The 63856-nt window shown below is 40.7% G+C and overlaps 1 protein-coding gene and 1 long non-coding RNA gene across 2 annotated transcripts; one reads left to right on the top strand and one right to left on the bottom strand.

Moving 5' to 3' along the window:
* Positions 1 to 12476: 12476 nt before the first annotated feature.
* On the top strand, positions 12477 to 63390 carry CRACDL (CRACD like). Its single transcript, XM_062578173.1, has 12 exons — positions 12477 to 12728; positions 28966 to 29156; positions 38395 to 38471; positions 39434 to 39602; positions 41973 to 42108; positions 42478 to 42639; positions 43271 to 43339; positions 46382 to 46609; positions 48635 to 50255; positions 60403 to 60605; positions 62079 to 62214; positions 63028 to 63390. Exons 1-12 carry the CDS (start codon positions 12477 to 12479, stop codon positions 63171 to 63173), a joined length of 3390 nt encoding a protein of 1129 aa, XP_062434157.1. The 3' UTR covers positions 63174 to 63390.
* LOC134140180 (uncharacterized) lies at positions 56728 to 59387 on the bottom strand. Its single transcript, XR_009958334.1, has 2 exons — positions 58911 to 59387; positions 56728 to 56922 (listed from the first exon to the last, which is right to left on the bottom strand). It is a non-coding gene; the product is annotated as an uncharacterized LOC134140180 (long non-coding RNA).
* Positions 63391 to 63856: the final 466 nt, after the last annotated feature.

The raw sequence follows: 63856 nt of genomic DNA, 5'->3' as shown, positions 1-63856 counted from the left end.
CCAGCCCGGCGGCGCCGAGGCCTCGGCGCCAGCCCGCGCCGCGCGCCCGCTGCGGCCGTTGCGGCCGTTGGCGCCGTTGCGGCCGTTGGCGCGCCGGCGTCGCCTGCGATAGGAGAGGAGCTGTGCGGCCAGGGTGCTCGCGGCGGTCGGCGCCGGCGTCGGCTCAGCGGGACGCGGGGGCGCGCGAAGCGCCAGCCGGCGGGGAAGGAGGCTTTATTTCCTCCTCCGCGTCTGTGTGTGCGTGGCCTGAAGGCTCACCTGAACCCGTTTTTTTTTTTTTTTTTTTTTTTTTTCCCAGAGATTATGGTGCAGAGAGAGATTTGCTCTGAATTAAAATAGGCGTTTAATCTGTGCGCTGAAGAAGCACTGTTGGAAGACTCAGGTGCCATTTGTCACGTGTGCAAAGGAAATTCTTAGGAGTTTGACATTTTGAAGTTTATCAGAAGTGAATATACTTGAGGTTAACTGAGCTTGCACTCCCACTAGCTTAACGTAGCTTCACAGAATTTATTTTACTGACGTGTTTCCTTGTATTGAAAGGCCGCTGCTTTCCCTCTCACATTTGTCAAACTTTTCATAAGATCTACTACTTACTAACCAATCTTTTAGGATTACTCTCATATGACCTGAAATTATCCTTAAACATGGTGACTTCTTCTCTTTAATACACTATAGATATGAGTTCAGCAATTTCACTAGTCAGATTATTTTCCTCATATTAGCTTATATAAACAACCTCTCAGTAAAGTATGTGTATTGAATTTTAATTGATCTCTTTATGTTGCTGCTTACAGATCTTAAGTCATCTACAAAATCTTATGAGGGCAGTAAAATTTATGTCAATTTGTGACTACATCCTTTGTGAATACACTATCCTGCTGGTTTTGCCATAGAGCAAACAGAAAAAAATGATTGCATGTATATTTGGTATCAATATAAACACATTAAATATTTGCATATCTCTCACACAGGCTACATATCACATATAAACTACGTTTTTTCTGTAACTCATTGTATTTAATTTGCACAGAATCATGACTATGTTAGGCTTTACATAAATATAAATAATAATATAATAAAAGCAATATAATCAGAGCAGTATCAATCAGAAGCATGCAGTGGACTGTATGTTACATCATTTGTCCAAAAGTAATTTGTTATTTCAAGTTGACATACACAAGATCTTCCAGAAGTTCTTCCTCTTTACTATTTTTCCATTATAAATCTAACATATCATAATTAGCTTCCATAAATATTTCTTCATCTGGGATTCATGTTCTCTACTCCAGTGCATTATGTTCTCCTGCATTTGTCATTAAAAAGCTCATTTGCTTTATCACTCATGTATCATTGGCCTCCAAAAGTAGTAACCGTGCATCAAAGCTTGTTTGATACTGATACAAGGCCGTGCGTCATTTTTGCATTGCAGTAATTTCTCTTTCCTTGTATTACCGTGCCAATAACACTGGGGCACCGGTCCTTCTCCGTGCAACATGATATGGATTGTTTTTATGTAAATTTTAAGTGAAGCAAGGTCTCATCAGCAGTTTCTACAGGGCAAAGATTAGATTACAGAAGGAAAAAATGTGACATTATTAACTGGCGCTTGCTTTCAAGCTCTTTAATCATTGAAAGACGGCAGTTTCCTGACAGGAGTTGGTTTATCTTCATAGGAAAGGGAGCAGGTGCATTTAGCTTTATATGGTGATGGAATAGGCATTTCTTTGGTTGTAGTGATGAGTAATTAGTTTGGTTGTAAATAGACATCAGAGTTTTTAGACAGTAGATAGTCTTGTTTCTTTGTTTTCATAATGACCTTATGAATTTTACTTTTAATGCATTTTTAATTAAGAATTTTTCTTTAGCATGAAGTGTGGTTACAGATACAGATTCTGATTCTTCTCTTGAAAAAAGGTAAATTCTCTGGCTGCAGTAGAGTTACTGCTAATTTACTGAACAGAAATGTGTGTACCTTGTATCTGCCAGTGAGTGCTCCAGAGAAAAGGGGCTCTGCTCACATGCAGCCAAAAGCTGTGTGACACCCCCCGCTGTCCCTTCCTACAGGACATTATCAGCCACTTATTAATTGTTACTTGGCTGGCAGACACTGCATTTATAATCTTGATGGAAGAGTATCAAAGAGGAAAAAAGAAAGAGCTCCATAATAGCAGAGACTGGGCACTGAACTATTACCAAAGAACTAAAAATATGGTTAAATTTTGGAAATGTCTCAGGCAAATCTTTATTGCGGTAGCAAAGCTGCATTTCAGATTCAGCAGGCCTGGAGTGAATTCATCAATTCCTAACAACAGAGAGACAAACTCTGGGTTTTTATGACGGTTTGGTAAATGGACATTGTGTCACATAGCATCCAGCTGTTCCATCCTTGGTTTCAGATGTGCTGTGCCAGCACAGCTAGTCTCTAAATGGTGCACCATAACAAAATCATGTTGTGCATTAGGACCCTGCCGAGTAAGTGCAGAAAGCACAGATGTCTCCTAAGTCTGTTTTTGCTTATGCTCTTTTGTCCAGTGTCCTGTACAGCTGGAGAGCATCAGTTCTTTTGCCCTCTGAGGCTTCACCTAACAGCAAGTGCTGGGCTTGACTTGTTCCAGGTAATATATATCTGCCAATGCAAAACTCATTTATATTTGTTTTTTCAGCTGTCTAGAAGTGCCTTTCTGGGGCTATAGACACTGATGAATTGAATGTATTTGCTTTTTTATCAAAACAGGATATTAAAGAGCATTATTTGAACATGGCAATCTTTGTTGGAAGGCAGTAGAACAAAGCTTGTACTTTCCAGGATTATAATGCACTTGTGTAGGAAAACTACTTCAATTCACAGCTTGGCATACTCTGAAATAGAGTTAACAATCACAGAAGAGAAGAAATTCAATTATAAACTGATAAAATGTAGTGTGCCCAAGGTATTAAATACACAGTTGTTTCTTACTAAGAGATTTGAGGTTCTGTATAATTGAAGAGAAAATAGAGGCTATGCAAGGAGGTCAGGGAAGGAGACCATTTAGTTAAGCATTTTGTTGTAGTAAAATACCCATTCAGAGATAAAATCATCCCTTAAGGAAGATGGTGTTATTTGTACTTTTGACGTTTCTATGGATTGCTACTCACCTCAAGTCAGCAGAACTCCCTCAGAATTATTTTTGTCTTTCCTTCAGCTTTGGGTTTGGTAATGTTGGGTCCTCTCAGTTTACGTTTTTGAATCAGCCAATACTTGTACAATTCCTTCCTCATGCTCCCTAGTACTTTTTTAGTGCTGTGCCGAAGCCTCTTTCCCACTCCATCACCCCATTGGAAGAGGGCTAAGCTAAGATTTTCTCATCAAATGAATGTGATATCAAACAGTCAGTAACATATCTTTCAAATTCAGTAGGAAATTTGATTAACATTTTGCAGGTAGGCATCTTGGACTCTCCAGCAGTGTCATGTAGAAGGCTGAGGGGGGCTCTTGGCTTCTCTGAAATACATTTAAAATGGAAGATTTTAAAATTAAATATAAAAGTGAATGATGCAATCAGTACAATAGTTCTGATGTACTCTAGTTCATCAGAATTTTAAGTGTGAAGTGCCTGCATTAGTTTGATGAATTGTAACCTGAGAAGCTGAAAATCTTAGCAGTTCAAAAAAGAAGTAATCAGGTCTCTTAGCAGCTGGGGAGATATGGACAACAGTTCGGGAGCATAGCATAAATGTATTGGATGCTTTCTGCTAACGCAACTAGCAGTGTAGTTTTTAATGAAGCTGAGATTTAAATAATCATTGTTTTGATTTGAAGGGCAATATTTTATTATGTTCACACCTCTTGCAAGTCTCTCTAAGGTTGGTTCCTGTACTCTGTGTAGCCTCAACTGAGATCAGCGTAATTCCTCTTGGCAGTAATGGCTTATGCAGTAGTGCTCGTAGGCATTTAACTAACAGAAATGTGTCTTAGACCTCTTTAAACAGCATATGGTGTATCTACCTTTGTAGAACGTATTTTAAATGCAGCTTGTAAGTGAGTTTCATAGTATGTATTTGAAGTGGCCTAAGTTCTGTCAAATTTTGAAATGGTTCAAGAGCAAATTTAAATAGATGACTTGGAGATAATGTGAATCAAAACGAATGTAAGAGAGACCGTAGGATTTTTTCAGACGTTTGTCACCGTTGACTCTTAGTGACCTTGAAAGAGTCTATTAAAGAGTATTTACTTAGGGCAAACAGGTTTTTAGCCTTTGTGTTGATGTTTAAAGAGAATGAGCTAGAACTAATTTCTTCAGTATTTCTTCTGTTCAGCTTATTTCTCTCAAAATTCTCAGGCTCATGGTTCTCCTTGCTTTCAGCTGGCTTCAAGTAGGCTGTATCAGTCAAGCAGAGGAATATGTGAAGAGAAAGACTGGGCCAGGAAACCCGCTTGTGTGGAAGATAGTAGGAACTTTTGGTGGTATCCTTTACAAACTAAGCTTTCTGATGACATCACATCAATACATACCAGCCTTGTCTTCATAGCTTGGTTTACGACCTAATCTAAAGATTTAGGTAGTAAAGTAGTAGTAGTAGTAGTAGTAGTGAGCACTAGGTACACCTTTGCCAACCCTAGCAGGGATTCTTGAAGGATAATTTGTAGGTAAGACAGAAGTAGTCTTTTAAAGAATCCTCCCAGGAATGTATCTTGACTGTACTCAAATGCAACTTTTTCAGTTATGGCTGCACTTACACATTATCTAATATCATAAGTCTGAATTAATAAGGGAAAGACACACTTTGGAGAGTACACAGAGTTATAAAAAGTGTTTCAACTCCGCACTGCTAAGCTATAGTCACCATAAAGAGTTTATGAAATTTGATTGATAACAATATCTATTCACTCCCCTTTTTAAGTCAGCAAAGGATTTTTTTGAAAGTAAATTTATTTTGAATGGTATTCTTTAATAAAAACTCAGTTTACTTTGTTTTCTGATATGCAACATACGAAGTGCTGGGCAGGGGGAAAAAGTTTACTTTGTTTTCTGATATGCAACATACGAAGTGCTGGGCCGGGGGAAAAAGTTGCAATTTTACCCTTTTGTATTTGAAAGCGATAAAGTAAGATGGAAAGATTACCCAGTTTCTCTTTTTTTGTTTCATGCTTCTTTTATCACATCAGCTTTAGCAACTTTTCTGTTTAAAGAAAAATAGATAACAAAAGAACAGCTTCATTTTTTTAAGGCATTATATTAGACAATGCCTTTGGCTTCCTCTATTTTAGAATTATGACTTTTATTTGATTCTACACATGACTAGATTTCTTTCCTTCTTAAAAAGAAAAATACTCTAAAACTGAAGAAAGAAGCTATAAATACACTATGGCATGGATCTTAAAGAAGAGTCAGATATGCAGATAAAAGGGCAGTGTGAGCCATCAAAAATAGTTCTTAAATCCTTATATCTTACAATTGTGACTTTCTTTCCTTAATACTGGGATCAGTATTGCTAAGCTCTTTGAAAAGTATTAAGGATTTGGCAGAGCTTTTAAACTCTCTTTTTTAGTTCTGCTGGTCCAGTGGAATTGAAGCTGCCATGCTATTGCGGTATGAGCCTATGTTAGCAAAAAGCAGACTTCATAAAAAAGTACCAAGTAATTCTGTTTAGCCTTAACTCTCTTCATGACCTCACTTAAGTTCAGTGTTTGTAACCTTCAGTGTCTAGGTGCCACATATGGCTGTAGTCTTTGGCTCCGATGTGACTTTGCAGGGAAATTTAGTCATAAATGCTGCACTATATACACTGAACTGTGCTGCATTTTGTTATCTTAACTGCTGCTTTTCTGTGAATAAAACAAGTGTGGCTCCAGAAGGAGTCCTGTCCAGTATTGGAGGAGGGCAGAGCTGCCCTGGGGGCCATTTCTAAGTAGAAGACTTCGTTAAGAAGGTGTAAGCAGAGCAGGATCCACTGAGGGCTGCACTGCTTCAGCTGACCATGGCACTGTACAAGAGAGACACAGGTAGTGGAGTAAATCAGAGGTTAAGGAGAGACAGACATGCTGGCTGTCCTAAATACTTCCACTGCTAGAAGGATGAACTGCGAACACCTGAAGCTATGGACTTTCTGGGTTGGTGTAACGTTTAATGCATGTAGACAGCTTCATAGCTAGGAACTCTGTGGGAAATGAAGATTCATGTGGCTTAAGTCTCTGTGCTTTTAAGACTACAAAATGGCAAAATTATGAATTTACATCAATTTTGCTGCTCTGCAACAAAAAAATGTACAGTTCTGACCTCACTGAGATCTGTTTTTTACTTAATGACATGATAACTTAAAAAAAACATTTTACAGAAAAACACTGGAACATGAAGAGAATTAATGTCATTGCTTAACATTTCTGTACCTAATCAGGGTACAGAAGCAGAAACAGGGTACTAATCAAATACAGCAAGCTGTAGCTAGTTAGAGCTCTCCATTTAGCCTCACAGAAGTTTTGGGTTCTGTTTCCATCTCTGTCTTTTGCATTGTAGTGTTGAAGCTGTTGATGAAGTAGTACACTCAGACATACTTCCTGCTATTTGGAAGTAACCACTCATGCTGGTTTGGTGAGCATTCACTTAAGAATCGTCTGATTCTTTTCAGACCTGCTGATGACAAAGTGTTAATGAGCCAGAACATCAGTGTGGACAAAACTGGAAAGATCTTTAGGGCTGAAAATCACAGAAGAAAGATGAGAGGATATTATCCCCCAAACCTTTTATTTCATATTTCTTTTTTGGGGGCGTAAAGTTTTATTGAAGGGTAAACTTTATCTTTTTATAAATTTAAGTTAGTATCTAAACTGTATAGAGGTAGTGTGGTGTTCAGAAAAACTGTAGGTGGCAGCATCATAATAAAATAAGAGTTTACGTGGTTTCTTTAGCCAAATAGAGATCTGTTCTCAGTTGCTTCACCAATGTGTCATGAAGAAATATACAAAAGAGTGGGAATCAAAAAAAGCAGATGGGAAAATTGTTGATCACTGATAAAATAAATAATTAACATAAGTCAATAATCTCATGAATCTGTGTGTCCTCGGAATTGCAGGCATGAACGAACATGCAGACATGCAGAGATACTGGTTCATGGCATCTTGTTTGTCTGTCCCAGCCAGCTGTGGTAGCCAGATTTTGCTAGTTTGCCACATAGTCCGAGTATGAAAAAGAAAATGATATGCTCATCAGCAATGTTCTTCCAGGATTTTTAAGAGGAGCCTCTGAAGAAAGACAGGCTAGGGTATTTGAATGAAGCTAAGTGTCCCAAATTTTCATAAGTGCTAGTGACTTTGCGCTACTGAAACTGGACTGACTCTGAAGAAGTCTAATTTTTTTTCCTAAAAGAAGTGCTTAATGCTTTCTGAAAACTGAGCCTATTTCAGGTATCTTGAATTTAGCTTCCAAAAATTAATCAGTTTCTATTATTTTGGAGAAAAAGAATTGGACTTGTTATATGAAGGAGGATGACATTTGTGAGTTCTGTCCCTCCTATTTACCTTGATGGTTAATGTGGTTTATTGACTTGTATCACTGTGTACTAACATGTTCCCCTTGTGCACTAATAGATTTATAGCAGAAATGAGAGAATTCTTTCTTTACACAGGCCAAAGGACCTTTCAGACACATTTGGAAGAGGCAAATACTCACTTTATTTCTTCTAGACTTATCCCCCCAAAAATCATTCAGTCCCAAACTGTTTAAGTGAAGTTAAAGACTCATCTGGTTTGTGGGTTTCTTGTTCCTCACAAACTTGCTTAGTAAGAAGATACTGTACAACTTGCTGCTCTTGTATATTCACATCACATATGCACTTATCTCAAAAGCTTTTTGATTCCAAATAATGGGAGCCAATGCATACAATTTTCTTTTAATCTTTTAGTCCTGCTCTTTTTCACATCTTTTTCCAAAAAAGATGAAAGTAGGAAGAAAGTATGCTGCGGATAGTAAAATCAACTTAACTAGTTGCTGCTGAACATATTGGTGATGACTGTTTTAAAATATTCTAAAAGCAGTGATTCTTTACTCATGTCAGTAAGGGAATGCTGGAAAAATACCTGTGTCATTATGAAAATTAATCCATTCTTTTTCTATGACTTGGGTTCCCTTTCAATTACTTCCTGATAAGGTCTTCCATGTGAAATCACATTAATGTAAATTAAACATCGTAACTACTTCTGCCTGTCTTCTGCCTTGTGCTATTAGTCAGTGCTAAAAGCAACTTCAGCATCTTCCAAGGATGTTCTGTTCCTTTGCTCACAAGTAGGCCTGAACCATGGTCAAGCAGAAGTATGCAGGCCCTATTATTTATTTACTTGAGAGAAGAGGGAGAAAAAGCAAAACACTGGCTTGCAGTATTATTTTCTCTCTCGCTCTCTCTTTCTCTCTCCCTTTCTTTCTGCAGCAAAATGTATTGAGGCAGTTTACTTGGGTGCCTAGGGATAATAGAATCATGTATTCCATTATCATAGAAGCATCTGTATTAAGCAGAGGCTTTTAACATTTTCAGGAACATAATTCCAGTCAGCTGCAATGAAATTTAGGCATCTAACCTTCTGAAAAATAAAAGCTACTCCTATTCATTGCAAGGGGTATTGGATCCCATCACCATTTTTAAGCATTTAATGTCTCTGAAAAATTGACTCTCTAGAGCTGTATCTAAACAGTGAAACTTGTTTCACTAAATTTCTGGATACAGGACGTGCCATGCCTATATCATAGCTCTTTCTAGACAATATATGTGTGTGAGTTATTTCCTCCTTCCTTACCTGTTCACATGCCTTGGCTTTCAAGGGAAGAAAATTTCAGTGTGCAAGCCCAAAGGGAGCTGTAGTGCATCTTATCTAAGTCCCAGATCTGGATGGTTTGAGGAACTGGACACTTAAGATATAACCGTACTACTAAACGGTGCCTGGGTACATTCTTGAACTAAATTCTGAGTTCAAATTGGAACTTGATCATCTATGCTGTTAAATTATTAGAACAGTCCAGAACAAGGCCCTGGGGTTGGACAGGCTAGTGAGTGTTTTCAACAAGCAGTTTGGATGCCATCACTCTTGGTTCTGGAGACCAGGAAAGTTTAATAGTATGGTTTCAAACCGCTGGCCTCAGTGCCACAGAGCAGTCCTGAGGACATTCAGTTTACTAGAACAGCTGTAGCCTGAGGCACAGAGTCTACTACATACAAGGTGGACTGTATCAGTCATACCAGCCAAAGTGATTTTGTTATTATCCTGACAGATGTCAGTAGGTGAGGGTTTTGTTGTATGTGGGGAGAGAGGAAATTGCTTCTTTTGTGATGATGTTTTCTAAGGTACAGTTCTGTCCAAACCAGCCTGTGGTGGGTTTTTTTTTGTAGTACTGTGTGAGTGATCTGCATTTGATCCCATAGTAAGAGAGCATGTTTCTAGTTAGTAGAGCAAGAGAGGTCATTCATACATTGCTATGAAAGGCTGTGCGAGCAAATGACAAGCTTCCCACAGTCACAGCTAACACTTATTATGTAAAAGTCAGGTCAATGGGCAGCAGAGTGCTGATAAAGGTAGGAATTAACTGGAACAAATGAGTTCTGACACAGTTAACACTTATTACTGTCTTATTTTTTCCCCGGTAGATTATAGCTCTAACCCCCAAGATGATCTAGCACCATGTTGTTCCGACAGCTGCTGTGAACAGAAGACATTAGGGATATAATCAGGCTCTGTACACTGATGACTGATCATATGAATCTGATAAATTCTTATGACAGAATTTGTGACTTTGAGGTTCATTGTAGAAGCCAGATTGTGCCTTACTCACTGTTAAGGCTTAATGGAATCACCCATTGATTTCTTTGCAGCCAGGTCCCCCAAGGGATTTATTCATTCAGGGATTAAAATTGTTCCACGGTTGTCTGATTTGTTTAAAGCTCATGTTTTACTCTTAACTGGAGACAGTGACCTCAAAAATAACCATAACCTTCCATTATCCTTATGTGGAGGAAAAAGGTGTGTAAAAATTAATATTCTACTTACTGAAGACTTTTATACATCTACTTTTAAACCTCACCACTTCTTGTCTTGAGTCAAAAATAAGTTGAAATATCAACCCAGTGAGTTTGTTTGGAGTGGAAGGAAGCCAAGAATTATTTTAACAAATGTTGTAGCTTGACACTGAATATAGAGGTTTAGTCTGCCAAACTGGAAAAGTGAATAAGCAGTTTTTGTGAGGCTTATATAGGGTGTGGGTCATCTTAAATGTCAATTAAAATTAGTGTTATATATTTGTAGTGGAGCTTATATTGCGGGTGAATTGACATTTTCTCCTCTTTAAGTTTCATATTCCTCAGACACAACTGAATAATCTTTAGAAACAGTGACACATACCGCAGTCAGCTGAGAAGTCTAAGGGACTGCAGAAAGTCAGCTCTTCTGTTGGCTGGACAGAATCGCACGTGTACCTGCTTCTCATAAACGTCTGAAGGAGAGCTGTGTTGGGCCTCGAGGTGGTGTGACAGGTCATGTCTGTGGCGAGCTGGACGACAGCATACAAAGAGGAGCATTACTGGCTCCTGTGATAGACAGAGGGACGTCAGCACCGGAGAGGGCACCTTCTAGCACAGCTCCTGCGAGCGTAGGATCCCACTAGCTGGCGTGCTGCCTAGCTGTCATTTGGTCTGTGGCCTCATGCTTGTAGATCAGGTTCACCAGCTTAATTTTGTAATGAAATCAACTTCATTAGTAGTTTCTATTCTCGATTAACTTCAGGAGTTAATAATGGCAGATTTTTGCAGGTCTGCCAATAGTAACTCCTGCTACAACTGTGAACAAAATAAAAATCCCTCAAAAAACCCCTCAAATAAAAAAGTGGATCTGCTGCTGCTGCTGCTTCTACTTTTGCACAAGCAGTTGAGAGCAGGGAGGACTTAGTGACTGTGTATGAACAAAACCATCCTTGGGCAAGAGAGAACTAGGAACTGCTGCAAGATCAGAATTGTGGCTGTGACCCTGAATTCCTTTGAGTTCAGGCTGTCACAACTGAGGTCAAAAATGTGGGATTTTTATTAAGTTTTAGCTAATGTTAATTTCTAGTATCTGATCCAGTCTTGATAATTAAAAAAAAAAAAAAAATGTTTCCATGGATGTAGTAGGGTTCAAGTAAGAAGGGAGAGTCTTCTTTGCACATTGCTCCTTACTTTTTTCTGCCACCAGAAAAAAGTCTGCAGGCCTGTTTAAAGAAATTTTCCAGGACCTATTCTAGCCCTTTCACTACCTTTCTGCTGCCTTTGCAGGAAAAAAATAATACAGAAAAGTTTCTCCTTTCTTTCTTCCCCTTTCCCCTCTCATCCTTCCACACTCTCCGCCCCCCCCCTCCCCCCGCAAAAAAAAAGTCTCTGCCATAGAGCTATCTGCACTTGTGATAGGAATCTTCAGGGTCATCTCCTTTGGCCCACAACATCAACTGCTTCTTCAGACCTGCCATGCATGTATAGATGATGGTTCTGTTTCTCTGCCTATCGGCTTTGTTGAAGTAGCTCAGTTGTGTTTTACAGTTGCTCTGAATTAAAGTCCCTGTTTCAGTAAAGCTTAACTCAATCACAACAATAAGTTGTGTTATTAATTTTCCCCAGTTGCTTTTTAATTTGAAATTTAATAACGGAAGAAGATAGGGGAAAGGAGAAAGATTTCTTTTACTAGAAGCAAGTTGAAATCATGGGTGTATAATAATTTAATACTGAATATCTGATCATCTATTCCGGGATTCCCAAGTGGGCTTCATCCCTTGAAGAGTCAAAGTTCGAAGTTTTTATGGGGCTGATTACTCTCAAAGATCAGAACAAAGGAGATGTGATGACCTTTTGCTGGCATTTATAATAGATCTGTAGTATATGGAAGGATAATGCAGGCTGACCTGTTTTAACAAGGTTATACTCTTTCAGTTGGTTACTATCTCTTTTATAACTGAACACTACTAGCACAAGCATATGAGGCTTTATGTTTGGACTCTGGTAAAGTGCTTTAAGGAAACAAAATTCAGTTGGCTGTAGAGAAAAGGCTTGGTTCAACAACCTTCTTCATGTTGAGAGGACGTTTTACTAAAAAGCTGGCCCTCTGGATCTGATGCTGAATGACTCTGTGAGCAAAGAGAGCTCACAAAAGCTCTCTGGTCTGGTTTCTTCAAACTTTGCATAAACTTTCTCTAGCTTTTCTTTTGTCAAAGCAAAAAAAAAAAAAAAAAAAAAAAGAAAGAAAGAAAGAAAGAAAAAGAAAAAAGCCTTATTGACAATTAGCTCGTAACCTGTGGGTCTAATTCTCTATCTTTTATTCATGTTGTCTGAACTATTTGGTTTGATAACCAGCTCGGTTGCTTTGCACTCTTACTTTGAATGAAGTCATGAGTTTTAGCTCAATCACAGCAATAATTAGAGTTACAACAGCAGGCTGTGTGTATCTCAGTATATGTCTGCGCGTTAGACTCTTGGGAACTTTGGATCTGTGGACGATGGTGGGGGTCTGCATCAACCCCTCTGTTAGGGAGGTGGCCAGCAATGGAGCTGTGAGGCCTCAAAGCCCTGAGAGAACGAACTTACCAAGGAGGCAGGAGCCTCCAGTAGGGGCTTCTGGGCTTCCTGGCTCCATCCCTACAAAAAGGGTCATTGAAAATGAACTTGCAAATTCTGACAGAAAGTGTTTCATTGTTTTTCCAGCCACATCTGCTCGTAGAGCGGCATATTTTGTCGGCTGCATCTCCACAGTATGAAGCCTCATTTCCTTTTAGCTTTTCTTATCTGACTAGTCATTATTTTAATTAAGGGCCTATTTCTGAATCGTGAAGTAAAATAAAGCTGACTAACGTACAGACTGGTCAGTTTTCATTGTAATATTTATAAATGACTACACAATTTTATTTTCTCCATCCACTCTTTAGGATGGGATTAGGCTGGAATTTAAAAAAGCACTCAGTGTCATCCTGTTTACTTTGTTATCAAATTTAGACCAAAGCTGAGAGTTCACTCTCACCCCAAGAGTCTGTTGTCATGTTATTAAAATATTTTACTCCACAATAAGTTTGTACGGCATGTAGTGATCTGGAGACAGTATCTATTGTAATAAGTTAGGGTAAGGAAGGAGAAGCCATTTGCTAGTGAGGGTGAGAGAGCTACTGAGGATAGGATTCTAGAAACATTAACCTTTAATTAAACAAATTTCAAATTCTAACAGGTCTTCCTGATGTTTCTTATTAAACTCCCAGCGACTTCACTTAAGAACAGCAGGTTCTAAAACACTATGGGAACCCATTTTAGTTTCTAAATGTTTTAATGAATTGTGTTGTATTTAGAATGTCTGGTAACATACTGTATGTCAAATTGGAACATCCTGACAACTTTATGCAAACTGTTTGAAAAGAGTGTTATTTAGGCTGCTAAGTCAAAGCATAAATATGAGTGTGTCGCAGTCAAGGTTCATTCTGCAGTCTTAATCTACCTCTTGCATGCGGGGTGGACTTCAATTGCATGAACTCAAGCTATTCACCCTTTTGGCCTCCCACTCAAATGACCTAAAAGCTGTAACTCTTCACAGACTTACTAGTAACTGAATATAGTGAAGGAAATTAATATAGATATTGCTATTATCTCGCCTCTAATAAAAGATCACTGGCTCATAGTGAAAGCCTGAATGGAAGCTAATCAAGAAATAAAGACACTGTGTGCTGCACAAATTGTGCACAAAATCACTGTTGATTTTATATAAAAAGCAAAGGTATAAATAGTTTACATAGAACTGTCAATTTCAAGACCTTTAAAAACAACTTTAATAGAGAGAATACTATACTTTTTCCAGGTTTATATGTCATTGGAGAAATAAAAAGTGTTCAAGGATTCTTAAAGACACTGTAGAACTTAAAAATTTATTCCAGGTTAGCAAAGTATTTTGCTCTGCTGTGTGATCATCAAAACATATATTATTTAAACAAGACCATGCCCAACTTATTTTAGAACAGATTAATTAAAAGAAATATCCTGCAGATAATATAACATTAGAAACAAAATAGTACATTTAAAAAGAAGAAAGCTTTTCTGATCCATTTTTGATGTTCAGAAAGATCTTTTGGGTTTAGAATTAGGTTTTGGGATTAGGATTTATCACCTCTGTTTTGTTTCCTTCCCCTTTTCTTTTTGCTGGAGCTGTTTCTTGCCTCTGGTGGAGCTCATGAACAACCTGCACCAGAAATGAACAGGAGAAATGGATCATACGCAAAGAGCTGTCAGACTCACAAACAAAGTATACTGAAATGTGTGGCCAGAGCTGAAGAATAAGAAAAGGAGATTATTAAAAATAACCATATTTAGAATATTTTTTTCATCCTGGTACTTCAGAGGTTACATATAGCAACAGTGCAAACAACGGCTGTTTCTTTTGTTCTATTTGGCTTCCTGCCTAGTAGGCAGCGTGTGTGTGCTTAGCTCAAGCCCTGCCACAGCGTTGCTCTTGCCTGGATGGTAACTGAAAGGCGAGGGAGGGAGCTAGCAGTTCTGTGAGAGTAATTTATCCTACAGAGAGGAGACGCTTTGGATCATCAGCGTAATGCAGTGGGCACACGTGGGAGGAGACTGGTAGTACTGTTCTGCAGTCATTTAATTGCTTATAAAATTGCTCATTCTTTCACTGGACATTGTCCTTCTGCAGTAATAGAACTTTTATGAGTAATTACAATACAGTAAAGATTGCAGAAGTCTGTCTGGAATGCACCCAGTAGCATCATCGCAAAGGTATTCAGAATATATTCATGTACACAAAGAGAAAGAAGCTTATTGGTACCTTATACCTATATCCTGTCTACCAGTAACTGCATGGCAGGCCAATGTTCCTTTTTTTTTCAGACTGCGCACCCAGCCAACACTATGCATACGTTAATGGTTTATCGATAATACGGCTGGGTATGTTTGCATCAGATTCAGCCTCACTGGAACAGGTAGCAGTAGTGGTGAACATGCGGAGACATGGACCTTAGCGCAAGCTAGACAAGCTCTCTGGGGACTGAATGCGCGTATTACATACGTATTCCTTCTCCTTATTTCTCGTGTTTTCCATTGGTGAGCACAGCCCCAAGCTATAAAATACGAAAGTTAGTCTTAATAAAAAGGGCAAAAGAATAAAGCTCCTTTGTTCCCCATCCCAGCATATCTTTCCCCAAGAGATCCTCTCTTGTTTGCAATGGATAGGCAGACTGGTGGTACAGTCATCCTGTCCTTTATTCATTATACTTTCTAACATCTCTATCAGTATAGCTTTCAAATACAGAGCTGGCCTTGTGCTGTGTCTGGCTAATTCTGGTGCTGTTTTACATATTTCTGTGACGCATTGTTTTTGGCTGGTTATTGTTTTACCCTCTCAAAACCGATGTAACATCAGCTTGGGAATTTCACGAAATGTGTTTCTCAGCACCACTCCCTTGAATGCTGGGTGTAGGAAGCATCAGGTTACATTGAGACCGGGAGCAGGCAGGTCAGTACAGCACAGTTCAGTACTGAAGGAATTTGCATCACAAAAGAAATTATACTTCTTGTTCATCACTTGCACTCTAGTCTAATTGTGCTTGATTTAACAATCCCTAGTAATTAGGGAATCTTTCTTTTGGCTTCAGTGGATATTGGATCAGAGTTGCTGAGACCAAGGGCATCAAACAGCTGGCACAGGCTTATTAGTTTCATAAATGTGGTTGGAAGTCTCTGGTCAACTAGGGTCAGCTCTGTAGGGTCAGCATTCATCTAAAGGTTAAGATATGTTGATTCTGTGTTTGGATAAACAGTTGGCCTTTTGTGGCATACAAATATGTAATGAAATCACAGAATCACAGAATTAATATTTTTTTTCAGAAATGAACGTTGGTTTTTTTTACTTTAAAAGTACCTTTGAGAGGAGGCAACAATAATAATGAGAGGGTTGGCAAGTTTATTTGTAAAGAATGTTGCTGTGGCTATGGGTTGTCCAGAGCCATGCGAGATCTCAGTGTGAATAGCACTGAACTTTTTACTGCTCTTATTATTTAATTGTATTCTTGTAGCACTTAGAGGACTCAACCAAGACAAGGAGCTATTGTGCATGAAACTGCAAACACATACTCAGGACACAGAATCTGATCTAAAAAGCTCTGAGTTTAAATCAACAAGCTAGATAAAGCAGCACATACAGGCAGCTTAGTAATATCTTGCTGATAGGCATTGAGGTGGGGTAATACCAAGACTTTTGGGCACCTTTTCCTTCTTCTTCCATCTCTGTTTCCTCTTTCCAGCCACCTACCAGTGCTGTTTCACAGGCCTCTGTCCTGGCTGCTGGAGCTCTGGACTGATAAGCTGTTATTTGTCATTTCCGCTCTTTGCAAGGTGTGCCAAGGTATGGTACCAAATGCAAGGCAGACACTTGCTGTGACTCTTCAGATCAAGACATGCTTAAGTTGTTTCACCTAAGTCCCTATACCTCACCACTGAAAAGAGGAAGACAATTCTCAAAGCCTCTGAAAAGCAATCTGAAGGATCTAAGTTCATTTTTTTTTCATACAGTGTTTGTATTGCTTATGCAATTCTCTGCTCTTAGCTACTGTACAGCAAGTTATCTTTTCTTTGTACAAGGCCACACAATGCCAACTGCTGGGGCTGCAAATCCTGCTGTATAAGTGATAACACCACTGGAGTCCATTCTTAATCACTGAGACAACTTAGTTCAGTTTGTCTCAGTACCTATCATTCACTCTGGCTTTATGCTTTATGTCCTCTCACAACTTTAGTCCTACTCCTGGTGTAATAGCTCTTGAAGGCACAAAAAAAAAAAAAAAAAAAAGGTAGAGTGAGCCCCTACCCAGACCTACCTGTCTGCCTCGTATTATTTTGGATACCAAGTTATAGCAAGAATGAATCAATACTGTGAGATTGAAAAGCAAGTTTGTCATTTAGCTGTTTGGACCAGCAGATGGCAAATATCCTGGAAAAAATCAATCTGAGAGCCAGTCCAGGGAAAATACACTAAATAAAGCCATCTGGCAAATGTATGAGGGGAAAGAAGGAAATGAGACCAAGATCTGCGTTAAATATCTGCTTACAGCTGAGTTGAAGTTGCTGGGAATTCGTGTCATAGGAGGGCAGAAACTGACCCTGTAAGAAGTTCTGTGGAGTGTCAAAACCTTTGGCAGTGTGAGAAATTAGAAGTAAGATATTGAATCGCCTAAGTAGGGAATGCAAAAGAAGCAATGTTTTTGTCATTGTGAGATCCCAGACAGTGATGGTCCATGTGGAATAGTAAATGCAGCATTGCTTACCCCACTATGAGACTGAGAAGACATTAAGTATCTGGTTTGTAGAAAAGGACTAGGAAGAGGAGGGCATAAGCAGAGAGAATGATCTACTATATTGCAAATTATGAAACTCATTGATATATCTGTTTCATGCTAATACCATCACAATTTGTTACTTTGCCCTGCTACTTCTATTCGCTGGGAGAGTGAGTATGAGATTTTGCATTAAACTTCTAAATAAAGTTTCTAAAGAGAAGCACAATTCATTGGAATAGAGAAATGATATCTTACATAAGTGCTCAGCCTTCCTTTTGGGCACTTTTTTTTTTCAGGGAGTGTGATCTCAGAGCCCAGAAGTTTAGCAGGTTCAGGTCCAGGTTAGTCCTTTATTTTTTTACAATTGGAGAAATGCACACAGCTGCTGATCTGTCCTTTATGTTATGAAAAAGTCGATTCTGTGTCTTATTCTTAGCTCATACTTTAAGGGTTTTTTGTTCTTGGTAAAATGCTGGGATTGTGACACACCTTGAAAATTCAGGTTCTCTAGTAACTGAGAGTTTTATTGGCAAGACTGTGTCTCCTTATTCCCATAAGGAGCAGCAGTGGATCATTTTACAAAGAATTTTGATCTTGATGTCCAGGCCTGTGGCACTAAGCAGGACAAATAATACCACCACTCGGACTTCAATAGCAATAAAACAAGATTCAGTGTTGTTACCTCAATTGTAATGCCCTTGTTGCGAATAAGGTTCATATACATGACATAATAGTTACATTTCATGTATTAACTAATAGCAATTTCAGACACTTGGATAGAAGATGGTTGCCAACTCTCATTAAAAGAATTTTTTAAGTATACACTTCATTTGCATCTCATCTGTGTTATTACTGATTAGTTTATTGTTGTCAGAAAGCTCTGAGAAAGTCCGGTTGTCTTTATTTTCCCTTAACGTCTAATAGCCCAACTAACAGAAAGACAGCATTTCTATCCCTCTGCTCAGATGAATAATTCATTACCCTGCAGTTTTTGTGTTAAGTACATTTGAACTGCTTCTCTTGTAAAGATTATTTATAAGACAGTCATGGATAAACAGGATTTTTTTATGCTGCCTTCAGGCACATCATTATCTTGTTACTGAGAGGGGAATAACAGTTTATGTCTATTAAATTTGGGTAAAGATTTACTATATGTAGTGTTAGAGTGATGGCATCCTTTAATTAGGGTACTCGGAGGTTTGGCAGATTTTCAGCGCTATTCTCCTGATGACCAAGAGCTGCTATTCTCCTCCGCTCAGATTAACAAGAGCCTGGAGCGAAGCTGGCAGTGTTGCTTGGTTACAATTCATCAGCGTGAAGCAGTGCTTCACGTGGCCCGTTCTGGATCTGAACAACCAGGAGACTTCTCAGGACTGTACTACCGATGTGTGCTGAGATGTGACTGGATTACGTAATGTCTCAGTTACCGCAAAACTATACCTGTGCGGAGATATTTGGACAGCAGACTTTGATTTTCGGACGTTGAAGTCTGGCTATTTTACATGGCCTTAAAAATATATATCTGACTAAAGCAATCATTTAAAATCATATTTTGTTATAAGGTATGTTTTAATGGATTTGGTACTTTATACTCCTTCTTTATTCATCACTAAGATTAAACTCTTCATTAGGTTTGTTCCCCTGGAATAGACACATGCCTTCTTGAAACCTGCTGACTGTTGTTTAAAGGTGTTTTTTTGAACGCAGGCAAAGTGAGGAACTGCTCCTTTCCTTTTAGGGTTATTCAATATATTTGGCCAGGTCTTCAGCTAGCATAAAATGCAGCCAGTGGAGTTGTGCCAGTTTACACAAGAGGAAGATCTGACAGGTTATTTTTAACAATATGGAGTGGCTTTTCTCTACCCCACCCCAATCCATTGCTACTACTCACCTATTCTTTTTGTTCAAGACATGAACAAAAGAAAAGTTAAGAGGGAGGAAAAGTGACAGATCCAGGCTATCATTTGAATCAGCATTGCCAGCAGCATCGTTCCTGTCTATACCCTTTTGCTAATTCCTGTATAAAACTGCTTCATTATCCGGCAGTTCTCATGGTTTTATTGCCTGTTATCACTCTGTTGCGTATACTACTCCTACTCCTCTTCCACCCGGTGGAGAAAAGTTTTAAATTTCCTATGAGTCTTCACAGAATTTTGGTTATGCCTGAGATACCTAAAGAAAATTAATGTCCACCGTTATTGGCAACTTTGCCAACAGCTTCATGACAGGTCACTGACTAAGCTAGTTGTTCATCTCTGGCCAGGAGATTATTGGGTGCTGGCACCTTCCTGAAGCATTGCCTTCAGCGCCAAATATCTCCCTTGGCTCTCTGTCCATGTAACAGTCCTGGTAAATGCCCTTCAGTCTGTGTACAGACAAGTAAGAAATGTTTCCCCCCTTACTTCATTCTGTCTTTTTTTGTTTTGCTTTTAGTATTCTGCTCAGTTAGCACCTTGTACTCTTGCACATTTTTTTACAGTCTGGCCACTGTTGTAGTATCTCTTTTACACCTGAAATTCTTGTCCCTTGAAAGAGCTTCCCTTTCCCTCTCTCTCAGGCTCAGCAGTTCTCCATTTCTTTCCACATTTCCCATACTTGTGCCTTTTTTTTTTTTGGCTCTACTAATGCCCTCATTATTGAGTGTTCCTATCTGCTGCAACTTTCTTTTTGCCAAGTATTCCATTTCTTTCTTTAATTAATGCTATTTATTATCAGCTTACTGAACATTAAGACTATTTGAGAGAATTTATATGAAAAAGATGCACTGAAGTGCTGTCCACTCAATTTAATTTGCAAAAATAGAATCTGTAGTTAAAAAAATGAATCCAGTGCTATCTATAATATAGATGTTTCTATGAGTAGGTGCTCTGCATCATTCTGCTTTCTAATTGTGGTATCTTTAGGGTGGCCTTTCATAAAAATTGTTTCAGACTATCTGTACTACTTAAAATGCACTTGCACTGTGTATGATTACACTTGCTGTGATTTCTGACTTAGATTCAGTATTCTGTTATGTGATCAGCTTTTCTTTAATAGCAGGTAAGTATATATTTGACACCTTAAATTTTTGCAGTTTCTTTCTTCCAAGTGTTACTTGGTTATCTATAACGATTTTTTTAATTGTGACTCTTAAAACCTGGCTTAATTCAGTTTTGCTGGTACCAGGGTCATAATACCTATAACTATTTTGTTTGGAAATTTAAGTGCTGTTGGGATAGGACTCAACATTGAACTCTTCCTATTTCTACAAGAAGATAAGAGAAGGGGAAAACAAAAGAACTATAATTTTCTTACCAACATTTTGGGGCTTTGGCTCTTCTTCAGAAAGGTACTTCAAGCATTCTAATACTTAACTGCTTCTGGGCTGTTGTAATTACTGCAGGGATAGACTGGTCTCCTGGGTAAACACAGAATTTTATGGGGGAGGGAGAGATTTCAGTCATAGGTCAGAGAGAGTTTTCTAACCCTGTGCTGAACACAGTTTTATTGGGCCACTAAACAGGGCTGCATATAATAATGTCTAGGGAACCATTTTTGGAGTATACCACACGCTTTTGCCATCAACATGAGGTGTGCCATTGCACACTTCAGATGGTCTGACATTTCACTTGTGTTCATAGCTTTTCAACTCAAACTTTCTTGTTGTTTCTAATACATAAAAAGCTATAATAAGTTGCAGAATAATTCTATTTTAAGATCATAGCTGGACTTTTCTAGATGTGATATGCCAGCCAGTCTTACTATGCTTCAGCCCCGTCTTTAAAAGAGCTTCTGCCCGTGCTATGGATAGGTCATATGCCTGTTGCAAACCTCTTACAAAGAGAACGTGCTCTACGGAGATGATACTGGAACTACCGCTCTCTCTGGGACGTGGGTCTTCACAGATATCCCCAGCTGCTGCCTTTCCTAGTCTGGACTGGCAGACACCTCCTGAGAAAGGAGGGAGCCGCTCATGTACGGGAACATGGCCAGATGGGATGGGGAAGCATTTGTCTGGAATCAAAGAAGTGGCTTCTGCACCATCCCCCTGCTCCTTTCCCACCTCTCAGGTCCCTGGGAGGCACCTCCAGCCTTTGGGGGAAATACTGTGTCTAGTGTGTTCAACATCGCGCTCTCAGCTTTGCTGCTAAGAGGATGGCTGTTCCTCTGCACCCTGTTATTTTACATGCCTGTGAAGGTAAAGCACACAGAGCAACGTGAACGGCTCTGCATTGGGGCTTGGCTGGAAACCTTAGGGAACACAGTGAACATGTTTGCCCTTCGCTGTTTTTTTTTCACTGTTTTTTTCTTCTTTTTTTTTGGCACCCAAGAAGTGATTATTTCTCTCCTTCTACTATAAAAGATTATTAGGCTCAGTTATATCCCGTGCAAGGGGGCTGGAGATTCTTTAGCTCTTCAGGTCTAATTCAGCTCTTATTTTTCATCTTTTAAAAAATGCATACTGAGGAGGTTACAAACTAAATATTGTGGTGTAGCAGGAACTTTAAATCTTTAAAACATCAGCAAATGCAAAGTTTTATGTTATCATTACCTTTCCTGATTTACTTCTGCTCAGGTTTCTGTTAAGAGTTTGGCTTTTTAGCATATGCAGCAGTGAGGGGTCTTTAAGCCAGTTTACTTAGCTGAGAACTTTATTTTCTCAATTTTTGTATGTTTAGTATTCTGTCATTGCATTTCTTAATGTTCAGGCTGTGAGTGGTGGATGGTTTCTTCTGTTTTGTATAATGACAAAATTTGATTAGTGAAATACAAAGATCCTACTTTAATGTTAAAAATGTTCTAGCTTGCCTGGCAAGCAGAAATAGGAAATTCATCATGAAATTTTTGCGCATGAGCTTACTGTTTGCAGGACAGGTGCCTTTTTGTTGCAAAAGTAACTTGACCCTGTGTCCCGGGTGGTGCTGCACGGTAGCTTGCAGAAGCTTCTTGGGCTGGAGACGCTCTGTACATCTCCAGCTTTCCAAGAAGAGCCTAAGCCTCCAGAGCAACATCAGCCTCCGCTAAGAATTCAGGTCAGGAACTCCCTACTGGTTTCCTAGCAACTCGGCGGCAGCGGTGCTTTCCCCTTCGGCTGACTCCTTCGGCATTAGATCCAGGGCTCGTTTGGTGGAGGGATCAGGGCGGTGTTAATAACTCACGCTTTGGGGAAAGCCTCGCTTAGCCCCGCGATAGGTAATTGATGAGATGTAGGGTGTGTTGTGCGTGTTGAACCGACTCGAGACTTTACGGAGACCTGCGTGCAAACTTGAAAGTGCCTCTGCTGTTTCTGTTACTGCTTAAATGTTGGGCAAGCTGAGTGATCCCTTTTGAAACATCAGTGGTCTTTTGTTTTATCTTGAATCTGGCAAAAGAGGAACATACACAGGTAAGTAGCTGAAGAAGGTTCACGTTTGACTTGCTTTAAAGGTTAATTTCCTACAGGTGTAATGTGTTTCTTGGTTACACAGATGCACAACATTCAGTTGTGCAAGTATTGACCTGTCTTTGTACTTATTAAAGTTTCATCAGATGGTAAGGAGGAAAGTTAAGTGGAAAGATGAACCGTCTTCCCTAATTCCTTGTTGCTTCAGTTTATAAAGTGCTGAAAACAACCTTTAAACTTCGCCAGTTAATTTATTGCAGAATTGGCTAATGAAAAATCCTTAAGTGATCAGGAGCTCTTGGTTGCCACGCACTCACTGCCGCTGGCTGCTGGTAGCGTGTTTACAAAATGGAAAGCAGCAAGTTCCTCTAGCTAAGTATTGTTTGCAGAGCCTGGCAATCATTGCCTGTGGTTTTTAACACAAAAAGATTTGTTACTGCTTTTTGGTTTTACTTTGAGAGATTACAAGGAGAAACCCTTTGACAAATGTAAAAATTAAAGCAATAGGCTGTTCTAAAAAAAATTCAGAACAAAGAAAAAATTATGCTATAGCCTCGTTTCTTTATTCGCAAACACCAGAGATGATGGTATGTGTACCAGAGTACATTCATATGTATATTCATATGCTTGCACAGAGGTGGCTTGGCAGTTTCTGAAGGATCATTGCCTACGGGAAAGACAGTTTTCATATTTTCAAGAATGCGGAAATGAATGTCTCTAGGTGTGTACAAGCTACTTAACTTGCTTTTTTCAGTAGTCTGTAAACAAGATGTTCCAGCTTTTCAGCAATATGATTTGGCACCACTCCAGTAAAGGCCTGCCAAGTGACATCCGCTAAAGACCTGGCAGCATATCTTTGGGACAGATACACTACGGAATATTCGTAGGGTTTTTACACGGGAGTTTGTAGCAGTGCATTCTGAATAGAGATGTAAAAGACCAGGAGTTCTTTGTGTCGTATTTTTTAATTATCTCTAATATGAAGTTGCTTAATTTGAGTGCTGGCTCAAAGGCATTCAGGACCTGATTTCTTCAGAGAGGCTGAGTAAGTGCAGTTTCAGTTGATATTTTCCACTCTTAGTATTCAGAAAAACAATTCCCAGGGTCTCAAATTGCATGCCTGATACAGTGGCTGCTTTTCAAAGCAGGCGTGTTTAATTTGGGATCCCAAGCTTTTTGTCTGTATAATACATATGGGAAAGCTCATACACGTATTCTGAGGACCCACAGTTTATGTGTCCATTTAAGAAGAAAGAAAAAATCTACCCCTGGGGAAGATCTTTCTGCTGGCAGGATATTCTTTATTACAGAAGGATATCCTAAGTGTGTAACTTCACACTACTGAGCATTTACGTGATGTAGGACAGAGGAGGAGAAATGTCTGAGGAGGTGCTTCATATTTCATTTAATTGTTCCTGTCTCAAGGACAACAATTTACAGGAGACAGTTAACAGCAGAAACCACTTCGGTCATTTTGATCTACCTGTCTGAGTAAAGCAACACTCCCATAGTGTGGGACCCAAGAGATTAAGTTGTCCAGCTCTCCTTGCTTTTCTTTGTTCAGAAAGCCTTGTAGTGTCTTCTTAGTAATAGTCTTCTGTTGCAACTGGGGACTCTGCTAGACATCTCATTCCCTGCACATTGAGCAAACTCACAAATAGAATTTAAAAGGTCTGAAAAAATGTTAAGAGGAAAGAGTCCCCTAAGCAGATAGTCAGATGTTCCTCAAGCTTGAGTTAGTACATTTGCCAGCTGCGTGTAAAATGTTAAATATTCTCCCGTTACACCTGCATTGGAAGCATTCTGCAGACGTGCAGATGGCCAGATGCTTGAGAGTCCAGCCGTGAGAGTGTATGCTGGTCCTCAGGAGTTCAAAGAGAATCTGAATGGGTGCTGCAGTCTGATATCAGCAGCCAACATCAGAAATTTTGTGTGTAGATGTGTGAAAGATGCAAGTTTAGGGAGATACTTGGAACATAGACCTTGCATGGAATGTTATTTCCCAATAGTAAATATCCTTGAACTCCAAAATACAGAACAGACCAGAGGTGGAAGGTGAATGCATTCCTCACTGATGCCTTCTACCAATCTTTGCAAGTCTAACTGGGAATTAGAGAGCTTAAAACCAAAAGTAACCTCTGCATCATCTAGCTGTAAAGGCCATCTAGAATACAATGTACAGTTCTGGGCATCTGCCTCCCAGAAAGGATGAGCTCAGAGGGGGACAGTGGGGAGAAGGGGTAGTAAGCTGGTTAAGGAGAAGGAGAGCTTTTATGTGAGAGGAAAATAAAGTGACTTGGCTTGTTTGGCTTAGCAGATAAAGTCTGAAATGGGAGATAACTGTCTTTTCTCTCAGAGGTTTGTTTAGAGAAACTGCTTCAACAAAAAGGTAGTGTTTGCACAAAACTGAACAGGTATAGACTGGCCATTTAATCTGGAAATTTCTAACCATTAGGACTACAAAGTTCTGGGTCAGCTTTTCAGTCAGACGAATGGGGAGAATGTGAATTGTTTTCAAAATAGAGTTTAATTGGCCTGCGAAAGGATTATATGAAGTATTTGTCAGCAACAGTAGGGGACTGAGTGGCTCAGGAGGTCCCCTCTGGTGATATGTTCCTAAGTTTTACCCTGATACACCTATATAAAGCACAAAGATTTAAGTAGACCAAAGCATGCTCTGTTCATGAGAGAACTAAAGAAGGTAAGACAACACATGGAGCCCCTTCGAGGGAAAGCAACTAATTCTTGGTGGGATACATCTGATAGCAATAGATCTTGTAAAAACACAGAGCTAAAGTGCATTTGTGGGTAAAACAGTTTATGACTAAAATATTTAAGACACTGGATAGGAGAAAGGAAGCTTCAGTGAATGCTGATCTCATAACTGTCATAACCTTCTCTTCTTGATTTGGGACCTGTAAAAGTAATCAGGAAAAGCCAAGGAATGCTGACATCCTTCAGACAGGCCATGAGAGTGGTCAATTTGGAAATGGTCTTTGATTTGTTGCTGCAACTAGGTTTGTTCATACAGATTTTCTCCTGCCACCCCAAGAGAACAAGTTAAACCCAGCAGCTCTGTAAGGGAAGTTCCCTAGCCAGGAGTGGCCAGGGCAGGGGGCTGTGGTGGCCCTGGAGCACTGTGCAATGCCTGAGATACAGGCTATCCTTGAATAAGGTACTTAAGTGGATTTACTCTGTACTGTGCAAGTTGGTTGGCATCATGGCAGGTGTAACAGAAGGTAGGAGCCAAGACCACAAGCAGCTTCTGCTTGCACAGCTTTGCTCTCTGAGCTTTTATTAAGAATGCTGCTCTGCCACCCTCTTACCAAATGGTTTCCCTTTCATTCATCGTAGGGAGGCTGTGTGCCTCTCTGCCCCTGTTCCTGTGCCTGGGAGAGCATACTCTTTAAGTCAGGTTGTCTAGCATCTGAATGTTGATGTCATTTAATTTATGAATGCTGTGGTACATTTGGCTGTGTTCATTTAAATCAGGCAGAGCTCAAGCTTCCTCTTTGTTGCAATAGACTTTTAAAGCTGTGGGCTGGTTATGATCCTTACATCCTCTAATTGCCAGTTTTCACAAAATATGTAAGAGCTTCATAACTTTGAGATCTGTCTCACCATCAAATTCAGCTAAAAAGAACGAACAGCTTAAGAAGTGATCAGAGGGAAGGAGGGAGAATGGAGCAGGATACACAGTGCAGTCATGTTAAGTCTTGTTTCCTTGAGAAATCAAATCTAAAAGGTAGCCACACTGCATGTTGATGTGTATCACCCATCCTCCTGCGTTGGTTAAAGATGAAAACACTGTCAGGGCTGAATCCCTCTGTTCTGTGGATGAGAGAGGATGCACAGTCAGTTGGTGCTGTGATGAGGAGCACATCTATCTGCTGCTTTGGACAGATAAGGTGCAGGAGCGCTCCTAGTAAATGTCTCTGACTGCTGTTATTAAACACTACCCATGAGATACATGCTGTTCAGGACTACCTTTTCTTGTGCTTTTGCCAGTCCTCCCTCATCACCTTATTCTGCATGCAACATATTTGTGCATAATCTTGTGAGGAAATCCAGCTTAACCAACCTGATAACCTTCTGTGATGGAATGACTGGCTGGGTAGATGAGGGGAGAGCAGTGGACGTTGTGTACCTTGACTTCAGCAAGGCTTTTGACACCGTCTCCCATAACATCCTCCTAGGGAAGCTCAGGAAGTGTGGGTTAGACGAGTGGCTGGTGAGGTGGATTGAGAACTGGCTGAAAGGCAGAGCTCAGAGGGTCGTCATCAGTGGCGCAGAGTCCAGTTGGAGGCCTGTGGCTAGTGGCGTCGCCCAGGGCTCAGTCCTGTTCAACTTCTTCATCACTGACCTTGATGAGGGGACAGAGTGCCTCCTCAGCAAGTTTGCTGATGCCACCAAGCAGGGAGGAGTGGCTGATACCCCTGAGGGCTGTGCTGCCGCTCACAGAGACCTGGACAGGCTGGAGAGCTGGGCGGAGAGGAACTTTGTGAGGTTCAACAAGGGCAAGTGCAGAGTCCTGCACCTCGGGACAAATAACCCTAGGCACCAGTCCAAGGTGGGGGCTGACCTTGTGGAGAGCAGCTCTGCAGAGAAGGACCTGGGAGCGCTGGTGGATGACAAGTTGCCCATGAGCCAGCAATGTGGCCTTGTGGCCAAGAAGGCCAATGGTCTGCTGGGGTGCACTGGGAACAGCGTTGCCAGCAGGTGGAGGGAGGTGATCCTGCCCCTCTCCTCAGCCCTGGGGAGGCCTCATCTGGAGTCCTGTGTGCAGTTGTGGGCTCCCCAGTCCAAGAGAGACATGGAGGTACTGGGGAGAGTCTAGCGTAGGGCTACAAAGATGATGAGAGGGCTGGAGCACCTGCCCTATGAGGACCAGCTGCAAGAGCTGGGCCTGTTTAGCCTGGGGAAGAGAAGACTGAGGGGGGATCTTATCAATGTGTACAAGTACCTGAAGGGAGAGTGTCAAGGGGATGGGGACAAACTCTTTTCAGTTGTCCCTTGTGACAGGAGAAGAGTCAATGGGCAGAAACTGAACCACAGGAAGTTCTGCCTGACCGTGAGGGGGAATTTCTTCCCTGTGAGAGTGACGGAGCCCTGGAGCAGGTTGCCGAGAGAGGTTGTGGAGTCTCCTTCTCTGGAGATCTTGAAGGATCTGGATGCAGCCCTGTCTACCATGCTCTAAGTGCCTCTGCTTGAGCGGGGAGGTTGGACTAGATGATCTCCAGAGGTCCCTTCCAGCCGTACCCATTCTCTGATTCTATGATAATCCTGTGCATGTGCACACTACTACTTACCCTGGACAGATTGGCACATGCAAATGCTTTCTCCTGCCTAATCCAGTGAAATGAGTGATCTTGTGCAGATGCTGTAGGACACTAGAGACTTGGCTTTGAACATTTGACAAGGCAGCAGTAAAAACTATTAAGCTGCATTCAGGATATTGACCTCCAAAAGTCTTATTCTGAAGTGACAGCTGGTGGTGAAACATGCAGAGTGACTTGCTGGATCTCCTGCTTTCACTGAGCTTATTGCAGGAGGGAGGGAGCAAAGGGGAAAGGGAGGATCTGAGGAGAGCAGAATTACTTCTGTTTGCTTGTGTGAGTCCATATACTTGCTTTGGAGCACTGACCATACTTTGCAGCACAGAGCATAGGCCTGCAGGTGTACAAGGATAAAAAAAAGACTACAGAAAATATGTCCCCTGTGTTTCAAACACAAAATAACAACTGTGATCTGAATGGATATTAAGAATGAAAATTTTGCATGTATATGTAATAAGGGAATAATTGACAAAGAATTAGCTCCCTTACATTTGTGAAATTCTGACTCTGCTTTTCTTATATTTTGGAGGAAGGTAAAGATGGAATAACTTGGCAATGCTGCTTATTGTCAGGTGGTCAGAAAGCAACTTTTTGGCCTGTCCATATAAGAAATTATTCAGCTTGGGGAAGACTTTCCGCCTTAAATAGACTTCCAACAGATACTCCTGTGGTAGTCATGTTTTGCTGTGACCTTGCACTAAAAAATGGCTTGCTCTTTTTCTAACAGTGATCTGAGAGTTACTTGGGGGGAAGAAAGAGGAGTCGTCTGTGGCTCATCTTCTTCCCATCTTGGCTCAGAAAAATGATTATCAACTGAAAGCAGAGGGGTGACTGGATATGGAATACTTAAAAAAGACTACATATCATTCTCATTTAGAAACCTGCCGCATGTACCTCTTCTGTAAGAGCCTTGTACAACAGCTAAATAAGCGAATGTTCAGCTTTGTGTTTGGCCTGTGGGGTTTAGCGAAGCAAGAACGTGGAATGTGTTTACAAGATAGCAGTTATTGCTGAAGTATGTGAGCTCTGTTGCCTGGGGAAATTTCAGAGGACTGAGATTGCGTTGACGGTGGCTCTACTTCCTGGACAATCTATGTGGATGCTGGGAATCCACACTGGCCTCACACTCTGCAGCGGGAGATCGGTGGAGGGAGTATGGTGAGGAGGGTGGCAGGGGAAGATGTTCACCTTCCCTACTGCCTCCGGTGCCCTCCCAGCTGCATCTCCCTCCATCCTCACCGCTCCTTGCTAGGATGACCCAGGCGGGGTACTGGTCCTTGGACTGGAGACATGGCTTCTTTTTATCAGTGCATCCGAGGTGACTCCAGGTTAGCGTATGACGGCAACTGGTTCCGCAGAGCGGTGTGGGCTGAAATTAAGTAAAACAGAGGGAGCGCTGAGGACCGAGGGCTCCTAATGGCACCTTTAATGAGCAGCTCCTGGAAAAGAAATCTGATTGTGTTCTGTCTAGTGTCGGAAAAGAGGCTGGTATATCTCTGCATAGAAGGGCACAGACTTCCTTTAGAATATTTAATTCATTGTCTTTGCATTCTCTACTTCCCTTTTCTTCCTCTGTTTTAAATATTCAATATTAAAGTTATTCTGTGCATGGTACATAGATGATCGCAATGATTATTTCATCTTTCCAATATAGGAATTTCTGAGAAACTCAGTAAAGAGCATCTGTTTCTCTTTATTTTGTGCACTTCTCCCTTTTATTTTATGTTTGGCCTAACCAGACTCTATTTTTCAGTACATTCTTGGCAAAATATTTGCAAGTAGCCCTGGGATATAGCTATGTTCTGTGTTTGGACAAATGTGAGATTTGAAAAGATTTATCATTAACTGTTAAGGAAACTTAATAGAACGATTGACTACACATATTAGGTAGCTGAAAGTAAATACTGCACGATAGATGGGTTTGGAGTGGATAAAAATTGATCCAGATTCAGATCTAATGTAAACAGTTGCAATTTGCTTCATAGTCCGGTTAACTTGGCCCACTGAGCTTTGTTTTGAATGGCAGCTAAAGCTAAATGAGGATCTCCTTCTGGGTAGTATTAAGTGCTTTTTGCAAAATGCCAAACATCTTAAACTCCCATTAAACTCAACATTTTACAAGATCATGCTTACATTCACTTACTTGATGGGGCAGCAGTTCATCAGGGCTTACTGCGGTTCCAGGTGAGTCTTTTTCTTTCTTTGGCACAAAGCAAGGGTGTCTGCGTATGTATATTTATATGGACAATGTACTATATTCATGGTTCCAAAAGGCAGGGAAAGATCAATGAAAGTCCTGTTACGTTTCATTGAATTTAAAGCCGTTGCGACCTTATGGCAACGTTGATTTTTCTACTCTTTCTGAATACCAAAAGAGCTTGTATGATTATTTTCATGCAATAGCTTCAGGAATGTTCCCAGTGCTGAATTCAAGAATAATTGCAGTTGTTACATGGTAGAATCAAATGTAATTTTGCTCTAACTAAAGCAAGACATTTTACTTTCTTCTCCATTGGTTTTAAAGGAAGGAGAGGCACGATGAATTTTTAAGACTCTGCTGATCCTTGGCTCTCAGTGACATTAGCTTGCTATTGTATCAAAAAAGATGAAATTTCTTCAGAACAGCATTCCTATCCAAAGTACTCTGTAGGCACACTTGAACTGTGTAACGCCTTTTCAGTTACATTTTCAAGTCTTTTGTATGGCTGTTGTATTGGCTTTTGTTTTTTGTTTAAAGAAAGACTAAGGCTTTTCCTGTGAACAGAACATGACAAGAGGTTCGTTATTGAGCTCAACAATGTGTGTGTGTATTTTCAGGAAGGATAATTCTCTTTACCTTTCTAGGAGATACACTGTTCCTTGTACTATGTGGGAGATGAGGCTAGGCAATGTCAGCCGTTCCTTCTGGCCTCCTGTGTCTGTGTGTTCGTTGCAGTTGCGCTCTTCTAACAGCAGGAGAGCAAGCCCTTGCGCTCCGCTAGCTGCTTGGGAGGAAGGTTGAGTTTTATAGAGTGATTCTTTCCTTTCCTTTTGCTTTCCTGCAGAAAGAATGAAGGAAAGAGGGTCCATCAGTTCTTGAGAAGCCCAGGCAGAGACAGCAGGGTTTTCCCTTGTCCTGGGAAATTTGTTGTGTTTGTAATAGAGGATGGAATGTGCTGCTGGCGGCGGGCACGGCAGGCGGATGGCTGAGGGTCGGGCACGAGAACCTGCGCGTTACTTGGAAATAAATAGTGACAAATGCGCCAGGGGCGAGCCTGGTTAGGTGGAGGAAAATGCATACTGCTGAAGAGAAATGAAAGGAGCAAAGAAAGAAAACTCTGTCCAGAGCGCGTATTGAAAGGCTTAGGAGGATGCGTTTGCTGCCTCTTGCATTTTCCCTGTCCTAGGCTGGGAAGCGTAACCAGCCGGTTACGGCAGGTCTCGCTGTGTTAACACAAAGGCTCAGGGGGGAGCCCACGTAGTGAGCTATATTCTATCTTCCCTTTCCCTTCTTCCTTCCAGCAGGATCTTTTATCACTTGAGATCCCTTGATGTCTCGTCAGTCAGTGATCACAAGGTCTAGTAAATTAGATGCTTGCAGACAAATGTTTCAAAGACTGCTGCCCAGTAGATACAGACACCACTTCATGTTTATGCAATATGCAACAGGTGATTTAGTGACAGATAAGGGTAGTGCAAAGGAAGGTGCTGGTGCAGAGCAGCAGTGGGGTTTCGGTAGTTACACATGGCTGCTCCCTGTGCCAGAGTTTCCTGTTCCTCCACCTCCAGCTCTAGAAGAGAAAAAGTGTTGGTTCAAGTAACTTCAGTTTGTCATTCTGAGGGAAAGCAAATCACAGCTAGCTCTACTCATTTTGAAAGAGAGTGGGAAGAGGATGGGAAGAGCCTTAAAAACCATGCTTTTTAAGAAGGGCATTTACTTTGTGTGCAGGCTGGGGGCTCTCACCTGGATTCTACTCTAGGAGAGAGAGGACGTGCTTAGCAAGGCTGCTCTGAGCATTAGGAGAGGCACACAGGCTCGCAGCGCGCCATCGCGGTTGTGCCACGCATAGGTGTGTTGCGTGCTACAAGGAAAGCAGTAGCTGGAGAAAATGTCAGCCACAAGCAAAGAAAATGAAACTTTTCTGAAGCAATAGCACAGATTAAAAAAGAAAGAAAGAAAGAAAGAAAAAGATGGGGAAGGTGTACCAGGGTCAGTGTGAGACTGATGAAGGTGGACAACAAACTGTCATGTTTTAGACAGCGAACCATTTGTGAAAATATCAAAGATGATGTCCCCATGGACAGCAGTCAGAGTAAACAATTAGGCACCAGCAGCCTCCTCGCTGAATTGTTAAAAACAATAGAGAATACATGAAGTCAGAGACTTTCCGAAGTAACACATTTAATTTACTGATCCAAAACATTGTAGCAAAATAGAAGGAGCTGGTCATCTGCCCAACTTTGAAAACAGATAGTAAAATTTTGTATAAAAAGTATCAGAGTGTCTTTCTTCTTCAACTGGAATAAAGCTTATCTTTGATATTTTCTGTAAGCATAGTGGAGGAAAACAGTGTAATTTCTCAAAGGCCAAACTTCTTTCATTAAATATTTCTAATGTATCACCCATCCCAAAAGGATGGGAACACAGCTAGAATGCGTACACATCATGCAAAGGCACTGACAGATAGTAGGAAGGCAGGATGGCTGCTCAGTCCCACTGAGAGTGTCTGGGAGGAGTGGCTGATACCCCTGAGGGCTGTGCTGCCATTCAGAGAGACCTGGACAGGCTGGAGAGCCGGGCAGACAGGAACCTCGTGAGGTTCAACAAGGGCAAGTGCAGAGTCCTGCACCTAGGGAAAAATAACCCTAGGCACCAGTCCAAGGTGGGGGCTGACCTTGTGGAGAGCAGCTCTGCAGAGAAGGACCTGGGAGTGCTGGTGGATGACAAGTTGCCAATGAGCCAGCAATGTGGCCTTGTGGCCAAGAAGGCCAATGGTCTCCTTGGGTGCATTGGGAGGACTGTTGCCAGCAGGTGGAGGGAGGTGATCCTGCCCCTCTCCTCAGCCCTGGGGAGGCCTCATCTGGAGTACTGTGTGCAGTTGTGGGCTCCCCAGTCCAAGAGAGACATGGAGGTACTGGAGAGAGTCCAGCGTAGGGCTACAAAGATGATGAGAGGGCTGGAGCACCTGGCCTATGAGGACCAGCTGCAAGAGCTGGGCCTGTTTAGCCTGGGGAAGAGAAGACTGAGGGGGGATCTTATCAATGTGTACAAGCACCTGAAGGGAGGATGTCAAGGGGATGGGGACAAACTCTTTTCAGTTGTCCCATGTGACAGGACCAGAGTCAACGGGCAGAAATTGAAGCACAGGAAGTTCTGCCTGACCGTGAGGGGGAATTTCTTCCCTGTGAGGTCAGTGATGGAGCCCTGGAGCAGGTTGCCGAGAGAGGTTGTGGAGTCTCCTTCTCTGGAGATCTTGAAGGCCTGCCTGGATGCAGCCCTGTCTAACATGGTCTAGGTGACCCTGCTTGAGCGGGGAGGTTGGACTAGATGATCTCCAGAGGTCCCTTCCAACCTTACTGTTTGTATAATTCTATGATTCTATAAGTACAGGTTTGGAGCAGGAAGATGTATGGCTTTGGAAATGGTGGTAGAGTTATTATCAAACTCTCATGCGCCTTTATACTGAGCTTTTTGAATGTATTTATGCAAACTCATTTGATTCCCAGAGATCTGTACTGGACTCATGTGTCTATACGCCTGCTAATACCTGGGCTACTATGTGCCATGCTAGGTCAGGTGTTACACCTCCCTATGCTCTGTAGACTTCCTCTTGCAGAAATAGAGAAGCAGAGGTTTATCTTCATAACATAAGCTCAAGATGATAGATGACTTCTAGAAAGGATTTTGTAATAGGATATGTTTTGAGAGATTTAATTTTGGGTAGGTAGAAGCTTCATGGCTAGGGAGCACTGAAAAGTAGTTTGAGAGTTTGAAGGGGTATTCTTGGGCTTTCTATTAGTAGGAAAAAGTTGGAGTAGCGTGGCATGTTGAAAAGGGGGGTTTCTTGTATTTTGTAAATATTTTCTCATCATGCACTCATTTTCTTGCTCTCCTTACACACCCTTATGCCATAACCCACTGTACAATGTCTTCAAAATCCAATCTTCTGTATCTTCAGGGATAAACCTTTCCTTGGGAGGCAGATGATCACAGCATACTTTTGAATCTGTCCTGGGGCTATGTCTGCAGAGTGCTCCTGCTAATCCAGCGTGCTGGAGATTTGGAGCATCTCCAGACCTGTGAAAGCTCTGTTGATGCACCTGCTGCTGGCAGGGGATCACTGTGGATGCCCTGGACTTGCTCCCCCTTTAAGATTTGCTGCTGTCCCTTTTCTGGAAGCCAGGTGCCAGGAGACGGGACAGCTTGGCCTGTGGATGGTGCTTTCGTTTCAGGTCTGAGCCCATAGGCAGAAGGGAAGGGCAAGGAAAAAACATCTCAGTCATCATCCCTGGAATTTAGGATGTTTTCTTTTGTGGTTGTTACCGCTGCTAGAAGAGAGTGAGTCTGGGTATTTGGGTTTCCTCTATATCCCCAGAATTCCTGCATTTTCCTTCCCAAATCCATAAGGCTATAGGCATTCATATCATGATATTTGAAAGAGAAAAGGGCAGGTTTCCCACTCCCTGAAGTGGTTTAAATTCTTTTAACCACTTTTAACCTTAATTGCTTTAAATTCAGATTTTAAAAATCACTTTAATTGCTTTTTTTCTTTGTTTACTAGAAGTAGCAGGTTCTTATACAACACAGGAATAAAAAGTGTAAATTGCCATCATTTAGTTCAGCAGTGATTTTTTGATCTATGTATCTGGATATACGGACATTTGGAAGGGATAGAAAAGTGAAGAAAAAACTATTTTTTGCCATATTTGTTCTGCATCCTCTTTGCTCATGTATTCTCAGCTGTATTTCTTGTATCTTAGCTCATTTAGAAAGGGTGTGAGAAGGAAGAAGGAGAAGGGAAAACAGTTTCTGCTGGGAAAAGTCCAATATAGAAAAAATAGTGTTATAAGCTTGGGTGATATTTAGCAATTTATCATGAGACATTTTGTGCTTGTAAAAATCTCATAATAAATTGATAAACCGGATATCTCTAACACTCCGCTGTGAAAAGAAGTAAACATAAAATGTAAAAGAAAAAAAGAGGAAAAGAATACAACTGCCAATAGTGCAGTAAATCTCTCCCTTGCTAACAGGAAAAGAAGCGGTGAGACTGCTCCCGTAGGATAAGAATCCTGCTGAGTCTTCAGATCACAGCATGATTTAACTTAGCGATGGACTTCAGCAAATGCCTGGAGAAACCGGAAATGAGAAAGCTCAGCAGTCTTGCTCCCTAGCAGAGTCTTCAGCTCCAAACTTAAATGCATGCTACAGGTGCACGCGGGCGAGGATTTTGAGCTGCTAGATTTTTTTTCAATTTCTATGCATGATTTATTTGAGAATTCCCGTCCTCCAGTTACAGATGAGCATGCCCGTTCATCCAGCTAAACAAACAAGTCTTTCTTTGGTCATAGCAGCGGTAAAACTCCTCCCCAAGCCTTTGACACTTGGTTGTCACTGTGCAGCCACACCTCGTCGTCCTAGTCACAAAGTGTGTTTTCATAACATAGCAACGGCAGAGAGAGCTCCTAACCTTCTGCTCTGCTGGCCACTGCCTTCTTTCCTATAAACCAGCATAGGCCTGAGAGAATTAAATCAAAATGCTATCTCTGGATTCAGACTGTAAAACTTGCATTTTAAGCTCAAACAAAGCCTGAGATGTATCTGTTTCCAAGCTGTGAGGATTGAAAGATTAAAGCAAGTCCACGTTCAGTGTAATTGCATGCCAAGAATAGACACAGCAGTTTTTCTAAAGCCTTGCAGTTACCCCATTGTTAAAAAATACCAACTATCTGACCCAAACTTCTAGCATTTCTTTAACAGAATTTAAAGCAACCCCACCCCAGAGGCCTGATGGAGCTCTCCAAACATCTGTACTAGAGTCACAACCCGCTGGTGTTGTGCATTTGGGGTTTCCTTCATTACAAGGAGATCACTCTGGGCACCTCTTACCCTCAGTTTGGATGACTTTCTGTTCCATTCCAAGGTTGTTTTCCCCTGTCTTTTCTCACTGTGTTCAGGCTGAATCTCTTCAGCAGCTCTCCCAGAATCAAACTTCTCCAGATCTTGGGCACTTTAAAAAGACATGCTAGTTCCTAAAATAACTTCAGAAAACTAGATAAATGTTGCAAACCTGTGGCCACCTGAAGAATGGCCATGTGAGGTCAGAAGGAGACTGAAGCAATATGCATTGGTTCAAGACCCATGATTGGCAAGAACAGATCTCATCCAGGTTCAGTGTCTTTCCATTTCTCTCGAATGAGAAGATGAATGCTGCAATCCTCATCATCTGTGACTGTCCCTGCGTGCTTGGTGCTCAGAGTAGAAGCACACTTCATAACCTCAGATATCGCAGATTATTCCCTGATGTTTCCCTAGTCTTTATGTTTTCTGACATTATGATGAAGCTATTTTTTTTTCTTTTGGAAAATTGGCTGCTAAGGAATGAGGTTGGATAACAACCCATTTTGAGATTGTTGGAAGTGTATTATCTGCATTAAATTTACCAAAGAGACTATACTTACACTTACCTATGTGTTTGAAACTAACATTTCCATTATACTGGTATTTCTCACTTGATGGTTCTGCTATTCAGAATTGACAAAATGCGACATCTGGATTAAAAAAATAGGCTCTCCCCTGACTACAGCTGAATGCAATGGAGCTATGCCAGTTTGCCACAACTAGGGATCTGAATTATGGCATCCATAATTTATATGGAGACTGTAGGATCACCTCTCTGGATGCATATAGATTATAGATACTACAGGATGTGCATGTAACGGCTGAGGTTTTAAAGGTATGGATTTGCCCATCTGTCATTGCTATTGTAATGCAACAAAGTGAATCTGAGAGCTAAACACCCAGAGCTTGTTTAATAGTTGACAAGATATACATATTTACCCATCACTAACTGCTGGCCAGGTATGTTTTAAATATCTATATAATCCAACTCTGTTCTGATCCAGTTATTGACTGTACTGAGACATTCTCAAACTCAAATCAGGCTGGCTTTGCCAGTGCCCCTGTGGGCAGTGCCAGCTGCAGTGACGGGCTGTCAGCTGCGACAGCAACACCTGGTCTGGTAGCCTCCATGCCAGGTTGGTTTCATGAGGGGTGAGCTCCTCCAGTTGACCTGGGGCAGACCCTGATCACCCCAGAGAAAGGATTGGGGCGCTCTGCAACAGCGGCGATGTTATGGACCTTGCTGCATTGTCAGGCAATGCCTCCTGGTGTAGATTTGAGTAATGGGTGGTTCATTTCCATATCACTAACTCTTTGAATTTATGGACCTCCTTGCTTAAGTCTGCTGTTATTTCAGGGGATCAAAGCAGCCCTAGGTGTGTTCAGTCTATCTAGGTTCCAGCATGAGGGTCTGTCACCACTGTGACCCCATGAGCTGTTCCATGGTATCACAGTCACATCCAGTCAGTGGTATCCCTGACTTTATATTGACTCTACCATGCAATTACGGTTTTCCAGATGAAGAAAGGAGAGTGCAAGCAGACTTCTATTCTGAAAATAAGTTTTATATTACAGATATTTTGTCCTCAAGCTTGGAACATGTAATGTTTGGCAAATACTTTTAAATTTGAGAACCTTAATGAACAAAGTAATATTTTGCTTCTGTTTTTAAAAGTTATTTTATTTTTGTAGTTTTTCTGTTGTCTGTAAGAACAAAGTAATAAAAATAGTTGTTGCCTTTTCATGAATTTGTTGAAAAGAAGAAAAAGAAGAATCCATAGAATATTTCAAGTTGAATATAAATAAATTCAAAATACCATCTATTCTTTACTAGCATTACTTGCGTATGTTAAACAAATGCTATATTTACCAGAAAGACACTATGTCTTTGGCCAGAGCAACCTGTGTGGTTTCAATAGGAGCAGAAAAGGAGAGCAAGAGAAGTAAATGTCCACAGATTTATACTTTTAGAAGCACTGGATAATCTCATTAACTGTAGTTTTGAGTCAGGAGAGGTTACTAACAGTGCCCTGGTTAAGTCAATTATAATAGCCTTTTCTTATTAAGTGTAAATATTCTATGTAATTCATTGCGCCATAGCCTGAGAAATGTTGTCCTATGGGAAATTCTTTTTTTTTTTAAAAAAAATATGTATGTATTTATAAATACAGTACATATATAAAATTTTCTTTTACAGATATTATTTATGTATTTTAGTACCTTGCCTATATAAATGTTTATAGTTAAGTAATGTTTTTTCTTTGATATGATTGATACTTTTTCCATCTTCTGTAGTGACTGTCACGCCACTTCCACAAGGATAATGGACCCTAAGGTGCGAGAGAATGAAGGATTTGGAGAGGACAGTTCAGGTAGAATTGCTGGGTTTTCCACTGAATGAAGTGTTATGACTTTTTGTGCTTGGATGCCTTAGCTTTATCACAGAAGTGATTCTGTTTATTTAGAAAATGTGTCCTCCCTTTCTCTCTTTCCGTCTCCAAGGCAGTTGTATTTTTCATGTTGTCAGAGGCTTAATACAAGATTTTTGTAGCATCTTGTGACAAAGTTAACTTTTTAACCAACAGTATGATCTAACAATAACTGAAACACTGCCAGAAGTGTCTTGCAGTAATGTCATAGCAACTTATTTGGGACAGGCACAAGTTTTTGGGATGTCTTGTCCAAAATGCTGATTTCATTTTACATATTTTTCTTCTTGGATTGTGGAACTGTTCCTAATTCAGGTCCTTTCTCATTGAGCAGACTAGCATTGCCTTTCAAGATTATTGCTTGATTCCTATTTTAATATTTTTTGTGATCCATTGAGCCTCATAATTACCATTCAAAATATTCTGGAATGTACAATACAACTGATATTGTGAAGCATTAGCCTCCTGACACTATTTATTCCACCTAAGCAAGCCATTTCTATGTTTAAATTGGTTTTGATAACGACATTGTCCTTATCTTCACTATTTAGCTTGCTGAACAAAGGCAGTGTTTCCAAGTTGTAATTTCTTCTCTATGTCTCAGGCAGTTAATGCTAAAGTTTTTCTTAATAGTCTAATGTTGCCTCTCAAGAGGCAAGTAGAAACTCTGTTAGAAAATATTCTACTTGTAGATTATTTCTTATATGTCATAAACATTGCAATCCATTTTGCAAGATAATAGTAATTTCATGGTATCAGTATAGATGTGACAGACATTAATGCAAGAGTGGACCATGTTGCCTCTTCTAGGACCAAATCCACTTATGAAGCTATATGGGATTTATTATTTTTCCTAAAGCTTGCAGATGCTACCAGTAACATCTTCTTTATGTGTTGTTACTTAGGAAAGAAAAAATCGAAGTTCAAATCTTTCAAAAAGTTTTTTGGCAAAAAGAAAAGGAAAGAGACATTGTCATCTGCTGGGAGCAGCAGTCTGAAGCTATTCCAGTCAACAAGTGATGTCACGGCCTCACAAGGCACATGTGTTGGTTATGATTCTGAAGATGAACTTGAGTAAGTCTTTGAACTGTGGCTGGTAAACAAATGAAGAACTATTAGAGTGTTTATAGATTAAGGAGACCCCCAAATTATCTCCTCCTCTTATTCAGAATGCCATATTCTTGAACAGCTGCCTGCTTAAGGAAAGTACAAATTAAAAGGTGAGGCAAATTGCAGATGAGGTGAGTGGGGTACAGCAAGAAATAATAATTTGAAAAGTTTTCATTTAAGCATAGATAAACCTTGAGTTATCATTTCAAGAGAATGTAATTCCCTTCTTCAAGTATGGATAAGATACTAAGTTTATATCTTACCAGAACAGTGTTTTGCCCCTAAAATGCATCTTTTGAAGACAGTTAAATTTAGATGGCTTATGATTTACATATGTTTTCAAAAGCAAGGAGGAGATAACAGTATGAATCCCACTGCTATCAGCAGGAATCAGAGGTTGTGTAGCCTTTATTTCCTATGTGCATATGGGATTTATATGACCAAAGGATAGATTCTGCAACCAAGTTAGTCACCATGGTGGTCTTCTATAATCAGCAGAGGCTAAGACATGGCTCATATCATTCTTGTGTCCGAAGTAGTTCAGGTGAACCGTGCCCTGAAAGTGCCTATTTCTCCCTATTGATTGTAAATAGGAGCCTGGGGTGATCAGGTCTGATGTAGATACCTATGCTGTAATGTCTGAAGTTAGATGGGAAGAATTGCAGCCTGCATACCTGAACGCCTCTGAAAATCCCATCTTCATTCAGGCACTTCCAAAAATCTTGTCTATTACTTTTCATCTGAAATGTCAGCACGAGAAATGTGGTATAAAGTTCAACTGTTTTCTTGGGTGCAAGGGGATTGAAGAGTCCCTTGGCTGCCTAAAAAGAAAGTCCTTGCGTTAATCCTTGCAATAATGGACATCGGGCCTCTCAAATACAGGCAGTGGTTTTTCAGGCACTAGAAACTGTAGTCAAGAGATGCCGTTACGTTTAGGGACTGGAAAAGTAACCATCCAGTCCATTTAAAATGACGTGATGTAATGTGGCCACTAGGCAGCGCCAAACAACCAAAAGAAACCTGTTAACAATTTTTTTAATGTATGTGTTTTGCAGTATTGGCAACAGCAATATTAATCCAGTCTGATCATCTCTGCTACCCTATAATTTACAACTTGATAGTATCAGGTCTAAGAACGGGCTGTAGCATTTTTGTTCAGCAGCGTGTTTTCGAGACCTGGATGGTCAGATTAACTCTGCCTCATGTGCTACTCAACCAGGCCATGTCTGAGTGCATACAGTCCTCTGCCTCTTTTGGCCATGTTCCTCTGCCAGTATTGGCAGTGTTATTACATTATTGTTTCTTAATATTTGGTTAAAGCGACAAAGGCCAGGAAATACTTTGAAAGAAAGGAAAATTATTTAGAGTGCTCATAATCTGAGGAGACATGCAGGGTACCTCCGGTACACTTCTGGAAGATGTATGTCTTCTAGAAAGAGAACAGCAAAGGAATAGCATGCTGGGATAAGTGTGCACAAGCAACATTGCTTATCTAGCTGCTGTTTCAGTCTATGTAAAATGTCAGTGCATTGAGCAGCCGTAACAGCCCTGACTGGCACTTAGCAAATTGCTATAGATCACTGTGACCTTGGATGCATTACAGAGATCACATTTTCACTAAGATAAATTGTTCTTCTGATGTCTCTAATGTTTTAAACAAAAGCAGCAGGCTTTCCTTCCTTCTGCAGCAGGAATACAGATCAACTTTTTCCTCCTATTGTTTTATCAAACATATTTATAGCAGCCATTACAAGGAAAATATTACTTTCTGCCATGTTTGTTTATGTTTCTGAATGTCCCTATGACAGTACCTTAGATCCAGAAATACACTTATACTCCATTTTTTTCCTTCCCCTTCCCCTTCTTTTGCCAGATAATTTCTTCAATTAATTTGGTAGTTGCTTGAATCCAAACAACTCAGTATTCAGATTTACCATTTCACCTGCCTTATTTAAAAAATTTAAAAGAAGAGCATTCTAGAAGAAATGCCATGTGCACACATTTCCAGTACCTGCTCAGTTAGGCTATGAGCTAAGCAGAGGAAAATGACCACAACAGCTTTTCATAAAACATAACTCAACTGCTGGGGTTAAACCATCTCTGACTTTGATTTAGTTTGTTAAGAATATAGGTCCAATTTTGCAATTTTGTGCTTAGCTTTTAAGGCACACATAGATTGACCTGAATGACTATACTGTATTCAGAGAGAAGTTTGGAATCTCAGCTGTAATGTATGTGGTGCACATTTATCCTCCACCCCAAGTTAAGGGTTAAGAACAAGAGGACTGACAAAAGATGTCTGTGTGCTTTCACAAGTTTGCTGTATTATTCTAGGACCCACAAAAGCATTATGGGAAGCAGAGCTTTGTCGCATGATAGCATTTTCATCCCTGAGACTGGACAAGAGCCTGCAAGGCCAGTAAGAGTGTTTTCTCAGGAGAACATTTCTGATCGAATTAGAGCTTTACAGGTAATTTACACAACATATATTTTTCAAATGCAAGGGATGCCTTCCCAGATTTGATTTTTTTTAAAAAAAATATATAACCTTTATAGTTCAATATTTGATTACTAAGTAATTGTCATTTGCGGATTACATTAAATGTTGAATTTGTTAATTAGACAACTGTATCATATCTTGGTTCTACTGAAATGATAGTTGTGAAATGGATAGGTTGTTTGGCCACCTAAGAAGACCTCTAAAGAAAGATGTCCTGTGCTCAGGATCGTTCAATAGTAAAGTTAAAATTAAGGTGACTCATTGACCTGAACTGAAAAAAATGCAGTGGGGAGACCTCTATCACTTTCACACATTAATATATTTTATGACATATTGTAGTTGAAACTACAGCACAACATGAAATTGGGACCTCCACCTCCATTTGGACTTCATGCAAAGCGCTCAGAGGATGCTGGGACCAGTTCGGAAGATGATGGATTACCCAGGAGTCCTCCAGAAACATCTTTGCTTCAGGAAATCCTAAATTCAGGCGCGATGAGAGTGAGTAGTTCGGGTATTGACAAAAGTCAGTGTTTAATGACTTATCTCAGCTATCTGTGGAAGACAGAAAAAATTATTTGGTTTGCGAGATGTATTACTACTTCATCTCTGAATCATTCAGAAATAGCTTACTCAAAGTGAGAAAGTGGTATCTCTTTGTGTAAACAGCTACTTAAAATCTCTCTATTTCCATTGAAATATAAAGATCATGCCAGAAAATGTAGAAATAGGAAAGAGAGGGTGTGTTTGTGTGCATAGGATCGGAGGTGATGTGGGCGTTTAGGGACTACAGATAGCTGCCAGGCATAAAAAAAGGCTGAAAAATCTGTAGTCTCCCTCAAATGTGCTGATTATAATCTCTTCCTTAGTATTTTTTTTATGTGGTCACAGGAATAATAAACATATAAGAATCTTTTCTTTCTTTTTAAATGATAGTTTTGTTACAGATGATTTCGTTCTTTATCTACATGTCTTATACTTTATGTTTGCAATGTCCTTGCTAATCCTTAAGACTATAGAGAAAAACAACTTACATTGTCAGTATTGTGTGCACTTTGCGTAGATGATTTCTACCAGTATGTCCGTCTCATTTGTCATCTTTACTGAATTTCTTCCTCATTCCATCCCACAGTTCTCTGACTCTCACAAGCACCTTAGCTCTTTGAGTTTAGCTGGAACAGGCAGTGAAGAAGAAGAACAGGTAACTTCTGACAAATGTATTAAGGGCCAAGCAATTATGTATATTAATCTTTTAAAGGAATGCAAGGCATAAATATTATTTCACTGTCTGCTGCAAAAATAACCTTCTGTGTATGTAATTGCATGTCTATCTGTTTTACTGTTTCAGTGGCTATTGTTCTAACATAAAAAGCTATGATTGTTTATCAACATAATTCTCCAGCATCAAATAATCTCCAGTTAATAGTAACTAAGCCATGTAGTATCTCATTCTTCAGCAAACTTGACAAATATGATCTAATCTTCAAAATAAATAAAAAAAAATAAAAAAAAAAACAGATTTAGACACAGAGAGAAGTGGTGTCCTTTTTTTAAAGATGAGAAACTACTGTAAAGGATGGTTAAGTTATATGCCTAGCGTGAGGAAGTTTGCTAAGGAGACATGAACAAAACGTAGGTCTTCTGATGCCTACCCAGATTCTTGCTTTATGTACAAAATTACCTTGCACTGATACAGAAACATTTTACCTGATGATAGTGATTGACATTGCTGCTTAGAAGTCTGGGATTCAGTCTTTAATCAGATTCTGGCCACGTGAGCTAGCGTAAGCTGTAAATTCTACTGAAGTGATATTTTCAGGACTTGAGTACAAGCAAGTAGATGGTTTTCTTCAATCAGCAGTCAGACATTGTGGCTGATTAAAGAGTGGTTTTGAAAGGCTCTGAAGAGTCCCTTTTAGTTGTCTGCAGCTGGAGTCATGGTGGAAGCAACACAGGGGGTAAAGTAAAAAACATTTCCTAGAAATAGGAGAAGGGATAGAGGGAAATTGCAAAAAGGAAATAAAGAAGCTGGTCCCAAGCTGACCATTTCTTGGTAATTATGTAAATTGCATTTTAAGGCCAGCTGCAACAGGGCTCAACAAAGATTTCTGGCCCCACTTGTTAGACTTACCTGAGGGTGTTTGAAAAACTGCTTATATACAGTGAAGTCTTAATATGTTTTAAAGAAAAAATAGAACATGTGAAGAAAGTCTTTCTTGAAAATTGGTATGAGTTCACTGTAAAAATATTTGTCCGTTCCAGATGTATATTCACTAAAGGAGCATTTATGTCTCTCTGTAGCTCCATTAACGTCACACTCTGACTCACTCTCCAACTGCAGAGACGCTGTGGTGACTATGGTTGGTCAGCTTTTCCACATGCCCCATAAGGTAGTTCAGAGCTCTGTGCATCCCGGTCCAGTCTGAGAGTATCTCCAGAAGGTAGCAGCACATGAATGCATTCCTCTGAAAATGCAGAATTCAGCTGGCGTTTCGGAGAAACTCGGCCTGCTTCTAGAAGTCAGGAGGAGATGTAACGGTGAACCTGCAGGCCTGAGGGGTAGTACGGTTTTGCATATCACAACTCTGAGGTTTTGGGTGGCAACAAGACCTTGAAATGTCTTGGAAGCCTTCTTAGATGGATTTTTTTTTTCACAAGCCAGGCAGTCTTTGCAGCCAGCACAGAGATGGCATTCACTCAGCCTGCTGAAATTTTAACTGGAGTAACAAACCAGATTCTTGCTTTTCTAACATAATGGCCAACACTGAGCTTTGCCAATGAGAAGAAATGCAAGTTTTTAAGGAAAATCTGAAGCCAAAGAAAGGCAGGCAGGCAGTGACGGGCCTTGAAAGAGAACATGTGTTGTGTCTTATCAGGGAGTTGAAATGTCAATGTATTCACTGCTAGGTACTAATGTATACTGCAGCCATGTATCGTTGCTGTACATTAGTCATATTTGAATACTACATTGCAGATACTGTAGAGAAACCCTACTGCAAATTAGTGAGAGCATCCATTATTCAGCATGGTTGAGTTGCTTCCTTTTTTGTTGTTGTTTTTTATTCTTAATAGAAAGTATGATTGGAAGCTGTGGATCCAGCCTCTACTAAAATCAATGGGAGTTCTTCCCTGAATGTAGAGGAAGCGGTAGCAGGCCCTAGCTGTATTCCAGAGTATCTTCTGGCTGCAGAGCGTGTGCAGAACTCTACATGCAGAAAATGCTGACACTTTTTTCCTCTCCATATAAAATAAACACTATACTGCTCTTCCCCTTTCTCAACCATTCCCTTCAGTACAATATGACTTCCAGAAGTCTTCTGTCCAGCTGAATAAGGCATGACAAAGAAGGAAAACTTCCATAAGGAAATGCACTAGAATTTCAAGCCTCCAGAGGACTGTTACCAAGAGCTGGCAGAGGTCACTTTAACGTTATGACAGACAGCTCGGAAATACCGTTTTGCCTATTTGCAAACACTGAAAGAGAGAGAAAGGAAGACCCCTTCTTAAAGAGTCATTTTTCGCAAAGTTCTCAGTCTCCTTTTTGCATCAGCCCTGGACTTGGGTGTTTTTTGTTGAGGCACATAGGAAAGTTGAATTTCAGCTTTATGAAAGTACTGCACATTTTGGGGGCATTCAGAAGTTATTTCTGGATGGTACTGGTCAGGTTGGAAATTCCAGGCCACTAGTAGGAATTGTCCATCATTTCCTCCCCTAAAATAATCTATAAATAAAATGTTATGCTTCAGGGTAAACTCTCCACTTATTTTGCAAAAACAAATAAATAAAGAAAAAATAACTCTGGGTAGGAGTCTAGATAGATGCTGGAGGAGAGACCCAAAAAGGAAATTTCCCCTTTAGGATTGGTAACTGAGTATTCTTCATATATGTATTTCCTAAAAACATGCTGACTATGTATTTCTGTGCTTTAGATCTTCTAGTTAAATGTGACTTGTTCTCTCGCACTGGACTATATAACATGATATTCTCTCTGCTAAAATGCAAAATTGCTAACACTAATATCCCGTGTGCAACATTAGGAAATCCAATTTATTTATTAAAAAGTCAAAAAGAAACCAGGACAACCACAAAATGCCAGTAAACATGTCCCCTTCTCTGTAAGATTGTTATTTTCATGTCTTAGTTTATTAGTTTATTTGTTTGATTCTCCATTTGGGGATTTTTTTTTTGTTTTGTTTTGTTTTGTTTTGTTTTGTTTTTTTTTTTGTTTTTTTTGTTTTTTTAGGTCTCACTGAGTCCTTCTAGACCTCAACCTACTGCTAGCCAGCTCTTCCCTAGGCATGGAAGTGCTAAAACTGGAGGTCCCCAGATATCTGACAGCAGCATCTCGCCCACGGCCAACTTTGACACTCCACCTGAGCTCTCATCTTGCTTGGATAATTCTGCTGCTAAACACAAACTTTTAATAAAACCCCGGAATCAGAGATCCAGTAAAATGAGAAGGCTTTCTCAGGTAATTATGAAAAAACAGTGTCACCATTGAAACAAAAACTGGAACTTCTTACTGAGTTTCATATGGAAACTCAGACTGGTTAAGGAAAGTCACATGAGTGCACAGATATTTTGTTGGATTTTAATAGCCTTTATTTAATACGTATCTGGAGTATACAGTAAGAACAGAATAAATATTTTGAGATTATTTGTTAATTCTCTTGATGCAGTAGTTTCTGTGAAAGTTTCTTCTTAAAGTTACCATGCGGTACAACTTAGTGTCTTGTCCATGAGGCAGAAGTTGAGGCTGACTAGTTATTTTCATACTTTCAGAATGTTATCTTTTCAGAAAAATTATGATCAGCTTGTGCACTTTTCCTGGCCTGAAAGATCCTGTAAAATCTTGAGTCTTTGGGACACTATTGATGGAGGAGCTGTTTCTTTTTCTTTCTTTCTTTTTTTTTTCTTTCTTTTTTTTTTTTTTTTTTTTTTTTTTTTTAACTTCCCAGGTATCATTGGGATTATATTTTCAAAAATTACAGAAATAAATTGTGAGCTGTTACTTGTAACCAAATACTGGTTGGGCACATAGGACTGTTCTGCATTCAGTCCTTTTCCTGTCCCAAACTTGTAAACCCTTTATGTGCACTACAGAGACTTGAAAATAAGTCTTCACAGGAAAAAAATATGTGTATAACTGAAACTGTTGTTCTTTAATTTAAATCTTTTATCTGGTTCTTTTTGCATCTTATGATGGAGATTATTTAATATTTCTTCTTTTTCTCCCGTTTTAGACCTGAAATTTACAATTCCTACCACAGTATTTACACTTTATTATCTGTGGTTTCTTTCAGTGTTTTAAACACATTAAAACCACTAAATTGGCTTGTTTAACATTAAGGATATCATTCTACTTTAAACTGCCAGATGATTGAGCCCTGCTGGTTTTCCATCAAGAATGTTTATACCTTTTGATATTACGATTTTTAAACATTTGCCTGCCCCCTTTTTCCTGTGTACTTTATTTGTGGCTTGCTAACTGCTGTCTTCGGCTTTTATATTCCTGGGTTCTCACTAGATATGGGCTGTGAATGCAGGTGGCATTGCAGTTTTGTCTTTGCAGTTGTATTTGTGAATCTGGAAATTATGTGAGCTCTAAAAGTGTTTTCAGAGTTCAAGTTTTGTGTTCTTAGAATCAGGGCCTACATCCAAAACACATATTTACCCAACAAACTACAGTGATTCAGTAAGCTCATACAGGCACCATATGAAAATGCATATTCAACAGTTTAATAACATGCTTTGAAATAATCCCGTATATTTAGCCAGTCCTAAGTACATATTTAAAGAAGCTTACCTGAAGCTTAATCACAAAGAATTCACAGATAACCACACATGTATTTATAAACCTTCATCAGATAGTCTAACTTTTGAAAGAAAAAAAAGGCTTCATACAAGGGAGGCAAGGTTCTAATGCTGTATCAGTGTGATTAGACAGAAGATTGCCTTATGGGGATAGATACTCAGCTGGCATAGTGTGTCATAACCTCAAGGACTTATTCAGTAGTTTTTTTTTTTCTCTTCTTTCTATGTACGCTTGCCTCTTCAAGGTCATATTTCAGAAAGAATGGGTAGTTTTATTTTTAATCCTATTATGGAGTAGCAAAATACAAAGGGACAGATTTTTCTCTTTCAAGTGCTGCTTTTTGCCCAAGAGCTACACAACATATCCAGTATGCTCTGGGGCATCAAGTGCCAAGGACAGTCCAATGGCCATTGTTTTGATGAACTTCCCATCTATAGAGGCATGAAAGCACCAGCTGTGCAGAACGAAGTTTCCTTGATTACTTTTATATTGGTTAAATACATTATACCATGGTCTGCTCAGCCAAATAAGCATCTAGTATGTAGGTTATGAAAACAGCATGCTCAGCATTGAAGGCAAGTATTACTTTTCTCTCTAAGATCTCAGTTGTAAATACAATGATAAAAAAGAAAAAGTGACTCTGCACATGGTGATCAGGCTTTCTGAATTTCTTTGTTTCAGAGGACCCAGTCTGAATCTCTGACTGATCTGAGCTGTACACCAGAAGAAGAGGAGGATGATGACAGAGAGATGCAGACAGACTTACCGGATGCTGTATTGAAAACCAGTGAGCAAGAGCTGCCATGCAGCACAGCTGCAGCACAGGATGTGGCTTCATGGCAGAAGCCCAGAATGCCTAAGGACCTTCCCCCTGGTTTGAGACCAGCAATGACTCAGCCTGCTTCTGAGTGTGCTGTTGTACAGGAAGCCGGGCTACCAGAGGATAGACCAGAGAGCTGCCAACCAGCGCAGGAAACAGTAAGCACAAAGCCTGAGTCCTCACTGCTGCTAGATGGTAAAGACTACGCAACTTCTCCCTACTGCAGTCTGGACAGAGAAATACAAAAGCAAAAAGATTCCTCAGAAACACTGGCTCTGCTGTCTGAAGGTGAGGGTGATGTGTCAGTCAATACTTTAAATCAAGAACATAAGGAGCTTCCTACTGTATCTCCAGTACAGAAAATATCATTTGAAGAAGATATTTTACTTAATAAGCATAATCTTGTTTCTTTGGACAGATCAGAGGAAAATATACAGGATGATAAGATATGTGTGGAAATGTCCTGCAACAGAGAGGCAAAGAAAGAAGTTGCTGTATTGTCAGAGTCTATCCAGCAGTTTCCCAAAGGTTCTTTCCAGCACGTGGACTCATTTGTTGTCCCTTCCCATATTCTACATCCTGCTTCTTCAACACAGGTGGGATCATCTGCTTCCTGGGCTCTAGAGGAAACAAAGACTACACAAGAGGCAGCTCCTTTTGATAAGGAGAACTGTCAGTCACTGACCCACAAGGAGGAAATTTTGGGGAAGAAAGCAGAAAAAGCAGCCAGTGAATTCAATGCCTTGAGAAAGTTTTCTGTTTTCTCTGCACGAGAAAGGCCAAGGACCAGAAGCCTACATTTTCCAGAAAGTGCAGAGTGTGAAAGTTCATTAAATACCAGAGTCTTCCTTTCCAAAGCAAAAGTGTCCTTGAGAAGTGAGAGGTGGAAAGATTTGCAGACAGGATCAGATCTGGAGGATGGAAAAAGTAGCAACAAAAAACAGACTTTGCTGCCAGAGTCCAACAATGAGATCACAGGCCAATCTGCAGAAATGTTGGCTGGCTGTGTTTCTCAGGCTATTGATGCAGGTCCTGCCCCAAGTGATTCTTCCGTGGTATCTCAGAGTCAGCTAGGCTGTGAAGATAAAAGTCCTTTTCAAGTAAAACTTAGATCCACCTCGCTGTCCTTGAAATATGGAGACAACTCTTCACAAGAATCAAAAGGGATTAAAAGATTCAGTGCAGAGTTTAATTTAGAAAATGAGGGATTGACTTCATTTCTAAAAGGTGAAAAGGCACAGATCAAAAAGACAGACGATGCAAATTTTGGTGGTTCTTTAAATGATAACATCAAATCCAAAGCAAGGTCCTCTGAACAGCTTAGTGGCAAACCTCCATTGCCTAAGAAGCCTGCCTTGCAAAACATAACTATTCCAAATACCAGTGCAAACAGGGAGAAACAGGACAAAGTTATTCAGTCTCCTGAATCCAGAAATGAAGATAGAGACTTGGAAAAAAAGTCAAGTCCTTGTAAACTGCCTGGTAAGACTCCTGTTTTTTTATAAAGTTATCTTAACTCTTGAGCAATGGCCCTGTCTGTGAAAGAGTGTGAAGCACTATTGTGTCAAACACAAAGGTGGTGAGTGTGAGTTGAGGCTCTACCTTCAGTGATGTTGTTCCCTCATTTTCCCTTGCTGAAAAAAAACCTAATAACAGCAGGAAAGAAGTATCAGACAGAATAAGATATTTTAACTGGGATTTTAATATTTCAAGGCATTGTTTAAAGGATGTTCAAAGTGACACTTAAAAAATTTAAAAAGTGCATTAGCCAGTGTTTTGAAACAAAAATATTGAACTACTAAATGGCACTGTAAGAGCTGCTGTATGGCAATTCGGGAGCCAGGAGCACGTATTAAGTGTAGTTCTCTGTGTGGGATGAGTGACTCAGATCTCTAGACCTTCTTTTTCACCATAACAGTGAGGGAGAAGTACTACTAATTGCGCAGCATGCTCAACACGCTGTTTATTTGTCATCTCCCCTGAGTTTTGCTTACTCATTTATGTCTTTATCGTTACTTGTTCCCTGTTTAAAAACAGATATTAGCTACCCTGTAGCTTCATGGAGATTAAAGCCAGAAGAGACCATAAGGTCATGTTTACTGCAGATTCTTAAATTTCATCCAGTTGTCCACATTATAAGCCAAATTGGGTTAGAGTAAAAAATCCAGTCCTCTGGAGACTGATGTATTGTGTGCCACAGGCAGAGAACAGAAAAGACTGAAAGTGGCACCAGTATCTGAGGTATTTGCAATGTCAGGAAACAAATTAGGTAGAGTACACTCAAACAATTCTAGCAGGTGACCTCTGCTCTTCACTTCAAAGAAAGGCCAAAAGGAAAAGAAACTCTTTGGGTCTTCTGATATATGGGAGAAATTTCTTCCCTGCTATGAATCCATCTGGTCACAAGGCTGATGCTAAGCATGTGAGAGAGATGGCAGCCGAGCAAGTAAAAAGGTTTCTGTGTGCCATCCCAGAGGTCCACCCCTTGGTTACTCTTTGGTGGATGAGCTTAGTCTCTGAGCTTCGTAAGAGCACAAAATGCAAAGTCGTCAGGATACAGTAAGGCAATTGTCCTTTAGGATGACAGAAACCTCTTTTTGGCCCCAAGTTTCCCTTTATATAATCCCAGCCCTGCCTTAAACACGTTTTCCCCACTGTCTTCCCTTGAAGAGTATTTGATTATTCATAATCACCCTCAATTCTTCTCTAATCAATTAAGACAGGCTGTAGTCAGGGCTCTTTCACACTGTTCTTAGGAGTGTCACACTGAGAATAGATGAGGAGGAGACCTAACGCTGTGGGGTCAGTCTGCTAGAAGATGGAGGAATAGGGATATATGGCATTGAGGCACTGGAGTTACAAGCTTAGAGGAGATAGTAGGCATTGGAGAATTGGCAAGGTGAAGAAATGGAGCCAGGGAGCACGTTTCTCTTGTGGTTTCTTCACTGCTTGCGCAGCCATGGGACTGAGGCTCCTGTCCCCATGTTCAGAGATGTCCTCTGCAAAATAGTGTGTGAAGGTTAGAGCTTGCCCCGAGCCACTTGGCAGGGGTGCACAGGCCTGGAGCTTGACAGGGGGCTGCTTGTTGAGAGCCCTGTTTCAGATATGTTCCTCTCCACCTGATATTACTGTAAGAAATTTGTATGGTCTGTGATGGTTTAATATGGCAGTTCACACTGCTCTGTAATTGTAGTTCATCTTCTTTCTTTACTTAATTGCTGTAACACCTTAAGCAAAGCTACCAGTTTTCAATATATTTCCAGCTTGGAATAGCTTTGTGATGGATTCTGACATTTTAGCAGGCCAGAACTAAAAGAGTTTGATTCTAAATATGAAGCATTCTACTCCAGGTTGACTCAAGTTTCTCTTTATCTTACTACAGACCTTTCCCCCTAGATATTTGATCAAACACCTCCTTGTCCTAAGTTATTGCATGAGCCTGGGCTGGCTACCATTAAGTTACAGGTGAATGAGGCATGACCGTGTCTCTAATTGCCCTGGCACAACAGTAACTTTGGCAGGGGTATGTATATAGTACTACCTAAGAAGGATTACCCTAGCGCCTTCGGGAAACTCAGAAGCAGTGCACTTCTGCACAACATAAGAGAGCTACAGGATACAGTAAGGAAAATGATCAATACCTCTGCAAAAAAAATATCATTTTATGCTCCATGGAATATTTGCCTCAGCCAGAGGCTCCAGAGTGTATCTGTGTAACTGCAAGCAGCGGTAATCAGAAAAGCATAATCGGCATGGCTCTTCTATGGTACGTGTGGTTTAACAACAGCCTCCAGCCTTCAGATATTCTGGGCCACCCGCTTCTTTTTTTTGTCTGCCACCCTTCATGCTGGCACCCAGCCCACTTCTATTCTTTGAGCTCATTAGTCCTTTCAAAGAGCTGTGGTTGCTGTTGAGAGGCGCTCATGTGCTGTCAGGGAGTTTCAGCCTACTGCACGTTAGGAAATTCCTGGGCTGAACCAGAAGGCAAGCTGTGAAAGCAGGATGCAAGGCAGTGCAATTCCCTTTTCATGTACAGCCATCTAGAAAACGTCAGTTCACTGTGTGTGTCATGGGGTGAGAAGGAACAAGTTGGTTCTTTCAGTTCAATCTTTAACTTTCAGCACTTTTGGAAAACTAGTACCAAAGGCAATGCTGTTGGCATGCTGGCTTAGCACCAAAAACGAAACCAGCACTCTCGGTCACTAGAGTTTCCTGCGGAACTAGCAGAGGATTGCTGGCGTCTGGGTGGCTGAAGGGAGAAGTTTTTTATGTGTGAGAAAGCAGTCACCCTAGCTGCCACAGAGGAGTAAATTGCAAATTGCTGCAGCTAAAGGCACAAGTCTTTGCAAGAATTTAAAAAGCATCCTGTGCTCTTTGGGGCTGAGGCACTTCTCTATAAATCCTTACAGAGCAGAACCCAAATCTCATACTAACAGGTTATTACAAGAGCAAAACCATAAGCAGTACCTGTGTGAGTGTGCACGTTAGGACATAAAAAAAAATCAGTGACTGAGGAGCTGCAGCAGGCTGACTTTCTTCTAAAGACAAAAGGGGGGACGGTGAATGCTGATGGTGAATGAAGTTGGTATGTCTTGGCATACTGGACTAGCAAATCCAGTCTTTGAAACAACAAGAAAAATGTTTCTTTCTACATAAAATTGCAGCCCTTGTAAGTGTAAGATGTTCATTTTCAGCTACGAGAAGACCGAAAATGTTACAAAATGCCTCTGCTGTATTTTGTACACACTTTTGGATTTAAAGGAAATAGGTATGGCATCTGAGACCATCTCTAAAAAATCAAGCCCTAAGCTCAGAGTAACGTTTAAGATGCCTTGGTCGTGGTTATCTGTACATGCATGCATACATACATGTATACATAAATACCCTGTTCACCGCCCCTACATACACTGGAATATAGTGGGTATATCTGTCTGTCAGTAGACAGTTACATATGGATTTCTCTTTCATTTTCTATACATGTTTGTGTAAATCAATATACAATAATAAGTCAACCTTAGGTCTCCTTTTGTACATAAAAATTAATGTCGTATCATGCAACTAGCAGAAACATATCAAAGCATAATATGCCAACATCAAGTGTACACACTCATTTCCACTGTTGTTAGGCAGAAAAAAATCTACTTGTAAGGCCAGGCCTCTAGTCTCTGAGAAAAAACAATTTCTGCTTTAATAAGATTTTGAAGAAAATAGATACGTGCATTTAATGTGACTTCAGCAAGATAATTTTCCGTTGAAGATCAACAGGTTCTTGGCTGGTCAGTTCAGCTCTTGTCTGGTCCAGCTGAGAAGGGCTCCTGTCCTTCTTATCTGAGTGAGGGAATTTCGAAGATGTGATATAGTTCATTTTGTTTTGGTGGTTATCTTCCGGGGCCAGTCCTGAAGCTACAGGAAGTGATGAAGAACCCAGGGCTGGCTGCTGGCAGACCGTGCGGCTGCTTGTGTGTTTGGTGGCTGAGTGGTGAAAGAAGTAAGGGAAGGGGCTTCAGAAGCCTTTGGGTATGGTTTCAAGTGGCAGCAGAAGACCTTAAATATAAGTGAAATGTTATTTTTAATGCTTGGTGACATTATGCATGGAGCAATTTGACAAGTTCTAACCTGGTATTTTCCCATTTTCGGTGATTTATCGCCACGCTTCATTCCAAGGGGAAGAAGGGAATCTTCTCTCAAAACGCCTCGGGCCAGATCAATTTCAAGGAAACAAAAGGCAGCTGCAATCACAAGGTTAAAAGTATGAGCGCATGAGAAATAAATTACTGCTGACAATATTCTTTGTTATTTTATGAAATTGAGTAATGAGATGAATAGCGTATTGTTTGAAGTAACATCTTGTAATAAGAACTAAAGAATAAGCCTCAGAATTCAGTTTTAATCAGAAAATCTCGACTGTAACACGCAAGAGGATAGGAACACCCCTGCTTCACAGAAGGGGAAACGAAACGCGGAGCCTTAGCAGAGTTTGTGCCATGTGCAACTCAAACAACATCTGACAAAGGTTGCCTGCGCCTTGCATTTTGGACCACGTTGTCTGCCTAAAAGTAGACTACACCAGCTGGGAACTGTTGTGCTAGTTGCTGGGCATGTGACTTACAAGCAGAAGCAGGAATTAGATTGTACTTTTGAGTACTTTTGGTTCCACTTGGGCCATCCAGTTCTGTAAATGCTGTGCTTCGCCGCATGGTGAATCACAAAAACACGCGGACTGCCTCATGACTGCGTGAGATTAGATAGGAAGGACTCCTTCGAGGTGATCAGACAGTCACTGAGTTGGGGGAAAAGATGTGCAAGGAACACTTCTCTTGTGAACAGTCACTTCCTGGGAATGTTTGTGGCCTCCTGGTGCCCTTCAGGGCTCCAAGGTTTCATAGAAGAGTCTCAGATAACCTTGACCTGCTGATTTGCTTCATCTTACTAGCTCCTGTGTTACTTCACCATCTTTCATGTTTTGCATGTACTGTAAATTGGCTGGAACAGTAACCCATGTATACTGCCAAACCACCTTCTCTAGTGGGGATTGGGAGGATGAAAAGGACCTCTGGGCAATCGGAAGAATAATAAATAGAGAAAACACCACTTCCTCCTCTTACAGTAATTCTGACTGACAGATGAGGTAGTAAATCCTGCACAGATTGCATCTGATTATTTTCTGCTGAAGCGAACACATTTTATTTCTCTCTTGCTGGCCTGACTTACTTTCTGTAGCAAAGACTTTTACAAGATGAAGAGTAGAACATAATAACTTAAAGAAACAAGAAAGCCCCTTCCATAAAGTAAGCAGATCAGCTCTCGATCCTCTGTAGGTGTTATTCCTGCACTGTCCTAAGTGTCAGTCCTATGTAGATGTAAATAAATTCTGTAAAGATGATCATAGAGAATTTTTTGCTACTCTCACAGGAACATTCTGCAACCATCTCTTATGGGATGATACTTGGCTCTAAATTAGCTACCTTCTAATCTGTATGACTAGGATGTCTGGTTTCTCATTAGGGAGAACTGTTGGAAGAACCAAACTGCTTGATGTCTTCCATTGCAATATCTGCCTTATGAAAGGCGTTATTATAATAGTGGCCTCCAATCATACCCCTGAGAGATGGGAACCCTGTTGTGCCAGGGAATACACATCGAAATAACAGAAAGATGAATCCTGAGTACGTGAGGAGAACAGATAAATAAGAGCACAGGTAACAATGAGACTGTTGCATTTAGGGCAGTAAATAGAGACTGAGCATACCGGTCATTTTGTCAGTATTGCCTTGTGGGAGCTGAGGAAGAAAAATAATGTGTTGTTCAGCTGACATTTGTGAGAAGCTCCCATGCCTGTGACAGGGAAAAGGGGAGAAAACACAAAGGGTGATTTTTTTATCACAAAGACTAAAAAGTAACATCGCTAGCAGAGTCAAGGCAGAAGCCACATTTCCAATATCATGGAAAAGCTGGTGGGTGGCTTGAGCAGGACTTGCAGGGTGAAGACTTGTGTTTGAGAGCACAAAGGTATCGGAGGCAGTGAGGAAGGTCAAAATATGGTGATGGGTGAAGGAAAATGCTCTGTGTAGCAGTGCTCTGACAGGGGCTGTCTGAAGTTTGACACTGTTCGTTATAGTTATAGATGTGGACAAATACAACGTATGCTTGTTACGTTTGCAAATACTACCAAGCTGGAAAGCATGCAGGCACACTAGAGGACAAGAGAGACATGGAGCTACTGGAGCAAGCCCAGTGGAGGGCTGCTAAGATGATTAAGGGACTGGAGCATCTCTCATATGAGAGAAGGCTGAGAGAGCTGGGAATGTTCAGCCTGGAGAAGAGAAGACTAAGGGGGCAACGTCTACAACTACCGTAAGGGAAGATGTCAGAAGCATGGGGCTGGACTCTTCAGTGGTGCCAAGTGACAAAACAAGAGGCAACAGGCACAAACTGAAACACATGAAGTCCTAGCTGAAAAGGAAAAACTTCTTTATTTATAGGATGACAGAGCACTGGAACAGGTTACCCAGAGAGGCTGTGGAGTCTCCTTCCTTGGAGATAGTCAAAAGCTGGCTGGACGCAATCCTGTCTAATGCGTTCTGGGTGACCCTGCTTGAGATGGGATTTAACTAGGTGATCTCCAGAGGTGCCTTCCAACCTCAGCCACCTAAAAAAAAAAAAAAAATAAAAAAGAAAGAAAAAGATGAAATGTAAGATGTTGAGGACTTAGGGTGAGAAAAGCCTTGTCTCCTGAGGCATGGACAAGCGGTCTAGACAGGTGAGGACAGAGTATATTTACAGGATGGAGCTACAGGAAGGGTCCAGCGTGCTATAGGGAGAACTTCAGTGGGAAAAGATCTTGGTAAAGCTGACATTACTAGCCATTCACATTTCTGATGCATGGGAGTTCACTGGGGCACACTAGGAAAATGAGTTGAGTAATTTGGATAGAAAGTAACTAAAATTATAGGCTTAGACTATCTTATCTTGAATGAAGGACCCTCTGAGAAATGCTAGAAACCACCACCACCATCAGTAGCAGCAATCAATCTGTTTATCAAATGGGGCTATCTTAGGTCTGGCACTATTCATTATATGTAAGGACATGGATGAATACAGTGTATGCTTGTTACATTTGCAAATATTACCAAGCTGGAAAGTGTGTGGGCACACTAGGGGACAAGATTAGAAATCGGAGTTATCTTGAGAAATTGGAAATGTAGTCTGAAAAGAACATTTTCATTACAAGAACAAAGTACTGGTATATGTGAAAAAATAATCAGATGCACAGTTATGAATAGGGACTAGGAGAGGGGAAATAACAAGACTTGAAGCTCATAAACAAAAGTATGAAACAACAGTAAGATAATACTGCAAAAAAACGTCGTCATACTGAGTGATGTATACAGGAGACTATCTCCAAGGCATGTGGGGTACCCTTCCACTTCACCTGATGCTAGCAGTGTTTCATCTTGAATACTGTGTCCCAGCTTTGAGCACCATATTTTGAATAAGATCTGGGCCAAGTTTGGACAATTCCTACAGGAACAAAAGTGATGTAGAGAATGTAACTAATCAAAAAAAGTTAAAGAAATGGGGAGGACATGGTGTAAGTCTTCAGATGCATTAAAGGCTACTGAAATTTGTTCATGTCCATAAAGTGTAGGAGGGGTTATAGAATTAAACTGAAGCAAAGAAAATTTAGTTTAGCCAGTAGGGAGGAAGATCTAGTAGGAAAGGGCTGCCAAGGTCTAAGATAGATAGTCTAAGGAGACTGAGATCTCTGTCTCATCTTCAGAGGTTTTTCAGAACAGATTAGATACCCATTTGTCAGGGAACAGTTTATGTGAAATTGCCTTGCAAGTGGTATTGCCGTGGAGCTGAAGGATGGACTAGATGACATCTTGAGGTCTTTCACAGCCTTATTCTCTATCCTCCTTTAAAATGAAACAAAAATGAAGCCAGGACAGATAGTGAACAAGAGAATGGGAGAAGATTATGAGAGAAACAAGTGTGTTAGCATGAAAAGACAGAGTGCAGGGGGTGCAGAGCACTGGAGTAAATTCCCATGCAGGATGGAGCTTTTTCCAGTGTCTGGGGGCCCCTGCTTTATCTGGGCTGCATTTGCACAGCTGGACTTCCTGGCTTGTTCCTCTCACAGGATCAAGATCTACACTGATCCTACAAGATCACATGAGTGAGCGTGAGGGGAAATGCAGGCATTAACTGGCAAAGCATCTTGCTCTGATATCTTGCTATTCTTGCTATGCTTGCTTGCATCTTGCTATGTTATCTTGCTAAACATGTGTTTTCTGTTTTTGTTGGTTTTAGACAATGTAGGCTTTACAATGTTTTCTTGCTCAAATAACTACTCTGTTTCTGGTGAAGTACAAGTAGTGACACGGGAAGATACCTGAGCAAAGAAAGTTTATGGGCCCTTCAAAATGTGTGTGGATTCACAGATTCCAGCTCAGCGTTCAGACCAGTCCCAGCTCAGTCTGTAGTACGCGGCTTGGGAGAGCAACATTGCCTTCATCTCCTGGGCCTTTACCATGCCTCTTAGACAGACCTCCAGAAACATCTGGCTGCTTTCCTGACTGGAGCCATGTTCTGCTAAATTAGGCCATAAAAGCCATCCAGAAAGGTGTCTGTTACCTTCAGTGGTGGTGGTGGGGGGGGGGGCCAGTGCCAGGGTGGCCCAGCTCTCTACCAGCCTCCTCCAGGCGCAGCAGCTTGGCCCCAGGGAATGCAGGTGCCCAGGTGCCTGGTGCTCTGCTGGGAAGACAAGGCTGCAGTGAACCAGCCAAGCAGAAAAAATTGCTTGGAAAAGCCTTGCTCTGGCTTAAAGGAAATACTGGAGTAACAGAGCTAGAAATGAGATATCTTATGTCAGTAGTGCTTCCTGGTGGAGCTTGCCTCATCCCAGGTCCCTGAATAGGATGCTGACTAGGTAACAAACTTTTTTTAGGGGAAAGACTGTGCGTGATTTTAGGATGAAATGCTTAACTTCTGCTCTGAAATAGCCTTCCATTGGCTTGGGTACATTAGTGGCCAGAAATGGCTGGGAGAACTTAACTCATTTTCCTCTGAGGCACTGGCATTACTCTAACCAGAGTGTTTAGTATTGCTGTTATTCCTCTTGTAAGCCATACAGACTCCGTGTTAGCTGGAAAACTGAATTTTAAGTGCAATGTAAACCCATGAAAAAGTGGGGAACGTCGGGGCTGGAGCGAACAGAGGAGCTGAGACTCTTCCCTTGGTCAAATTCTGTTCAGTGTTTGGACAGGATTTCCCTTTGTGGAATCTTTGAGTATAGGATATTTCACTTCCCTATACCTCTAGATACTGCTTGTCTCTTAACAGCAATTCTGAGAGTGGCAGGGTAGCATTTTTGACCCTTTCCTCCAGGAAGAGGGCTTTGTATATTGTCTCACTGAAATCTCAGTTGTGGTAGAGCATGACGAGAATGATTGCCCAGATGAATAGCACAGTCAGTGTCAGCAGGGATAAGTCAAATTAAACATCACTTCAAAGGACTCTGCATTAACCCTGTGCTTTCGGTAGGATTTCTGTGTGGTCAGATGACACGGATCGTTCTGCTTTGTTGCCTACAGTGACTGCGGGCAGTAAGGGGCTACGTGAGCTCGGCTGCTCTGAGAGGGGTGGATGGAAGGCAGGAACCAGACGAAGACATCGGCTACTGCTGCTCGAGCATGGAAAGAGCAAGGGGTGAAGGCAGCTGCCGCAGGGAGGGGTTGCCTTTCTACCACTGCAGTCCAGCTGTGTCCACGTTCCAGTCAGCTGTGGCTTGTCTCTGAGGAAAAGGCCATGAAGCAGATCAGAGGAAGGGGCAGAAGTGGAGACCTTGGAAAACTGGTAGTTTAATGAAGCTTGATTGATGTTCTCGCACCTTCCTCCTGTGGCTGCAGCTGAAAAAAAGATGAGAAATGTTATTCACAAGTAAAATGGTAACGTAGAGTAGTGAAAACAGGAAGATTGCTTCCTGGGGTCCAAACTAAAAAAAATCCTTTTTATCCAGGCTTATCGCATTTCTTCATGTGACAAATCAGGGTACTGAGCAAGTGAGAGCTGAAGTTAATTACAACTCTCTTTCAAATAACCATGTATATAAATAATCTGTCAACAGAGCGAAGCGTGCCCTCCCCAGTGGTTACTGGAGACTCCGGAAGAGAACCTGACAGTCCTGCAGAGCCGGTCTGGATTACCATAGCGAGACAAAAGCAGAGAGGCACGCAACAGGAGCAGGACCTTCTTAATAGAGAAAAGCTTGTGACTCCGGACGTTAAGTCAGATACAGAAAAACACAGTAAAGAAAAGGAAAGAACAGAGGTACTTACAGTACAAATTTGTGATGCTTCTGTATCACATTCCTGCAGTATTATTTAGCTCTACTGCTATTATACCTGTCAAATGTTGTAATGATTAGAGACGCTTAATAATGATAAGTAACAAGACACTGCTCTTGTAAATGTGGCCCCTGGTTATTCAGATAAGTAATTTCGTATCTCCAAGAAATCCTGGAACTATTCCAGATATGTAAAATGTCTTGGGTGCCGAGTACATGCTTACCCGATTGAATGTGTGTATTATATACTAAAATAACCAAAATGAGGTGCTAAATTGTACTGAGAGATGTCTCAGACATCTCTCAGTACAGAAGAATACAGTCTCTGGTTCTTTTAAGCACACATTTCACTGTATCTCCCATACCTTTTGATTGATTTAAGACTGAATGAACAGCTTGGTCCCAGAAGCTCCTAGGTAACAATTTTCAGTGCCTGAGAAGTGAAGTAGGATAAAAATAACTTTTGCACTTGCAGAGACTGCCAAGATATAAATTCTGGCTCTTTATATACTGGTAACTCAGACACACATGTGGTGACACAGAATACGGGCTAAGAGGTCCTTTTCAACGATCCCATGCAAAAGAAGGTTACACCTGTAGCAAGTGATCTTCCCAGATGACAAAGCTGTGCTAGCAGAAGCACTTGGTATTAATACAGAATACTAACAAGGCTTCCCTGTTCCTGGGCTGGCTCATGGAGGCGAGCAGACTGTGAGAACTGCTGTATTGCCTCATGCACAGTAAAAACCTTATGCTGATGCAGGAATGTGTCCTTTACCAGTAGAGCATTCCCAGTGCAAATGACCTACTTTCTTACTTAGAACAGTTCTGCTAGAAACTCAGATTACTGTATTACATCTTTGAGTAAGAAAAAAGATCTCTAGATGATGAAAAACAGAAGTGGTGAGATTAACAAGAATTAATACCTAATGAAATGTCTTGCAAGATTATAAACTGCAATAACGCTGAATATTGTCACAGCACTTAAAACACCATGCATTTAAATGGATCCCAAAATACAGTTTCCATGTCAGAGTAGGAAATTCCAGATCTTAGTTGGCAAAATTTCCTAAAATTCATGCCATGCATTTCATTTCCCTAGATCAGCTAATGGATAAATCTGCCAAGATGCTTCTGACTGCAGTGTGTGAGGCTTGGTGCCACTGTACAACTCCCACTTTCTCTCTCTCCCACATGGCACCAGAAATTACCACTTCAGAACAGTTTTTGCTAGCGGCAAGAGAGCTCACAGGAAAATGCACTTGATTTCTTCTTTATGGAAATTCATTTACCTTTAGCCCTCCCAAGCCTCAGTGCCCTGAAACACAAGGTCTGGGAGGCAGAAGGGAAATGCGTGAGTGAACCAGGCAACAGGCATCACACCCACTCCTTCTGCTCGTCTTCTTCCACACTGGTTTCATTCTCTGTGCATTACTTGCATTCTTCTCTGTACCTAGGGGTCATTGAAGCAACACTGGAGGAAACCTTCACATGTGGCACCTAAAAACTCTTCTGAAGAACAGAGGAAAGAGACAAAGTCTGAAATGAAAGAGCTGCTGCCAAGAAGCAACTCACTGTCTCATTCTGTCTCTGGTAGGAAAGAAAATGCTTTAAATACTGATGTAGGCTGCTATCTCACAACCTTGTCAGAAGACATCGTGCTTGACTGTGCTGGAAAAGGAATAGGGCGTAGATCCTAATCTCTTCCCTGGTCCAAAATCAACAAGGGCAAATTGTTTTCTCAGCACTCATATCTAGAGTTTTATTTGGTGGAATATTCCTTTTACCACTTTGATTAAATTAAAAGTCCTGGTTACATAAATGTAAATCAAGAACGTAAGGAATTTCCACGGGGCTGGGTCCCAAATGTCCTAGTGTAGAAAGTAAAATGAATGCAAAATTAGTTTCAGTAGCATTCAGTTTGAAAGTGGTTTCCTAAGCAAGCAAGAATGATGTGATCACAGACTGCCTGCCTATTAGTCCTCCATAATATCTTTGAATCTATTTGGTAAATTCAAATTTGAAAGCGGGCAGAAATCTGAAAGGAAATTAAATGCCTCCAAGTTGAAGGCTGGATAAAGGAAGAAGTCTCAAATAAACACTCTCACTGAGGAAAAGACTTTTTCTTTTGGGGGTTGGATGTTATACAAGTGATAGCAAGAAATCCAGATTATCATGTGTTTTGAAGTAAATTTAGGGGACAAAAGCTGTTCATTAGAAAAACAGATTATGTTCTTTTCTGCACAGAATGGTTAGTTCCTCAACAATGTACTGTTAAAGAAGTTTCTATGTGAAATGTAAAGACTTTATACTGCAGGGCAAGGCCCTGGAGGTTTTCAGTGAAAAAGCTAAGGTGTATAGCTGTACAGCAGGCTAACATAAAACGTACATGTATTTTATTCACAGTAGTTCAGTCGCCAACACTGGTGGATAAAGAGGAAATAAGCCACTTCAAGAAAGCCAGTAATGCCGCTGCAGATCAGCCATCATGGATGGAACTCGCCAAAAAGAAATCACAGGCTTGGAGTGATATGCCACAGATTATAAAATAGAATGGCACAGACGAACAGCATCTTTTGTAACTATGTCAGCTACTCAATTTGAACTTCTACAGACCAGATAATCACAATGAAGAATCTCTGATGCAGGAGAAGGGTTTTATTACACAGCTGCGGAGAAAGCGTGCAATAGATGCAGTCAAAAAGTTTACCTTAAACTTTGTAGCAATCAGGATTGCAATGGCAATGCATTGCTTAAATTATGCTAAGGACACACGTAGACTTTGCAAAATAAAAATTCTGCCGTCTATACTTCCTGTGTTTTCTGCTTTTAATGACATTTGCACCAAAACAGTATCTCTGATGAACTGTTGTTGTTGCTACAAACTTCTATTTGTTAAATTTTCTCTGGTTATAAACTGTGCACTAATATCATGACTCTGTTAATATGTTTCACTGGAATTGCCTGACACTCTTTTTAGCAGATTTGTTTGGACTAGAGAGGTGTTCACAAATAGCCACTAGTGAGTACTCCACTGAAGTGTGTTGCCTGAGCTGAGTGCTTTTCTAGCTGAGTCACGCTAGCCCAGTTTCTCATTTTAGGTTACATTTCATGAGGCACAAATATGCACAATTATGCATGGGCATGAATAAAAATCCCTTAGCTTTTCTGTGAGCAAACTTGGTTCCACAGTGTTTGCAAGATGAGCAATGAGGAAATTGAAGTGAAATTGGAA

Source organism: Rhea pennata, chromosome 1, assembly GCF_028389875.1.
Source record: "Rhea pennata isolate bPtePen1 chromosome 1, bPtePen1.pri, whole genome shotgun sequence".
NCBI classification, from domain to species: Eukaryota; Metazoa; Chordata; class Aves; order Rheiformes; family Rheidae; genus Rhea; species Rhea pennata.
Note: the sequence above shows the minus strand (reverse complement) of the source record. Positions and strands in the feature narration are given on the sequence as shown.

Excerpts from the sequence above, each read along its gene's own strand:
- CRACDL (XM_062578173.1), top strand. The coding sequence starts at position 12,477 with ATGGTGGGGGTCTGCATCAACCCCTCTGTTAGGGAGGTGGCCAGCAAT. Across the intron at positions 12,729-28,965 it reads TTGTCGGCTGCATCTCCACA|CGAAGCAAGAACGTGGAATG; the intron begins GTATGAAGCCTC and ends TGTGGGGTTTAG. Across the intron at positions 42,640-43,270 it reads TAAATTCAGGCGCGATGAGA|TTCTCTGACTCTCACAAGCA; the intron begins GTGAGTAGTTCG and ends TCCATCCCACAG.